Raw genomic sequence first — 72089 nt, forward strand, 5'->3', positions numbered from 1 at the left:
GCAAAGGTACCTAGCTCGGCAGAGTCAGACCTCAAGATCATACCTCAACACACGATCCCTCAGGACCAGAACATACATCAATACAAACCAACACACAGGACGTAGGGTATTACACGATCTAGCGGCCCGAACCTGTCTAAATCGTGTTCCTTGCGTCACCATTGATTCCTTGATTCTCGACGACCCTTACCGCATAAAATACCACCTAGGGTACCCCCTAGGCAGGTTGCTAGTCTAAAACACCGACAGCTGGTGCGCCAGGTAGGGGGACTCGTCGAGTTTCTCAGCGCGAACTCAATGGCAAAGATCATCATTAGGCCCGCCTTCTTTATCAAAGCCGGCGCAACCTTCATTTTTGGATCCTGGCTCTGCATCGCAGACGGCGCCGGATCGTTCCAGCGCCAGATCGTCAACTTCGACGGCGACCTCAGGTTCCACCGCGATTCGAACTCGAACTCCAACGGTGACTCCGGGTCCGACTACAACTCGGAGTCCGACGGCGACTCTGAGTTTGACTACAACTCGAAAGTCCGACTACATCGCAAGCTCGCCAACGACTACGGGCGGCTCAACGATGATTTCATCGACTATGTCGTAAGCACGCCGACTACTCCAGCCAAGCATGGTCTACGCTCAAAACGCATCCTTATCTCGAGGTATTGGATTAGTCTGACCCTCTAAGCCGGGGGTCGAGCGATTCGAAGCCTTGCGGCAAGGGGTCGGGCGCATCCGACCCCGGGACCAAAGGTCGGGCGAGGCGGAGTTCCACCCTCAAGGGGTCGGGCACATCCGACCCCGAGACCAAGGGTCGGGCAAGGTGGAGTTCGACCCTCAAAGGGTCGGGCGCATCCGACCCTGATACCAAGGGTCGGGCGAGGCGGAGTTCCATCCTCAAAGGGTCGGGCATGTCCGACCCCGGGACCTTGGGTCGAGCGAGACGGAATGAACTACTCCTCGCCCACGTCAAGACAACCACGATCAGCTTGCCGACCACTCCATCAGCTACGGGAAGCTCGTCGACGACTTCAACTCGTCTCGACTAAAAATTAGTCGGGGCAAACTTTGCATCACCGACAACTAGTCAGAATCGCCTCCGACTAGTCGACTTCATCAACGACCATCACGGCTTCGTCAACAATCATCCACAAATCAAGCTAAGTCACTTTTCTAAATTATTTTCCGGCTTATTCTCCGTTTGCACGCAACACGCGCTCTACTTGCCGGAAACTCCTACACGCAACGCGCGCTCTATTCGCCGGAGGGCAGCAAACTCTTTCGCGCTACCGCGCTCCCTTTTTTTTCGCAACAGCGAATTTTCCTTATCTTCTCTTGAGGTCACTACTCTTCTCGAGTAGTACACGCCTTAACTCGTGAAAGCCTCAGGTGCATCTGTCACGCCTAAGCCCATACGCGTATACAAGGCCGATCTCACACACGCAACGGCAACGGCTACCCAGAGACTGAGAGCCTAAGCGTAACAGGCTAACTACTCCGGAAGAATACGATTGAAACAAGAGCTTGACTCGCAATCATGCAGTCTCTTTCTTGTCGCAGCAGCGACTCCTCTCACTTTTGTCTTCTCTTAAGGTCACTACTCTTCTCGAGTAGTACACGCCTTAACTCGTGAAAGCCTCAGGCACATCTGTCACGCCTAAGCCCATACGCGTATACGAGGCCGATCTCACACACGCAGCGGCAACGGCTACCCAGAGACTGAGAGCCTAAGCGTAACAGGCTAACTACTCGGGAAGAGTATGATCAGAATAAGAGCATGACACAACTTTCATACTGATCACTAGATAAATTTCAGCAGTTTCAAAATCCTACAAATATGCTCATAATGTACGCATTTTTTCTTTCAGGTCAAGCTTTGGTGACGATGCTCGTCGCGACGCCCACTAAGCATGCCTCTAACGGCACAGGCTAGTTCCCGAACTCGGGGGATAAGCACCAATCAGTACTCGGAATATCTCTAGTGGCTCAGCTAGCTCCAAAGCTCGGGGGCTAAACGCTGCAAAGCTACTCGATGTGGCTCCAACGACTTACCTGGCGCATAAGCACGGGGGCTGGACGCCGCAAGACTACTCGAATGATGACCTGAGTGAAGACTCAAGACCCTCGGGTTGATTATTCAATCAATCCAAGGCTCAGGGGCTGATAAGCTACACCCAACAATCGATTTTTTTCAAGTCAAAAGAGAAAGATTCAAGATTTTGACCCTCAGCCTGATTTTACGATTCAACCTAAGGCTCGGGGGCTACTCCATATGGAGTGCGACTTTCGCCGCCCTCCATACACGAAGACTACAAAATCATGTTGATCAAGACTTTGAGCACACCATAGCCTCATGGCAGCTTTGAGAAGCATTGAAAGATTCAGCCTGACAAGGTACTCGAAGAGCACCAAGACTACTCGGCGAATATCTCAAGACTACTCGAAGACTGCTGCATTCGACTATGAAGCGCTCGGGGGCTTGACGGGGATACATCCCCAGTACCCGCAAGGAAGGAAGAAGTCAGACTCCTACTAGGATTCCCCTGTAATCCGACTAGGACTAGTCCCGAGTACTCCTACTAGGACTCCTCCTTGTAATCCGACTAGTACTCTGCCCCCTGGAGTATATAAAGGATGGCAAAGGTACCTAGCTCGGCAGAGTCAGACCTCAAGATCATACCTCAACACACGATCCCTCAGGACCAGAACATACATCAATACAAACCAACACACAGGACGTAGGGTATTACGCGATCTAGCGGCCCGAACCTGTCTAAATCGTGTTCCTTGCGTCACCATTGATTCCTTGATTCTCGATGACCCTTACCGCATAAAAGACCACCTAGGGTACCCCCTAGGCGGGTTGCCGGTCTAAAACACCGACAGCCTTGTATGGCCGAAGGTGTCGAACACCCTTGAGTTGGTCACAAGCAGGAGAAAGACGGACCTACGGACCTGATCTAGTGATTGAAGCCGAAGAACAAGTGAAGATAATTCAGACACATCTCAAGGCCGCTCAGTCACGATAGAAAAATTACTCTGGTAGAAGGAGAAGACCCTTGTAGTTTTATATTGGTGATCATGCATACCTTCGAGTCTCCCCGACTAAACGTGTGCAACGGTTTGGGGTCAAAGGGAAATTGGCTCCCGCTACATTGGCCCCTATGAAATTCTGGAGATATGCGGGCCCGTCACATATCGGATAAAACTTCCCGAGAAGCTTTCAGCCATTCATGACATCTTCCATGTCTCTCAACTTAAGAAGTGTGTTCGAGTCCCGATAGAAATTTTGGGAGCAAGAGCATCTCGAAATCGAGCCTAATTATCCTATGCGGAGTATCCTATCAAGGTCCTCGATCGTAAGGAAAGATACACCCGAAGACAAGTTGTGAGGATGTATAAAATTCATTGGAGTAACCACACAGAAGATGAAGCGACTTGGGAAATGGAGGAATACCTTAATAATTACTTCCATAGTTTTCTTTTCGATCAGGGAGGTAAGGCACGCAAACCACACTAGTTCGTTCTTGTACTCAAATCTCAGAACAAGATTCCTTGGTAGGATGTAACAACCTAGCCTAATTAAACTATGCTTAATATTAAATAAAGCCATTAGAGCACAAAGAAGAACAATTGGCAGTTGTGAAGACAAGTAAAAAGACACTTTTGCCCTCACAAGCTAAACCACTGTTTAAGCCTTAACTCAAATTTTTTTTAAGAACTTAAAAATCTGTCCAACTAAGAGTTGTAGAACTCAACTTTTCTAACAACTTTTATTTTTGGTGTTTTGTCTGAATCCGAGTAGAAGACCTTGAAAACCTCGAAATTTGAATGTGTCAATTTAGGAAAAACAGATGAAGTCCCAACTTTGGAGCTCTTTATCTTAAAACTTTACAATATAAACTCAACCTAAACCCTATACCAAAGTTTTAGAGATTCGAGACCTTAACAGCTTTTACTAAGGGAGCAAGGTTGAAATCTGCACAGAAAGCTTTCAAAACCCATGTCAAAGTCGACCATTTTTGTCAACTCAGCCCAAGGCCTGCAACCCTTGGCTAAGTCTGGAATCAGTTCGACCAGGCATCTTGATGTGAGCTTATCTCTCAAAAGTTGGATCGAACATCACAAAACCCTTTATAAGAGTTTGAGAACTAAGTTTATACAACAACTTTGTCAATTGGGCTCTGGTCTAATTCGCATCAGAAGCTTTTTAAAATTTGGGCTCAAGTCAGCCAGAAACTCAAAAATCAGCCAAACCGTCGTTTTTGCATAAGTCTGAAATTCGGCGTTCCTCCAAACTTTGAAGGTTTGTATCTTCAAATCTCCTATGAATTTGAACTCAGTTCAAATATGAAAGTTGAATTTGCATCTGAGGACTACAACTTTTGTAAAGGGAGTTAATGTTGCACAATCCAAGAATCGGGAGATCTAGGCGCTTGAAGACCGGCGTGGCGAAACGATGCCGCGGATCCGTTCACCGCTTGCCACATGGACGCTGCTCACTGGCGCAGCGCCTCCACCCGGTCTCCGGCCACGACAGGGAGACGCCTCGCGCGCCCCAAGGCCAATGAGCGCACGGTCGGTCTATCGTCCTACGCCACCCCGCTCCGCCCGAGGGCACGCCCCGCCCTGAGCACGCGCACCCCCGCGAACACCTGCTCGGCGCCGCCGCCTCCGCCAACCGCTGCCCAACCACGACCGCCCCACCCCACCTCGCCAGTAACGCAGCCCGGCAAAGCCGATATAGCTGCGCATGCTCGCTCCGCCCAACACCTGCTTGCATCACCTGCCGCGCTCTCGCGTGCCGCACCACTCTCCCTCCTCGGTCCGCCAATGGCGCCGCCACCATTAATGGCCGCCGCAGCGCCCCGACACCCTCTTGTCCCGTCCGCTAGCACCGTGATTCCGCCTCGCTCACCGCTCCGCTTCGGCCCTATAAAGGGAGGCCCGGCGCCGCTTGTGCCCCCTTCCCCACTCACCCTCGAACCTCACCGCGCTCCCCTACTCTCACTCTCAGCTCCACCGCACACCCTCTCCGTGAAGCTCCTCCTTCCGCACTACCCCGCACCTCGTCAACACCACCACTAGCTTCGCCGCCACCTCGCGAAGCTCAAACGCTCACCCGTCGCCGCCTCCAGGCCCTAACGCCGCCGGAACACCCGCCGCCCAACGCCATCCCTGCTGCTCGTCGCCCATCGCTGTTCCACCCCTGCCAGACATTTCCACGCTCCCAACCGCCGCCAATCAACTTTCGATGAGACCCCGCACTGTCGGTGTTTTAGACCGGCAACCCGCCTAGGGGTACCCTACGTGGTCTTTTATGCGGTAAGGGTCTTCGAGAATCAAGGAATTAATGGTGACGCAAGGAACACGATTTAGACAGGTTCAGGCCGCTAGATCGCGTAATACCCTACGTCATGTGTTGGTTTGTATTGATGTATGTTCTGGTCCTGAGGGATCTGTTTTGAGGGGGGTCCCTGCCCAGCCTTATATACCCGGGAGGGCAAGGTTACAAGTCTGAGTCCTAATCAGGTACTATTACAGAGTTCTACTCGGTATCGTCCGAGTAGTTTTCCATAAACATACAAGACTAGTCCGAGTAGGATACACCTATCCTTGTTCTGATCACGTCCGAGTACGTCCCATAGTGGGCCGCTCAAGGCCTACTTGTGGGTCCGGGGAGTAGTCCCGACAAGCCCCCGAGTACTTTGTAGTCGTGCGCCATAGTCTTAGGTGCTGCAGGCACTACCCGAGTAGTTTTGCGGACTGAAGTGCCCGAGTACTGTTGCGTGGCTGGAAGGTACTCTTTCTGCAGCTTCGAGTTGTCTTCGTTTCGAGTAGTTTTTATATGGTAGTGCGATGTCAATCGCACTCCATATGGAGTAGCCCCCGAGCCTTAGGTTGAGTCGAAGACTCAGGCTTAGGGTCAAACCAGCTTTTGCCTATTTTACCCTCAGAGATCTTGAAAAAGAAAAAACTGACCAACAGGTACGGTACCCGCAGCCCCCGAGCACTTAGGCGATTCTTGTCGTTGAAGTGGTCATCAATCCGTTGACTGTAGTAGCCGTTGGGTGTTCATGGCGATTAATACGCGATTTGATCTGACCATTGTGCAACTGACGCATCGAATCCGGAGCTGGCGGAGATAAATCTGAAAAACCCCCTTTTCAGTTGTTGTGACGCCGCACAGGCACTTAGATCTGTTTCTTTCCTCCTCCTTTGTGCCTTCGCTCGCTGTGTCGCCGCCGCCGGTGCTGCCACCTCCACCGCTGCCGCTTAGATCCGAGTGGAAACCTCTTAACTTGAGGTTGAGTCTTAGCGGATGCGCTCCAAGAAGATAGGTAAGAAACCTGAGAAGATCCAAGGCAAGGCTCTGGCGACGAGCAAGGTTAGATCCAAGTAGGGGAAGGAGTTGGTGCTGCTGGCACCGAAGGTGGGGCTGACGAACCAGACAGCTCCGCTGCCGCCTGGGGCAACTTGGCAACACTCAGTGATGAAAGAAGAGGGATTCCAAGCGCTAGTTGACGCCAAGCTCCTTCAACCGAAGGAAATCGTGCAGCGGCGCCCTGCATTTCCCAATGCGTGGCAGTTTGAAGAACATCCGGCGGAAACGGTGATGCTTGCTCACTTCATGGAATGGGGACTGGCCGTGCCTACCTCCGACTTCTTCATAGGTATTCTCGAGTACTATAATCTTCAGCTCGTCCACTTGAATCCCAATGGAGTACTGCACATGGCTATCTTTGTTCATCTGTGCGAAGTTTTCCTAGGAGTACCTCCAAGTCTCGAGCTATTCAGGAAATTGTTCCGTTGCAAGCCTCAGTCGAGTGCCCAGCGGATGGAGGTCTTTGGAGGCGTCGGGTTCCAACTCAGGAACTCGAGTGCATATATTGAGTACAATCTGACCGACTCCCATGGGGATTGGAAGAAAAGGTGGTTCTACGTCGGGAACCATGATCCTCGCACGCCTGTGGTGACTGGTCACGCGCCCAAGCATGCGGAAAATTGGATAAGTGAGCCTGAGGATACCCCGGAACTTGATCTTCAGATGCAGCAAATCACTGAGTTGAAAGCACTCGATTTGACTGGGATCAACGTAGCAACCAGCTTTCTGAAAAGAAGGGTCCAGTCACTTAAAAAACGCGCTCACCCGGGCAGTGAGTACAAAGGTCTGAAAGATCCTTCACGTATGTCCGAGGAGGACATATCTGACGATGATGTGGAGGCGCTGCTGGCGAAATTCTTCAGGAATTATTAGGGAGTACCAGTAATCCCTGCGGCTCTTCGCCAGTATGAATCCTGGTACGAGCCAGAGGTGGTAAGTATTTCCTTCCTGACTTGTTTCCCTTTGACTTGTGATTCTTGTTGCTGACACCGATTTGCTATTTTAGAAGTCCCGAGTACTTGATGGCTATGTGGCACAGTCGGAAGAAGAGTCAGAGGCCGCCGTCGAGGAGTTAGAGGATGAACCTTCTCCCCCTGTCAAGAGGCGCAGAGTAGTCCGCAAGATGGCTGCGCCTAAGTCTGTTGCAACCACTGAAAAGTCTCGGGGTACCACGGTATGTAGTCGATGACTTGTATGTCACTGATGAACTCGAGATATTTTATTGATGTGGTGAATCATGTCTTGGTTCATGAAGGCTGTAGACGAGACTATTTTTGAAGAGATAGCCGCGTCCGACCCTGAAGTCGGTGAGGCGGCCGTTGACACATTGCCGGAGAAAGTGCTGTCAACAGCTGTGGTAGCCCCCGAGTTAACCATGCCAACTCCATCAGCTGCCATGCCGCCCACTGCTGATCAGGCGGTTCTGGGGCTGCCTGCTGGAGTAGCAAAGGAGGTGTCACCAGTACTTGCTACTGGCGCCTTGCTGTCAAACGTGATCACCAGCGGTAAGCGATGTCCTTGTCAAATGTAGTCATTTGAGTAGTACTGTAGTCTTGACTTCGGTTTTGTAGGTCTTGGTGAGAAAACGGCACCGGCGGCCATTCCCGCAGCTCCGAGTACTCGGCCACCTATTGCCGAGAAGAAACGTGTGCGACTGCCGCCATGTTCAACTCGGTGAGCTCCCTTGTCCATTTGAATGATGTTGCATTGTCTGGAAATCATGTAGTAACACTTTGGCGGTGCAGGGATGCAGAGGAAACTATCCCTATAGAAATAGGGGTAGTACCGGACCCTTTGCCCACAACATCTGTTCCTTTTGAGGACATGATTGTTGAAGAAGTTCCCGAGGTTGACCCGGGTCATCTTGGAGCTACGATGTCGATGCTTCAAGATGTGATTCGCTCAGTAGAGGAACCTGCTGCTGCATCAGGCTCGGGAAGTGCCGGCCTGTCCTCATCCTCTGGCGAAGTGCTGGCTGTAGTTGAGAAATCCAAGCAAGCGACTGCTCCAGGTAAATGCCTGTATTTTGTTATTGTAGTTGTAGTCGGTAGCTGATATGGTGAATGTTGTAGGTGCTGCTTTGGGTACAGTTCCTATTGTGGAGAGTACCCAAAGGCCGGTACTCAGCCCGCCTTCTGATTTGGAGCTTCAGAGGGCCATGGATGTGTTCTGGGGCGTCCAGGTAGATATTGCTGATGTTACTGCAGGAGCCGAGTAGTCGTGAAGCGTGAAACTTACCACAACGTACTCTAACCTTTTCAGGAAAGAAACCACCAGCTGGAGCAGGAGTGCGCCCGCCTGAGAGAAGCGCTTCAGGTTCATGAAGTCAGGGCGAAATCCTTTGCCGTGGAACGCGCAGATGACGCCGTTCTGCAGGAGAAACTCGAGAGCCGCTATAAATCCTTGAACAAGAAGTATCAAGGTAAGTATTGCGACTACTTTGGGTGTGTCCAACTGTAGTTGGTTGTGGCCTGAGTTCTTTTTGCTTTGTAGAGCTCAAGAAACAGGAGGCGTCTGCAAGGAACCAGGTCATTGATTGGAGGAACGCTCATGACCGAGTGGCAAATGAAGCCGAACATCTTCGAGCCACGCTCGCTGAAGCAAAAGCTGCATGCGAGCACCAGCGGGACCGAAAGATGCAGAATGGCGTGATGCTTGCCATGGCCATGGTGGCGTGCAGGGATCATGCCCAGACCTTGGGACGACTTCGTGGCGAACTCCAAGAACTGTCTGGAGCGGCCAAAGATTTGGTGAACGCCATAGGCCCCGTGGAAGGCGCAGGGCCGCAATCGCTAGTGGAGCGACTAAGAGCTGCCCCGAGTAAAGTAGCAGGACTTTGCAAAACTATTTGCAAACAGGTGCTTGCAGTTGTGAAGTCCTACTACCCGAGGGAAAACTTGGCGGCGGCTGGTGATGGCGTGGCTCGCAACTGCACAGAGGAGGCCTATGCGCAGTACCTTGAGGAGGCGGAGCCCATTGCAGCCAAGATGTCGGAGTTCGTCTCTTTAGAAGAACTTTGAGCTTTTTGTGTGTATTCTTATTCTTGTACCAAGTATGTTGATACTTCTGAATATCAAGATTTTGGAGTTTAGGGTTCGTTTGTCTTGCGAAAAAAAAGCTGTTGAATCCCGAATTGGTGCAACTCTGCTGTGCCCAACCCTTTGAGGGAGTAGCTCCACCTCGCCTGACCCCGAGTCCTGGGGTCGGATGCGCCCGACCCTTCACGGGTGGAACTCCGCCTCATCCGACCCCGAGTCCTGGGGTCGGAGGCGTCCGACCCCTCGCGGGTGGAACTCCGCCTCGCCCGACCTTAGGTCCTAGGATCGGATTAGTCAGAGCCCCCCGTCGTGTAGGCTAAACTTGGCTTGTAGTAGTCCCAAGTATCAAGTAGTCGTAATGCTGTTTGAGTACTCGTCTTTTGAGGGACACGGATGTATTGTACTCGGCTGTCCTTTGTTGCCGTACGGGTGTACTGAGCTCTTTCATCCGTTGCGGAGGTACGGGTGTACTGTGCTCCTTTGTCTGTTGCAGCATGAGTGCAGCCACATGGGTGGAGTCAGGAGTCGTCAGACTCATTGATCACGGGTACACAGTAACTCTTGGGCCGGTGGTAAGTGGAGCTTTCGGCTATAAATAGAGCCATCTGGTGGGCGAGCCAACTCAAGCTCTTGAGTAGCAATGGATTGCCTGCGGTTGCTTCTGTTTGAGTGTAGAGAGCCAGCAAAGAGCGCACCGGTGCTAGAAGATTCCTCATAGATTAAGGCCACCTTGCCTCCACAGGCTCTTGCGCTCGTAGGGATAGCCGCGATGCTAGAAGAATCCTCGTAGGAGGGTTCGTCGCCTGCCTCATCTCATAGCTACTGATCCAGCGGAGTACGCGCTGGAACTCGCAGCGAGTGATGGGTGATGAGTGCCGCGGTCTTCATCCCGCTCTGAAACATGGTGGAGGTGCGGCCGTAGAGCAGATAGGATTCGCAAGGCTAGCAAAAGAGCAGCCTTGGTTCCCTCTAGGCGCGTCTTCCCGGTTTTGACGTTGCCGCTGTCCTGGTGATGGCGATAATGGAGTACCTGGACGTGCCTTGGGTAGGACACCAGGGGGTGGTTGCGTTTTGCGCAGCTTCCTTGCGTGTAGGCCCCTCCTGCGGTCGGCAGACCTGAGTGGCCTTGTGACATAGTAAAAGCCTGAGACTTAAATGCAGCCTGCCAGTAGGCAGTTGCTTGTAGTCTTTGTTGAGCTGAGTCCTTGTACTCGTATGTAATTTGATGTACTCTTGTTTCAATAAAGAAGAGTTGTTGTATTGATAGCGCGTTGAAGCAAACACCCCTTGAAGCCGATAGCCGAGTAGTCGTCCCGAGTAGTTGCCTGGAAGTGAGTACTCGAGTGCTGCTACAGGTAATAGCGACAAAGGTGTTCTCTATTCCAAGAGTTTGGAACCTGTTCTCCTGAGAGCTCTTGGAGTCTGTAAGATCCAAGTCCTGTAACCTTTGATACGATGTAAGGGCCTTCCCATGGTGAATTGAGTTTGTGCAATCCTGATGTGTCTTGAATACGCTTAAGGACCATATCGCCCAAGTTAAAAGATCTTTCCTTGACGTTGCGATCGTGATAACGCCTTAAACCGTCAAGGTATCTGGCAGATTGCACCAGTGCTGCGCATCTTGCTTCTTCCAAACTGTTGATATCCGTTCGCCGTGTTTCTATGGCAAGCTCTTCGTCATATTGTTCGATGGATGGTGATTGCCACATGATGTCGGCGGGTAGTATGGCTTCTGAGCCATATACCAGGAAGTAAGGTGATAGCCCCGTAGTCTTGCATGCTTGGGTACGTAGGCCCCACAAGGCATTGGGTAACTCTTTGAGCCATCGACCACCTTTGGTGTTGCCGACGTCATGTAGTCGTTTCTTCAAAGCATTGAGTATCATGCCATTGGCACGCTCGACTTGACCGTTGGCTCGCAGATGAGCAACTGAGACATAGCGAACGTTGATGCCGCTGTTCTCGCAATATTCCCAGAAGTCATGATTGTTGAAGTTTGACCCGAGATCGGTGATGATCCTGTTGGGAAAACCATAACGATGTACGATTTCAGCCAAGAAGTCGAGAACTCGGTCTGCCTTTGGGCAAGTGACTGGTTTGACCTCGATCCACTTGGTGAATTTGTCAATTGCCACGAGTACTCTGTTGAATCCTCCTGGCGCAGTTGGTAACGGGCCAATCATGTCGAGCCCCAAGCAGGCAAATTGCCATGTTGGAGGTATTGTGACCAGCTTGTAAGCTGGTACATGTTGCTGTTTTGTGAAGAATTGACAACCTTTGCACTTCTGGACTAGTTGCTTGGCATCGGCCACAGCCATGGGCCAGTAGAAACCTGCTCTGAAGGCCTTGCCGACTAGTGTCCTCGAAGAGGCGTGGTTGCCGCAGATTCCTCTGTGTATATCCTCTAGGATTTCGTGGCCATCTTCTCTGGTAACGCACTTCATGAGTACTCCAGATGATGCGCCTTTCCTATAGAGCTTGTCTCCGACTAGAACGTAATTCTTTACCCGCCGGGAGATTTGCTCAGCTTTATTCTTGTCAGATGGTAGCTGGTGATCTTTGATGTAGTTGATGAAGGGTGTCCTCCAGTCGACTTCTATCATCATGATCTCTCGAGAACCGTCAGTAGTTCAGGCTACTGGCGGTGTAACTTGTTCAGGTATGGATGGCTTGCGTAGCTCGTGTACGAATATTCCTGCTGGAACTTCTGCAAGAGTTGAGCCAAATTTAGATAAGACGTCGGCAGCAACGTTGTTGTCGCGGACGATGTGATGGAACTCCAAGCCGGAGAATTTGTTTTCCAGTTTACGGACTTCTTTGCAGTAAGCGTCCATATTGTCCTTGTTGCAGTCCCACTCATCATTGACCTGGTTTATGACGACTAGGGAGTCGCCGTACACCAGTAGTCGTTTGATGCCGAGAGAGATCGCAAGGCGAAGGCCGTGTAGCAGTGCTTCGTACTCGGCTTCGTTATTGGATGCTTCCCAGAATATCTGCAGCACGTACTTGAGTTGGTCTCCTTTGGGGGAGATGAGTAAGACGCCTGCGCCGGCTCCTTCAAGTTTGAGGGATCCGTCGAAGTACATGACCCAATGCTCTGTTTAGTCGACTGGAGTAGGAACTTGATTTTTAGTCCACTCGGCTATGAAGTCGACCAAAGCTTGAGACTTGATGGCTGTCCTTGGCTTGAAGCTCAAAGTAAGAGCCCCGAGTTCGACTGCCCATTTGAAGATTCTACCCATGGCATCTCTGTTATGGAGAATTTCGCCAAGCGGGAAGTCGGAGATGACTGTGATGTTGTGCTCTTGGAAGTAATGGCGCAGCTTCCGGGAGGTGAGCAGAATAGCATATAGGAGTTTTTGTATCGGTGAATACCGAGTTTTGGAGTCTGAGAGTACTTCGCTGATGAAGTAGACAGATCGTTGAACCTTGTGGGCGTGGCTCGGTTCAGACCGTTCGACTACCATTGCCGTGCTGACGACATGAGTGGTAGCGGAGATGTATAGGAGCAAGTCCTCGTTCGGCGAGGGAGCGGTGAGTACAGTAGGCTTTGACAGAAAGTCTTTGAGTTGTGTCAATGCCTTATCTGCCTCTTCCGTCCACTTGAACTTGTCCTGGCGTTTGAGAAGCTTGAAGAAGGGTAGTCCTCGTTCTCCAAGTCTCGAGATGAATCGGTTGAGAGCGGCCATGCAGCCTGTGAGTTTCTGCACATCCTTAATGCTGGCTGGAGCCTGCATGTTTGTGATGGCAGATATCTTCTCCGGGTTAGCCTCAATGCCGCGATGGCTAATGATGAACCCAAGGAGTTTGCTGAAAGGTACTCCGAAGACGCACTTAGTAGGATTGAGTTTCCATTGGAAAGCGCGTAGACTGGAGAAAGTTTCCTCCAGGTCGGCAATGAGTTCCTCCCGGTGTCTTGTTTTGATGACGACGTCGTCGACGTAAGCTTCGACATTGCGATGAAGCTGCTTCTCGAAGCACATCTGTATAGCCCTTTGGTAAGTTGCTCCTGCGTTCTTGAGTCCGAAGGACATTGTTGTGTAGCAGAAAGCTCCAAAGGGCGTGATGAATGCTGTTTTGGCTTGATCGTCCTCTTTGAGGCTTATCTGATGATAGCCGGAGTAGTAATCGAGGAAGCATAGCAGGGCGCACCCAGCGGTGGAGTCGACCACTTGATCGATCCTGGGCAACCCGAAAGGATCTTTCGGGCAGTGTTTGTTGAGGTCGGTGTAGTCAACACACATTCTCCATTCTTTGTTTTTCTTGCGAACAAGCACAGGATTGGCGAGCCAGTCAGGATGGAAGACTTCCTTGATGAATCCTGCCGCGAGTAGCTTGGCTAACTCTTTTTTGATGGCGTCATGTCTGTCCTGAGCGAAACGGCGTAGTCGTTGCCGTTTTGGAGTAGCTTTGGGATCAACATTAAGGGAATGCTCGATCAGTTCCTTGGGCACACCTGGCATGTCGGCCGGCTTCCAAGCAAAGATATCATGGTTAGCCCGAAGGAAACTGACGAGCGCGAGTTCCTATTTAGGATCCAGCCCTGTTCCGATCAGGGCTGTCTTGGAAGGATCTCCGGTCTGAAGGTCGATCGATTTGAAGTCTTGCTCGCTGGTGGGTTTCACCTTTGTGGAGCCCGGCTTGTTTTTCGGGATCTCGAGTTCAGTTGGATGGAGTTTCTTTGAAGCTGTGAAGACTTGTTGCATGGGACTAGGAGTTTGAGTAGTCGCAACGATCTCCACGGCTTCGGTGTCGCACTCGTAGGATCTCCGGAGATCTCCTCGTAGAGTAAGCTCACCTTTGGGACCTGGCATCTTGAGTACCAGGTAGACATAATGTGGTATGGCCATAAACTTTGCTAGTGCCGGCCGCCCGAGTATGGCGTGATAAGAAGTCTCGAAGTCGGTGACCTCAAATCTGATGTACTCGGTGCGGTAATGTTCTTTAGTTCCGAAGGTGACTGGGAGGACAACCTGTCCCAGCGGTATGGCCGCGTTCCCGGGTACAATGCCGTAGAAAGGTGAATCCGTTGGAGCAAGCATGTCCGTGACGTCGAGGCACATTTTCCTTAATGTTTTGGCGAAGATAACATTGAGACCGCTCCCGCCATCGATGAGTACTTTGGTTAACTTTGAACCTGCCACAACTGGATCCAAGACTAGTGGAAAACGGCCGGGTTCTGAAAATTTTGTCCATTGATCCTTTCTGCTGAAAGAAATTGGGACTTCCGACCACTTTAGCGGTGCGGGGTCCGTTGGCTCGATGGCCATGATCTCCCTGAGTACGAGTTTGTTGGCTCCCTTGGATGCTGTGCCAGGGATGCCACCAAAAATGACGTTGACGGTTTTCGAGGCTGGTTGGAAATCGCCGTCTTAATCTTCGTCGTTGCGGGCTTTGTTTTTACCCTTGTCTCTGTTTTTGGTGTACTCTTCAGGAGTTGGTGGTGCTGGTAAATCTTGCATAACTTGACGCATGCTGTAACAGTCCAATGCGGAGTGCTTGCTGGTCGGGTGCCATGGGCACTGCTTTTTTGAGTAGCTTCGTGAAGGTTGGTCCGTCATCGTTTCTGCGCTGTCCCTTTTTCCTGGAGCTGGTCATGGCAGCAACAGTGTTGTTGGGCTTCCTTTTGCGATTATGATTACCCGTATAGGAATTCCGAGCATCGTTATGGCGATTTTTATCTGTGTCATTGTTGTGGGTGTTGTCGCGTCCGCGGTTATGGTGGGAACCGAACCGTTCGCATTCTTTGTCTTCTTCATCGGCCCACTGTTGCACCATGAGCTTGAGTTCTTTGACATCGGCTGGCCGTCGGCGACCGAAGTCTTGGTATGTTCGTTGGTCGTAAAGTCCGTTTTGAAAACACTCGATGACGTCTGCTTCGGAGATGTCTACTATGGTAGCCTTCTTTTCAAAGAACCGTCGTAGATAGTCACGCAGAGTTTCTCCCTCTCTCTGCTTAATTTGTTGTAAGTCAATCTTGTTGCCTGGTCTAGCCATAGAACCAGCGAAATTGTTGGTAAAAGCCTTTGTCAAATCTGCCTAGGAGTCAATGGACTTGGGTTTGAGTGACTCGAGCTAGGTCAATGGTGCGGGTTCCATGCATATGGGAAAATGAATGACTTTGGTGTCGTTGTCGCCTCCGGCTGCTTGGACGGCTAGGGAGTAACAGCGGAGCCATTGAACTGGATCTTGCTTGCCATCGTACTTGGTAATGCCGGTCGGTTTGAACTTTTCGGGTAATTTTGTTTTCATTACCCGGTTTGTGAAAGCGGGAAAGTGGTTGTAGCTGTCGACTTCCCGTTCACGCCGACTGTTAAGGATTTCTCGTAGATCGCTGATGTTGGACATCTCGCGGTTTTTCCGAGTAGGGCGAACACTTTTAACCGAGTTGGTGCAGCTGGCTTCACCTACATCCTTCTGTTGTGTAGGAGTTTTATGCTTGCTTGGGCCTCGGCTGTGTTGCCGAGGCTGGTTGACTGCTTCATCATTTCGTGGGGCGGTATTTTTATCTGCAGCCCTCCTGCTTCCATCTATAATGCGAGGAACGGACGGGATTGGAGATTCTTTGTCAAGCAGCTTGTAAGCTTGTTCTGCGAGTTGTGCAATTAGTCCATTGCCACGCTGCACGAGTTGAGTTGTGGCTGCGTTATCATTGTCTTGAGGCATCAATGTCGTCAAAATGTTGATGGAAGCGATAGCCGCAAGTGGAGTGTTGTGCTCCTGAGCCTGAACTACGTTGAAAGCCCGTTCAAGATTTGTAATAGGGATATTTGTAGCCATTGACTGTCGACGCTCAGCTCGAGTAGTATTGCGCGCCCTTCGTTGCTTGCGCTGTTCAGGAGTTTCATTATCGGCTGTAGACTCATCATCAGAGATGTTGTTGACTTGTGCTAGTCGCCCGGGGGTTCTATTCTGGCTAGTTCCCGGGTTGTTAACTGGAGTAATAACAAGTATCTCCCTGTCCGGGTAGTAGCTTCCGGAACTTGATGTAGCAATCTCTGTGTAGCTTCCTTCGTGGTTGGATGTAAGTGGAACGCCTTCTTGATATGGCAAGTTGTCTATATGGGCGATGAGGCGCAAGTCGTAGTCACGGTCAAGAAAAGATGGTCGCAATCCCGGCCAATGGACGAATCTGCCTTGTGGCGTCGAAGTTATTACCAACCCTAGAGCTGGACTGCATAATGGTATTTCTGGAGAGTAGGATGAGTCGGAGTCAACGTCCTCATCATGCCCGAGTTCAACTTGGGTTCGAGCCAGAAAATCTTGATAGCTTTTTGTCATGTTGCGAAGTCCGTGCGGGAACCGCTTTGAAGTCGAAACTAATTTGGAAGCTGACTGGGGCTGCCGAATCCGAGGCGAGTCTGACCCTGAGTCCAGGGGTCGACTGAGCCCGACCCTGTGAGGGAGTAGCTCCGCCTCGCCCGACCCTGAGTGGAACTCCGCCTCGCCCGACCCCAACTCCTGGGGTCGGGAGAGCCTAACCCTGTGGGAGGGTAGCTCCGCCTCGCCCGACCCCGAGGCCTGGGGTCAGGAGTGCCTGACCCCGGAGCGAGACGCTGGGGTAGTCCGAGGCGAAGTCAAATCCGACGCGTAGCCGAACTCGAACTTGTTGACTTTGAAATCTTGATTTTTTCTGGTTAGGTTTTCTGGTTTCCTCTACTGAGTGTCGACGATCTGGCGCCAGAACGATCCCGAGCCTTCAGCAACGCAAAGCCAGGATCTTAAAACGAAGGTGGCGCCGGCTTCGATGAAGAAGACGGGCCCAATGATGACTTTCGCCATTGAGTTCGCGCTGAGAAACTCGACGAGTCCCCCTACCTGGCGCGCCAGCTGTCGGTGTTTTAGACCGGCAACCCGCCTAGGGGGTACCCTAGGTGGTCTTTTATGCGGTAAGGGTCGTCGAGAATCAAGGAATCAATGGTGACGCAAGGAACACGATTTAGACAGGTTCGGGCCGCTAGATCGCGTAATACCCTACGTCCTGTGTGTTGGTTTGTATTGATGTATGTTCTGGTCCTGAGGGATCTGTCTTGAGGGGGGTCCCTGCCCGGCCTTATATACCTGGGAGGGCAGGGTTACAAGTCTGAGTCCTAGTCGGATACTATTAAAGAGTTCTATTCGGTATCGTCCCGAGTAGTTTTCCATAAACATACAAGACTAGTCCGAGTAGGATACGCCCATCCTTGTTCTGATCACGTCCGAGTACGTCCCTTAGTGGGCCGTCCAAGGCCTACTCGAGGGTCTGGGGAGTAGTCCCGACACGGATCACAACAGTGAGAAAAACTATGATTATCACATGGCAATCATGAGAGTTATAGCCAGCAAGCATCATGTCCTTCAATGAGACTAGTGACCGGATGTTGGATGAGAATCCGGTCGGTACTTTCAACCCGCACAAGCACTTGCACATAGCCAATCTCTCATCTGGAGTTAAGTTGTAGCTACCAGGGGAAAGGTATTGCTTACCATTAGGAAGTTCTTGCGGGTGGAGCTCTGACCTGATTTGAAGGTCAACCAAATCCTTACGTGATTTTAGTCTGTCCTTTGCCTTGCTTGATAAGCCTAAGAATCTGATGGTGCTATCGAACACATTCTTCTGAAGATGCATTCCATCAATGGCATGGCGCATCGTCAGCTATCGCCAGTATGGAAAATACTTAAAGAAGATAGACATCTTTTTAAATGGCACGTCTGCGACATCTGTAGTTTCAGTCTGCTTTCTTCCCCTTTTCGAATTATCAACACCACCTAATGACTTCTTACCGAGTTTGAACTTGACCTTCTCGCACATTTCAAATATTATTTTACCCGTAGCCGGTTTTGGAGCAAAATCATTCTCATTGGCGACATCAAAAAAGTCTTTCATCCTGCGGTATTTAAGCGTCTTCAATAAGAAACGCCTGTGCCGCATGAACACTATAGATACACATATGATGTACCATCCCAGCAAACTACGCATGCCATTTTACCTTTTACCTGATCTGTTAGGGCTAATAGGACGGGATAGTCATTGATGGTAACAAAGATAATGGCCCTTAGTGTCAAGTGCTCCTATTTGTACTCATCAAACATACAAACCCCATCTTTCCAAAGCTTCTGCAAATCTTCCATCAATGGCTCAAGGAAAACATCTATGTCGATGCCAGGTTGCATCGGGCCTTATATGAGAATGCTTTGCAAAAGGAACTTTCTCTTGTGACATAGCCTTGGGGGAAGGTTATATATGGTCATCAGCACTAGCCGTGTATTATGCGTGCTGCTTCTTTCACCAAACAGATTCATGCCGTCTGTACTCAACGTGAACCGTACATTCTTTTTTCATCTGAAAACTCTGGATGATTTGCATCGAAGTTCCTCCACTAGCGAGCATCGGAAGGATGTCGAAGCTTTCCGTCAGCCTTTACTAGGCGATCAGCATGCCAAGTCATCATTTCAGCGGTCTTTGGGTTTGAGAACAAACTCTTCAGATGGTCCACCACAGGCAAGTACCACATCACCAAGGCAGGGACTCTACGCTGAGTCGTCGTGTTAGTACCTATACAAGACTCGTCCTCCACTTGAGCACCAGCACTTTTCTTTGCACCATTCTTCCTCTTATTCCCGATGGAGGAACTGGCACGGTCCTCATAGAAATCGGCATTACTTTTGTAATGGCTAGCATCGTAATTTGAACACTTTTCCAATGTTGCGTACTCATCGCGGTACAACATGCAGTGGTTCCTGCACGCGTGTATTCTTTGCACACGCATCTTCAATGGATTGATAATCTTCTTTGCTTCATATGTGTTTTTTGGCACAAAGTTAGGCTTCAGGAGCAACTTGCCTAGCAGAGTAAGGAGATCATTGAAACTATTATCTGACCAACCGAATTTAGCCTTCAGGGTCAGAAGATGAAGGATGAAACTCAACACTGTCCACTCCTTCCAACATCCCACATACATATGGTCCTTTGCTGCCTTCTTAAGTGTCTCAAAATTCTCTAACCCTTCAGCACTCCCTAGCAACACTTTTGGTTCAATGTGGCACAACATGTCCTCCATATCAACATCACATTTCTCGTCCACCTATGGTTCCACACGCGCATCTGTTTGATCACCATTTTGATCTCCACGATCATAATCATCATCTATTATAACATGATCATTTTTTTTTGCATCATCACCACCCACTTCATCAAAGCCAGTATCGATGTCTGTGTTGTTGAAATTACCTCCTGCCTCACCATGGTGGGATCAAATTGTGTATCCATCCACAAAACCTCATTTTATCAAATGCCTCTTAATGACATCAGTATCCTCCCATAAAATATTGTTGCTACAGCCAAAACATGGACAACGTATTTTCTTTATCTTGCAAATGCGAGCGTGCTTCTTCGTAGCCTCCACAAACTTTGATACCTCTAACATGAATGTATGCGAATGTCTTCGTATGCCATACATCCCTGCTCTATGATCCAACTTTAACAACCTATGACAACAATTCTACATTATATTAACTAATTTAATGAGCTATGGGTCGCAATTCTATAAACTCTATTAAATTATGGATGTAGTAACTAATAAGTAGGAAGAAATATAATAAAAAATAATTCCATATTACCCTAAATAAAACTCAATTAAACCATGTAATAATTAATAAGTAGAAGGAAAAACATCAAACTCAATATATATTAAATTCAATCAAACTCATTAATTAAAATTATGGATGTAATAATTAATAAGTAGGAAAAATATCAAACTCAATTCAATATTACATTAAAATGACAAACGTAGCATTGTAATGGTTATAATATGATCATAGAATTTTATTTAAAAAATAATCCATCTCTAGTTATTTTCTCTCTCTTCCCTCCTCCCTCTTCTAGGTCTAGATCTAGATGACAATCAAATGATGGATAGAAGTTGAAAAAAAAGATTGGAATGGCACAAACTTACCTTTTATAGCCACCTCCTCCAAAGAAAACAAGAGCAAAACCTTCCCCTTAGATTTGGTATTTTTGGAGCTTTTCCCGACCTCCTCTCCGGCAAGCTCCAAATGGAAGGTTGGAAGAAGCTGTTCACGACTTTATCTGGGCGGCATTTGTGCTAGCGGGCCACCTAACGCACCCGCTAGCACACGGCTTTATCTGGGTGGCATTTGTGCTAGTGGGCCACCTAACGCACCCGCTAGCACAGATGCATCCCATCTGTCGCTCGCCAGCACATCTGTGCTGGCGGGCAATAGCCTGGCGGTCCTGGTCACCTTTGTGTTGGTGGGTGCCAATTTCGTCCACAGCACGCTAATTTCGACGTGTCAGCGCAAATCGTTTCTGACGTAGTGACCAATAGATTTACAAACATTAATTATGCTTGAGCCAGACATGACCAAACATGTACGGTACACAGCGAACCAACCGTCCTAATATATTGCCTTGCAAATCATGACACACAATGAACTTTGTACGACACATACTGATTATTTGGAGAAGTGCAATGGCTCTTAGGCTCACAGCACGGTTAGCGCAGGTAGGTGTACCGGCAACATTTCAAGGCACGGAATCCTCATGGGCCGACTTCGTGGCAATTCGTGGATCCTGTCGGTACTTGTACCTCATGGCCCAATATAGGTAATTAAACCAGCCAAGAAATGCAACAGCTGTGACAACCCAATAGAACAGGTCAAGGTGGCTGCTGTTCAGGTTTGGCCCCTCCAGCCACCCGTGGGCACTGCTGCTTTGGGTGACCTTGTTCACCAGCTTCACCAGCAGTGTGCCCAGCAGTGAGGACAGACCAATTTGGCACCAGAAGAGTGCTACACCAATGGACTTCATACCATTGGGAGCCTCACTATTGAAGAACTCTAGCAACCCAACAAAGGATGTTGTGTCTGCGACGCCAATCAGGAAGAACTGTGGCGCCAGCCAAAAAAGGGACATCTGGCCACCGGAAGCCACAGTCTCTTTCCTCTGTCTCTCAACGACCGCTGCGATGGCTGGGGCCACAGCTGTGGCTAAAAAGCCCACGCCGACACGCTGCAGGTGACTGATGCCTCCCATATAGCCTGTGCGTCTCCGCAGAAATGGCACGAGGAACCAATCGTAGACCGCGAGCATCAGCATCTGGAATATGGAGGGTATGATGAAGAGCATTGCTGGGTAGATGTGCACCCGCCCCAGCCGCGTGTTGGTTGTCATGCCCTGCTGCACAGTGAAAGCAACTAGCAAAGGGCTTGATACATGGGACACAGTTGAGCTGAAAACGAGAGGAAGCATGCGGAGCACTATCTTAGTCTCCTCTACTTTCGCTGAGCTGCAGACTGACCAGGGCCCATCTCTCCCGGTGTTTATACAGGCTCTGTCCAGACATCTGGTAATAAGATGCATGCATAGATTTGTTCATGAGTTACGATAACCATATATAGCATACAAAAAATAAACTCTACAGCGAGCATAGTTCATTTCAATTATTTGAAGGGAATTTAGATACTAGTTTCTTTTTCATGTTTGAAGAGATAGCTGATGCATAACTAATACTCTTATTGTATAAGGGAGGCACCATCCATGGTTCAAATCCTGGTGCCAAAAAAAAGAATTTGCTTGATGGCAACCTAAAAATTATTGTTAGGACGCCACCAAGATGTAGTGGCACCTAAGATTGGTTTGGCCCTCTTAACAGGTGATAGTTGCAGCTATTGCCACCCACTGGGTTGTGGTCAGCCCCAGTTTACGGTGCGGCCCCATATGTGAAGTCGGATTTCGCGAGTTCCCTTGACCGACTTGGCTGAGTTTTATCCTCAGTTGTAATACCACAAGTGCCTTCTTCCCCTCACCAGCTGAGCTATTTTTAGATAGCTAATGTACATAGTTTTTCTATGGAAACTTCGAACTAAGAAAGAAAAACTTACTTTAGACTATTAGTAGGACGGGGCACTCCTTGAGAATCCACCCCATAGCTATTTTCCTGTGCTTCCTCCATGTTTTCAGGAAGCTCAAGCTTTCTGTTTTTGAATGCCACAACAAAAACCTGGAAGAAACCAGATAGTATCAAAGACGAATCTGATATTTGCAAGGCAGCGATGGCTTTCATACGAGATAGCGTCATGGGATTGGGAACATAGCACGCCTAACCTGGAGAACTCGGGTTAGGGCGCTGCCTTGAGGTACACGATTGCGGTAGAAAGGGAGCCCAGCAGCAGAAACCAGGAACCCTAGCAGGATTAGGAGGGCACTCAGGCCGAATCCAACATCCCATCCTTTGGTGTTCTCAAGCCACACAATGAGAATCAGGCCAGCAATGGATCCGATGGACAGGCAGAAGGTGAACCAGTTGAAGAAGCTTGATTGCTGGCGGGCCTCGGACAGGTCATCGCCATCGAACTGATCTGCACCAAGGGCAGGTATACAGGCGCGCATGACGCCCTCCCCAAGTGCAATGATATACAGGCCTATGTACAGCAGAGCTGACCTCCAGCCATCAACCTCCTTGCAGCTGCTTGGGTCTGCTTCAGCATTGCACTGTGGCGGGTGGAGTGAAGGAAGGTAGGCTTGCAGAGCGAGCAACCCATAGCCCTTCAGAATTGCATGAATGGTTAATCAATACACAGCAGGTACATCAATCTGGAATCGATTTTGGAGATAAAGAATTTGTAATCGTTACATGTCATGTGCTTAACATAGCTAGTGGACCGTATCAGTGATAGATGTCCATTCCTATGGGAGAATTAAGTACACTTCCCTATTCGAATTATTTAGCTGAATAGCACGACTTGCAAGGTATCTATAGTTGAATTATAAGATTATTATTGTCCTCATGTAACAAAATTTCACCTGAAACAGGTATCTATAGTTTTTAGGAACCGCGAGCATATATAGTCAAAGATGACGCAAATTACCAAAATCACTGGTGGCACAGAGAGTAGCATAGTTCTTGAGCAAGTGATGTAGGAGTCCGAGATGAAACCTCCCAAGAGAGCAAATCCACACATGGCACCAATAAAGTTGGTTATTGTGGTTGAAGAATCAGACACTCCAATATGCATTCCTCCGCGCAAATAGGTAACCATATTCTGCAGATTTGGCACGTGCACCAAGAAATTTACCACCACCAGAACTGCAAGAGGAAACAAAAAAAAAAAAAAAGACATGCGCCACGCATGTTCATGCATTAATAGACGTACTGAACATAATCTGCCAAAAGTGAAAGCAAGAAAGCCACACCATGGACACACATTTCACAATGCAAGTAGATAGTGTGTGAGGCGGTAGAGCAAACAAGGACTAACAAGATGTCTTGATAAATTAGGGACATACAGTAAAGAAACCATGCAGCTCGAACACCACCATGAACCTTCTTGTCGATCGGCTTTCCCCTCCAGTCCACCAAGCCCGTAGCCGCCATGGTACTATGTTGTGCACACTTCTTGTTCTGGCTATTCTGCTACTGCGGGCTCACAGTCTTTCAAGCACAGCTCAGGATTTATAGAACTAACATAAAGGGGTCCCACAAGATTAGTGCTAGTAGCTTGCATTAATAAAATGTCATCATGAGGAGGCTGTACGTGTTATTCTATCCCCAATCTGACGAGGCCAAAATATTAATCTGAGTGATTTCATCAGACCCAATGCAAACCATATAAAGGCTGAACTCAACCCATGGATGGGCAGCGAGGCGCAAGGGAAAGAATAAGCCATTTTGTCATCCTTGGGTTGTCTGCCGGTTTTCAAGTGGGTTTCATCTTTATGAGCTACCCCGCTTTGTCAAGATTCATAATGCCCCATTGCCCCGGGCCATGCCCATGCTTCATACCGAGGGACAGCATAATCAAACAGAGGAGTTCCCATGGTTAGCAACAGACTACGCGATCAGTTTTGTAATTGTTTGTCCGTCAAAGGTCGGCAGAATTATTGCCGACGCGCTAAAGACCCTTCGATACGAAAATCGACATCAATACCATTCGTAAGTGCAAACTGTAATATGATACTCCTCAGTTTCAAAACGATACTTTGGCACTTCATCAGTTCATTTTCTTGGCACATACATGTAGAGCTAGTAATAATATATACTTGCCATAAAAGTACTCTTGAAATACTACTAAAACCTCTGTGCACTGTATCTTTAATTTCCACCGTACCATAATTCCCACGTCATTGTTAGATTTGGATTTTTTTTTGTCACATTTGACCTAATATAAGAAACTATTGATGCTTGGTCAAACTTATCGCTAGCTTATAAAAGTACACAATTTCGTATCATAAATCTTCCCGTGTGACACAAGAATGTGACTCCTCCATATGTATAGGCAAATTATGCAGCTCATAATTGGTTACGGTCTTTGTTATGTGATAAACTGCCCACCCAGTTTGGAGTGTCCAATCCGACATGGGTGCTCACATTTAAAGCTAATTATTCTCTCGGTAATAGTAGTACTCAATAGTGAGGCACCTGCAATAACTCCGTCAATCTTGTGGCACGACTTCATCAGGCCGATACACATCAACATTATATAATATAGTGTCACTTGGAAGGCAAGCACATAGGAAAAGATTAGTGACACAATTTTGACATTTGGTTCACTGACACTGACTGATTTGTAACCGAAGCCAGCACGAAACATGAGTAGATCGTCATGTATACTCTCAAAGAAAAGATTGTCAGGTATATGCAATATGTATTGCCGCCGTGACATCGGACGAATACATCCAAAGGCGGTCAACTGTTTAAAGCATATTCGTTCGATGCATCCGAGTCCCCTGACATAAGCTTGTCGAGCAGCCTAGCCCTATCGACTGCAATACTAAATCCAGCATAGTTATTGAAATTAATATCCCGATCTGCTGGCCGGCTGTTGAAGAAATCTTCCACCAATTGCAAGGTATCACGATGACACACAACAGCCACCACTTCAGTTAACACCACACGACCGCACTAATCAAAGCATGTTCTCTGTGGTCAGGTTACGCAGCCTTGCTGATGACACATTCGTGATCCGGCACACACATAATTTGTCCGGCGTGTTATCTCTGTGCAAGAAATACGTGAAGGCAAATTAGGGCCTTTTAGCTTAATTTGTGCCCAGATCTCCATGATCATGTTCTTCGATGTCGACCTTCCTCGTGCTCCACATAACAGTGAAGTGGGGTGAACTGTTTCGTTCTGGCCCTTTGGTCTAACGAAAAGTTAAGTTTTGGAGCTGACTCTATTTAGAGACAAACTGTTGCCTTTTATAGCAATAATAACAAGCCTAATATTCTTCACTAGCTATTCGCTCTTCCTCTTGAAGGAGTTTTGTGGGCATGTCAAACCACAAAATTTGTCAAGCAAAATCTTGTCCGGAGCCCTCCCTGCCAATCTTGTGGCTGCGGCACCGGCGACCTTGATACACCTGAACATTGCTTGGAAAAACTTCTCCGGGGACATCTCGGCATACAAATTTGATCGGTGTTGGAACCTCATGGTGGTCGACTTGTCTTGCAACGGGCTAAGTGGCAAAGGGTTGCCACCAAGGCACCAAATCTCGCCAATTGCCGCTGCCTGCTGGAGACACCAACTTTCTTGGGAGACTTTCCATCTCTGAGAAGTTTGAAATTGGCAGGGAACAAGTTCTTTGGCGAGATACCAGATAGGCTTGGCTTGTTGTGCGGCAAATTGGTTGAACTAGACTTGTCAAGCAGCCAGCTGATCGATCGGAAGCTTACCAGCGACATTTGCAAGCTGCAGATCGCTTGAGCTTCTCGACCTTGGTGATGACAAGCTCTCTGGGGATTTTGTGGTCACCGTCATCAGCAACATGTCGTCCCTCCGTATCCTGAGGCTGCCATTCAACAACATCAAGGGGGCAAATCCATTACCTGCATTGGCGACTGGCTGCCCATTGCTTGAGGTTGAGGAAATCGGCCTTGGGTCCAATGAAATTGACGGGGAGATGATGCCCGACTTGTGCTCGTCATTGCCATGGCTACGGAAGCTCATCCTCCCGAACAATGACCTCAATGGAGTAGTACTCCCATCGCTTGGTCAATGCGCCAATCTAGAGTCGGTCAGTCTCAGCTTCAATCTACTGGTTGGTCCTATTCCTACTGAAATGCTGCTGCTTCTAAAACTGGTTGATTTGGTCAAACAACCTCACCGGTGAGATACCAGACATGTCTTCTTTTGTTCCTGCTCTTTCCAAATATTCCACCAAGCATAGATGACCAATCCATTGAATGATCTTCGGGGAATTTTGTTTTGGATAGAAGTCCAGGGACTGCATTGGAGACACTAGCAACAACTTCACTGGAAGCATTCCTCCATCCATCGCCAGGTGTGTTAACCTGAACTGGCTATCTCTGGCAAGTAGTCACCTCACTGGGAGTATGCCTCCTAGCTTCGGCAACCTTCAGAAGCTTGCCATACTGCAGCTTTACAAGAATTCACTCTCTGGCTCTATCCCGTAAGAGCTTGGCCGCTGTAACAGCCTCATCTGGCTTGGCTTCAACAGCAACTACTTCACCGGTGCAATACCACCACAATTAGCAGTGCCGACGGACTCGTCGCTGGTGAACTATCTCCGGTAAGAGGTATGCATTCCTCCGAAATGAGGGTGGCAACTTTGGCTCTTGGACATCTAGCCAGGGCAAGTGCCTCTTGTCCCTACAACTGGACTCAGCATAGGCCTCACATTTGGTTTCATTATCGGTATTGGTTCATGGATGTTGCTTCCTTTCTAATCTGATGAGAAGAGCTGCCGGTGTCACTCAGTATTTTTCAGGTCTAGCTTTTGGTTTCAGGGTAGGTATTGATGCAGGGATGTCAGTCAAATTACAAGCAGTTACTGCATATCAGTGGTTACTGGTTAGTATTGCCCAAATAGGTTTGTACGGACTTAATGAAGCTAGGCATAACCAAACAGATTCGAATTATTCAACTGATATGATGCAGTAACAACACCATGAACGCATTCCTGACAATTAGCTTTTTTCCATTTGATTGTTTTGACTCCCTAATTTAGTTATTATCAACAACCAATCAAACCCAGACAACATTATTGCAACGAGCAAGAACAGTGGATTGTCTTTATTTTTCCCAATATAACCCACTAAATTATACTGCCCCTACCTAGCGCTCCAGGAACAAAACACATTGGAACACATACTTATTTTCTGGCCTGCTATTTCAAACTCTACCAAAATCAGGAGAATATGAATACCAAGACTCCTTACATGTATAAGCCACCAGTCAACATTCATGACTTACGAGGGAGCACCAAGGTAAGATGCCAGCCTTAGTATGTCGCTGAAGACGCCTCCTGCAGTAACTTCCGCGCCTGCTCCTGGGCCTCTCACAATCAGTGGTTGCTCTTTGTATCTCGATGTGGTGAAGGCTATGATGTTGTCAGAGCCAGATAGCTGCGCAAATGGGTGGTCCCTCTTGTAGCGCCGCAACTCTACCTGCCCCTTCTTGTTGACCACATCTACCACTCCAACATACCTCAAAACCTTAATGCAGAAATGGTTCAGTAACTTCATGGAAACAAATATGGCAATTGTACTGGTATGTAAGTGCTAGATTAAATGATGAAGACCAGTCTCATTTTTGCTGAAATGTTAGCATTCAGATATCATATTCATATGTCAAAGTTAATCCTTTATTTTGGCTGTTTAGATTGTGAATTCTACAGTAAAAAAATCCTACACAAACCTTCTGTACCATATCAACCACTAATAAGAAGCCACCCTGATCGGTCTGTAGTGAGTGATATGCAAGTGGGAAACAAGATGATACACACTTTCCTAGATCCTACGGATGATCTTTTCATGAAAAGAAATGGGAGAGAATACTCACTTCCCCTGCAGCTTCAGCATCATTCCGCTCACTTGCCCAGTCTTGATCAAAGGATGGTAGTTTTTGCATGTATTCATCAGCTGATGTACATGACTGCATTGAAAAATCTAGTTAGAAAATGGAGTAATACAAAGCATAGCTCTAACTTGTCAGGATGGGCCAAAACTTACTCTCAGTGACTCTGGCACAAGACTCCTTACAGGAATATCAGAAAGCTCAAGCCTCAAACCAGATTCCCTTGCAAGGATTATGACCTGCTCCAACAGTATGAGTAATCAACTAATCATCATAACTAATAAGCAATTTTTTCCTCGAACACGCAGAAGAGCTGCGTATCATTGTATTAATAGGAGAAGAAAGAGTCATACAGAGACTCACACACACACAAACCCCACAGACACACGCAATTTAACAAAGGAAAAAAACTATTCATTAACAATTGATCTTTTTATTATATTTTGTTGGCCAACAAATTTGAAAGGAGTAAAGAGGTACACTTGAAGCACATAGTAGGTTGTATACATAAAAAAAAAAAAGATAAGCCCTTACGTGTTTGGAATTGGATAACCTAAAAAAACCAACATGGTATTGTCTAGAGAAGTAATATATTAGCTTCAAGACAAATGATAATGCAATTGTACACCCTAAAAGATGAACATAAAAGCTCAAGTAGGAGATTTAGTTGAAAAGAATGATATAATTAGAGTTACATGTTGGCTCAAATATAGAAATTAGAGTATAGAAAAACACATGCAGATTAAAAACATAACTATGGGGGAGAAGTGTGCATCCTGAATGAAGGTTTTTGAAATAATGTATATTAGAACAAAGTCTAAATCAGAAAAAGTTAGTTGACTCTTTTCTTCCATACCAAGATTTCTAAACCATAATGTTATTCTAATTTTCCGTCCGTTTCTTTTTATAAGGTTGTTAACTGTTTAAGGATTTAGAGAAGCCTTTAGAAGTGTACTTTGACCATCAAAGTATTATCTTACAATATATCATCAATTGTTACAAAATCAATGTCATATATAGATTTGTAAAAATACAAATCTATTGGTATAACTAGCATACACCAAGTATGCACATAATTTGACTAATTGTTAATCAAAGTTTATAAAGTTTGACCTTTTCAAATCCTAATATACACTATAGAAAGAAATGGAGGTAGTAGAAATATGACTCAAAACCATAAGGAGCCAGAGTAAGCAGATCTATGTGCATCAGTCAGTAACAAGTACAAATTTATGATTTAAAAATTTAAAAGAAAATAAGAAATACCTTTCTGGCAACATCAGTACCAGATAGATCATCTCTTGGATCAGGCTCGGTGTATCCAGCTTCTTTTGCCTCCGTAACAACATCACTAAAGGTTCTTGCTCCTTCAAAGTTATTAAAAATATAACTCAACGTTCCACTGCAATCAAACAGTCAAACATATTAATGACAATAACATACTGACTGAACAGAACTGTGAGGTATGCACAGTAGTAAAGGTTCAATAGGGACTGAACAACAGTAAACAAAATATGTTATCAGGGAAAATCCCTGTGAACCCTTTAAAAGGAAACTACCCTAGCAAATTCCTCCTCTGTGCTCATACAGTCATACTAAACTAAGGATCTAGCGTATCATACAAAATATTGGTAAAGTATATGTCACCATTCCATATGAAGCCCATACTTACCTGAAAATCCCTTCAATACGCAATATCTTGTCACCTGTCTCTAGAAGACCCCGCAGAGTGCTAATGATAGGGAGGCCAGCACCAACAGTTGCTTCATAGAAGTAATGAGTATATGATGCACGTTGAAGAGTTCTAAGCTTCAGATACTGAATGTTCATAAAAATGTGATAGTTAGCCAATAAAGAAATAAACAGCATACAATGCAGCAAAAGTAGTTTCAACTGTCATGGAGGCCAAAGTGCTTTCATTGTACACGAATTAATATCAAATTTAGGTAAAGTGGTGCATAGTGGCTAAGCATCATGGAGACTAAGTTGGGTAACTTAAGTGGTGTTTGTCTTTTCCATACATTTCTTCTAATGCATTTAGAAACTCCTCTCAATTTGAGCAGTCCAGTGAACCTGTAGCAATAGTTCTCTCTACACAATGAAAGTATTTCCACCAATTTGATTTAAGTTTTAATTTCAGCTGTTCTGTTCTGCAACTATGAAACCAGTACCAAACATGAAGGTAAACTTTGCACAAGATGATAGCTTAGCACCTACATTTTACAATGAACATTGGAACTTGCCTTCACTTATCTTTTCATCTAGCTCTGCCTAACTGGTTCCATCTATTAAATCTTCTTAGAGGCCGTAATCATTTAATGACCAAACTAAACTACTGACCAAAATAAATAAACAGAGGGGAACATTTATAGAAAAAAGTCAACAAAATCATTACCCTCTCAAGTGGCCCTGAATTTGCTTTCTTGTTTGGAGTGATGACATGGATTCCTCTCTTGAGCCAATCATAATAGTGAGATGCAACACTAGTGTCTGCTGTGCAATCTACCAAAACTCTGTTAGGGAAGAAGTGATTCTCAGACAAATGATGAACAAACTTGTCAAGATCGGCCGGTTCTGCTTCAGTTTGCAGCTTCTCTTTCCACTGGGTCAAATCGATTCCTCTACAGAAAGAACATACATAAGAAACATAAAGAGAAATATCAAAAACCAGCATCACTAAATAATAGCAGTCAAAGGGATCGTTTGACAAGCGAAGGAAACCAAACATAGCAGATGAGTATTCTGTTGTCATCAATAGGAATTTGGCAAGAGTAAAACTTAACAGAAGTGCTCATATAATGCCCCTCTCAGTAAATCGTTATAGATGAATTCTCATAAGAAAAGAATAATCGCCAAAAATTCAGTTCAGATAAAAATAGAGCTGCCCACGTAAAATGTTAAGAAAAATACAGTTTCAATTTACTTACATATCACTTAAAAGCATTGTCCTTGAACCAGTTATACCCATGACACGCAGGTCAATGTTCATATTTTCCTTCAGGACAGCAGCCTGCAGGATAGTTTAGATTAAGTGTAAAGTACAATATTTAACACCCATCAAAGAGGAAAGCACAAGTGATATAGTGCTTGTCCACAAAACGTAAAGTTTATGATCTAACAAAACATTTTTAATGATCCACTGCAAATATAATATACTAATGAAAAAATGGAAATCAAGTGTAAGAAACATTCTATAGCCTTGTAAGTAACTTAAATAGGTGGATACAATGCACAAGTTGTAAGTGGTGTCACCTCTGACAGCAATATCATGTAACTAAAGTTAAAGCCCATGATGAGGGGAAAAATCAGGCACTCATCCTATGATACGCAGAGTGCCTTCATGCCATACGATTCCCCAACCCAAGATCTAGCAGTTGCAGTGATCCATCAGCGACATCACTGACCACTGATTTCCCTCCGCAGAGGGAATGGTGCACACAGAACAGTGGAGATAAGCATTACAAGTGGCCAAGAGGAAGCCATGGATGGCAATGGCTTTTAATATATCACTAGTTTTCACTAGTAGGTACATGAGGACTAGCTGCTCCAGATTCTAAACAGTAAAAAATATATCAAAACCAGATAATTATTGACATAGGTCTAAATTTGACATGGTGTCAAGATAATTGTACTGCAATTCCTAGTTTTCACATTTAATAGAAATGCTCTTTCTTCATGCAATATGGAAACGCAAGGCTTTATTCAATTTTATATACCTGGTCCTTCAGCTGGTTAAGCAGTGTGCGACCAATCAACCCAGGTCCTACAATTCCAACAGCCAGTGTGGTTTTGGAGAGGAAGAACCTTGAGTGGGCAGCTCTCAAAGCCCGTACACAGTCTTCTTGCTTCAATACAACTGTAATGTTGTACTCACTGCAACCTTGAGCTATTGCCCTTACATTAATATTAGCCTGGATCCATCATTTTAGGGTATATTAGCCCCCTAGTACCATGAAAAAATACCTCAGGTACCAAATTTAGAAGAATACCTTAGCAAGTGCATCAAAAAGGGTTGCACTGACTCCAGGTGTACTTGCCATCCTCAGGCCAACAGCAGCAAGGATGCTACAATTATGAATGACTTCAACCTGAGAAATAGAAACTAAGCAAATCAAGATTGAGTTCACATACTGAAACACTACTGATTGAGTTCACATACTGAAACACTACTGAACCCTAAATAAGGTACAGCTATTAACCAGAAAGAGAAAGGTGTGCAACACAACTTCTGTCTAGTAGACTCTGACCAGCCTGACCTCTTTTAGAACTGTTTAAGTTCAGTATGACCACATTAGAACTGCCTGAACTTTTATTCCAGTGTATACCTGCTTTCTCAAAAATGTTACTTCTGGCCTCATTCTAATTCTTTAGAATATGGAAGTTTCCACGAAGATTCATAATAAATATTTTACACAGTTCATACTGTCAAGCTACGATATATAACAAAATAGAAACCCGCAAACTTCTGCAAGTATGTATTTGTATGCTTCCCTGACATAAATGTTTCTTTTAATATGCTTTTTTCACATGATTTGTGAACCTTGACCAACATTTTAAGGATTCGAAGGTTTAGGCTAGTGCAGCATAATGCATTCCAATCTAAAAGATATCTGAACTTTCTCAGGATAAATATTATTTTAAAGATCCAGAACAAAATAACAGCCAAGAAGGATAACATTAGTGGTTTATTACATTATCTTAGATAAGCAAATAGTGAAACAACCCAAAAAAATCATGATTCATCTATATACCTTAGATAGCCTCCCTGCTGCCAATGCTTCACGGAACCTAACATGCAAGGCTGCCGACACAGATGCAACTTCCTTTTCTGGAACAGCAAAGCATACGGAGTGTTCACTGCTAGCCTGCAGATATGTTGCAGTCAGCAAGAAGCTTCATTGTTGGCACATAAAGATGACAACATGATATATACCTGCGATATCATGACAACATTCGCTCCAACATCCTTCACAGCACCAAATATGGCACTTGCTGTGCCTGGGACACCAGCCATTCCTGTCCTGAAAAAAAGATTAAGGTAGCATGAAGGAAATACAAGTAACTTGTCCAAATAATTACAAAGCATGTATGTGCATTGTGTTCCTTATGTTAAACCTGTCCCAAGTGTTAACCTTCAAAGATCTTCGCTTAACAGTATGATAAATTGAAATTCATGTTCATTTGGTATCAGAAGATTAATTTATCTTGTAAATAGCAAAAGACACAAAAGTTTCTTCTGAAAGTTCCTACAGAGAATCACACACAGAACACTAAAATAGTTATGCTCTACTCCCTCTGGTTCCAACTGTAGGTCATTTTAGCATTCTTGACTCTTCTCAAAATGTAAATCATCCTAGAACTTCTAGGCACTTTTCATATTTTCTTCCTTCCTTGCCAACTCTCACAAATCACCATTTTGTTTCTTAATCCTTGTGCACAAGGCTAAAATGGCATACATTTGGAATCGGAGGGAGAACATCTATCAGACTTACCCTTCAACATTAACCAGAGCTAGTTTATCTATAGTTGCAAAAGCTTTGACACAAGCATCCAAATCACCATTTTCATTCGCAGGCTGCTGACAGATCATAGTTCCAGGGGCAGAAGTATTGAATATGTTCCTTATAACAATAGGAATATTGTATTTCATCACAGGTATAATGGTACGCGGATGCAAGACATTTGCCCCGAAATACGACTGCATAAGAAAAGAAAAATTATTCAGGTTAGTTAAGAGATATACTGAAGTCAGCACAGATCCAAACATAATAGTGATTTGGGAACCAACTCCTCCCACGACTTTGAGGCCTGAGCAGTGAGCACCAAAAAACCCAAGCACCATGGAGCCTTTAAGCTGATGAAGCATTTAATTGAGAAAAGCCTAGCTTGAAACAGTAACTTCTCCTTCAATAATTAATAATACAGATATTCAGTGGAAGGTGCCCAAAAGCCAAAAGTAAAGAAATTACCATCTCCCAGGCCTCCTGATATGACAATGTGCTTAAGATCACAGCTTCACTAACTGCATTAATGAGAGACTATCATCAGATACATACTCAAAATGGCCCTGACGTAACAATAATAAGGATAGACAAACTTATATCAAGTCTGAAGGTTTGTTATTTGATTAAATACGAGATACAACACGAACATCTTTATGACTTGGTAGCCCCATTGAGCATATGAATACAAGTTTTACAATGTTCCTTATAGTTAGTTTTTCTTGTCAGGTGAAAAACTCCCAATTGATTCCTAAAGTTTTTTCCCTTCAAATTTCTACTATAATACTACAGCAGCTTTACCAATTCTTTCACTGGCATATAAAGCACTTCCACTTCAATGGGTTGTAATCTCGGACTACTAGAATGATTTTACAGAGCAGATTTCAGAAACTACTTTTTTTGGCATATATATAAAAAGTAAACAATTAAGGCCTAAAGGACATGTGTCAGAAAATATACATTTCAGGCCACATATTAAAAGACTAGAATTTCCATCACCTCCAATCCTACAAAACAATGGTGGCCCATGTCGGCGTGACAAAATATGATGGGTTCCAATATGTTGTGCTGGCTGTTGGGCCAGGTTTGGAGATGAAAAAAAAATTCTAAAACCTGTAGTTGTGTCTGGTAACATGTGGCCTTAAATGTATAGTTCATCACTATCCCCTTAAATGTGCAGTTTATATCACACATAACAAAGAACCTGTAATTTTTAAAACTTATTCTTTTACAAATAATCATGTTGACAAATCATTTCTGTGTAGCCTAATAACCTCCTGACTATGCACACTTCTAGTTACCAGAACATCTGGGAAATTCTAGCTGGCAGCATAGACCATGGAATGTATTGAACATGTCATCATTGCATATCATCTATGTTAACATTTGGCATGACAAGAAAACTAAAGATTACTAAATAGTTTAAATTAAAGAAGTGACTCCAGATAGGGTTACCTTTTCTGGGATCTGCACTAAATACCCCATCAACATCGGTCCAGATGGTCACTTGACGAGCCTTAACAAGGGAACCAATTATGGCTGCAGAGAAATCACTTCCATCTCTTTTCAAAGTTGTCGGGATGTTGTCAGGTGTACTCGCAATGAAACCAGTAGCAATTATTGTCTCAGCTGGACCTCGAGCAAACCATTTTTCAAGTCGTTTTTCAGATTCCAAATAGTCAGGATCTACCTGGTTGGATCCTGATGGATTTACAACTAGAATTTCTCTTGTATCCATCCAACTGCAAGGCGTTCCAGACTGCAAATGGTAAGATATTTCAGAATAAGTCACTAATATAGAGGTAAATACTTCTACTACCTCGGTCCTTAAATATATGACGTTTAGGACAAGCTATTTTGAACTAACTAGCTTCTCCTAAACGACAGATATTTAAGAACATAGGGAGTATATATAACTTTTATAAATATATATATACACATCTAATACATTATAGAGGTAAAATTATATTTCACATATGATATTACACAATTCAACAACACTGTCACTCATATTTTTGGAGCAAGAAAGCAATAGCCGTGAAGAAATTGTTCGATAAATCCCTCCTTTAGAATCCAGTGTTGTCAGATGAGTTTAGCATAAGCATATTTGCATGAATTTAGTACTAAAAACAAAAAAAATATCAGTAACCATAGAAAAGTACAGTTTCTCTAATGATGCATTTATCTGGTTTTGTTTAAGGCAGTAGCAGTCATAGAAAATTCAAAGGCGCCTCACTTATGAACATATGTTTGATTAATTGGCCATAGCTCAGCATTTTAAGTGGACTAAGAAATCACTTTTTTAAAAACAATACCCTAGATAAGAGCCCCTATGAGGCTGTGACATTGATACTTTATATTTCAAAATTTTCAAGAGGAATAATGCCCAGAAAAGGATATGAATCGTTAGTATCCCAAGAGGAAAGCTGCATATATTACTATTTCAGGTATGAATGTGAATTAGTTTGCCCTCCCGCAAACAAATGATGCAACAAGAAGCAAGAAATTTTAGTTTTTAAAACTGGTAGTTTTAGGAGGATAGGTGTAATATTCTTCAGAAAAATAGTAATTAAGTGCCACGTAGTTTCTCCAAGCCCTTTTTACCAAATTTCAATTCGTACCTTCTTTATCGCATATGACAACATTTGTGCAGACCATAACTCTCCATGGCCAACAACAAAATCAGAGAATGACTCTGTTGCATGCCCGGCTGCAAAACAGAAGAAAAGAAAGGTAAATATCTCAGCTATGAAGGTATCTCTACTGTCAAATATCATCCTTAATAGAAACCAGGAGTAGTAATAGGTAACCAATTTGCATTAAGCTTAACAGTATTCACACAAAGCCTCTACAAGTGAAAAAAGATCGCAAGGACTAACTTTACTTGCAAAGCACGGTATATCAAATTTTTTTTAAAAAAAAAAGAACTCAAAGGATATTGGTTTAATAGCTTGAACCTATATATATGGCACGAAGCATTGCTTTAAGGTTACTGATGTCTGCATGCAACTGAGACAGGAATCTTGCAAGGTCTTCTCCTGCAAGCAAGTCCTTTGCTGTTCCCATATGCTTTTCAAAAACTTCATCAAGCACAGTGATGTAAGAATCATCCCTTGATTGAGCCTTGTTCACAAGATTGTACATCATGTCGGTGACTTTAGACATTGCAGATACAACAACGAGTTTCCTCTCAGAAGGATCACGAAGGACTATGTCAGCAACATTCTGGATTCTCTGTGAAGTCCCCATGCACGTCCCACCAAATTTATGCACCGACCACATATCACCTTTCGGAAGGTCAGCAGTAGCTTCGGCTTGCTCAACAGAAACAGCTAGGAAGAAGCATAGCAAAGATGCATGTCAAGTCAGGACTAGACAAAGACACCAAAAAGTTATATAAAAATGCAAATTAATAGCTACCAGATAGTAATATCAGTAACCAAACAGTTTATGAAGTTAAACCTGGATGCAATACAAACAAACAAACAATGCCAAGCAAGTGGGGGTAGGCTAGAGCTGAAACCCAACAGGAGCCACTAATCAGAATTGTTGATCATGTACGCTAAAAAAATCTTGGAGACTATCTCATCACAGCCTAATCAAAAGAACACTTTCAACTTCCAAACAAGTTGAAGTTAAAACAAGATGAAATAGAATTTATTATAACATAAGCTGGTCTGTTTCAAAGAAATTTGACTGCACTGCAATAAGTGAAAAACGTGAATGTTATAAGCTATCTGACTCCGGACAGGACTTTCTGTATGTTGTGTTTCTGTCTCCGAAAGGTTGCTATGCACAGTTTGGTTAGTCTTGTGTTGCAAGCTTGTAACCCCAGCTTACACCCTTTTTTTGCAACTACATCTAACATGTTCAGTTTCAACCCAAGGCGGGAAGCAATCCTTTTAACAACAAAAAATTATTGCTCAACAAATGGTAGTGCCAACTGCTAACATCTACTAGGGTGTTCAGTAGAGATTGCTGCTGCAGCTGCAGCAGCCTGAGGCTGAGCTGTGGGCCTGTTGTCCCGTGCAGCTGCAGCTGCTTATGCAGCCAGCACAAACGAACAGCCCGGCATTTCCTGAAGGATGGTGAAGTCAAAACAGTGGCCATGCAAGACTCTACCAGCAGTTGGTGTGAGCAAATTCTTTCCGACATCTCTGTGCGGCGTTCCTGGAAGGCGGCTGATCCTGAATAGAATAGCAGGAGAAGAATGCACATTGTTAAAACTTAAAAGTTTGACAAATTATAAATGCTAACTGTTGACTAACATAACATGAAGCTGAAAATTGCAGGAGACTACACTGGTATTTTGAAAAATTGACTACAGACACCATTGGATAAAACTGCAAGAATGGTGCTTTTGTGTGTAAGTGTCGATATACCAAAAACATCAATTCCATTCACAACATACCAAGTACCAACCTTAGAGAGTTCCCAAAGGAGCGGTCTTGAGTTCTCTCACATCGCCAACAGCGCTGAGAAATCGAGTCCCTGCATAACCTCCAATCAGCACTTCCGATTTTTCACAATACAGGTGCACAAACAATATTTGGGAAAATGACAACATCTCAAGCGGAAAGAAAAGAAAAAAGGTGACAGATTGGGGGGAAAGGCGCTTTATAAACAATACACGCGCCATCCTAACTCCAACATGAACACGACTCTGCAAGAGGAGAAAAACAAAATTCCGCAAGACACGCGAGAGAAAAACAGAGGAGGGATTAAAGTGGGGACCCCGGCGGCGTGGAGATGCATTGCGAGGATAGCGGTGAGACGCCACAGAGTGGAAAACAAGCAAGCGGCGGAGATGAGGGGGGGAGGGGGGAGGAGAGGAGTGACCTGTCCGCGGCGGAGGGGTGAAGACGGCGGTGGCGGGCGGTGAAGGCGGCGCCCGGGTGGGGGCCTGCGACGGCGAGGGTCCTCATGACAGCGAAGCGAGCGAGCGGAGGCGTAGTGGAAGGGATTGGAATGGACTTTGGCAGGCTCATAAACCCTGCTTAACCCTACTTACCCGCTTTCTGCTCCGGTCCTCATACTTTTCCGTTTTCAGTAGTAAGTTGCACTTTGACTTCTGCAGAGTCCAGACTACTACAGTTGTCGTCACGCAAACTTTCTAAAATTATCGTTATATTTTCGATTCTAAATATTATCCAAGACATACACATCATGGAAACTGTGCAGAGAGATATTTTCATACTGCATTGTAAATTAAATAAAAACAAAGCATTAGTACTTCTCTTTTTTTACATATATGTAAAATATAAAAGTAAATAGTTTCTAGACAAATTTTGCATGAATATTTTAAGGTGATGTGCAGGTGCGAAGTTTATATGGATGCAAGAATCAAAAAATTGCATGTACCACTCTAGTCGATCGTATGCGTCTCATAAGAAAAATGCAAGATTAAGGATACAAGTGGCTTAAACCTTGTAGGTGCGTTCCGCATATAGGTCTCTTTTTAGGTGGGTTTTTTAAAAGCTTATATGCAGTTTTGCAAATGAACCCTTATACATTATGATACAGAAGTGTTTCTATAACGAAGATATTTATGCTAAATATTGATATCCATGGGTCCTTCTCCTCACTTTTTCCAATAGTCTTTACCTAACAAAAATATAAAATGACAATTGACAAGAAAATGTCATAATAACAAAATCTTATTATTGCAATATTATATTCAAAATTGTTTTACATTAGTTTTAGAAGTTTCTAGATGGAATATATATATATGGTTTCAGTTACTTGGTATAACATATCCAAGTTTGCTATGTGGTAGGATTAAAGGGATCATGACACCTTCACAAGGGGAGGGGATGAATAGGGTGTTCTAAAAACTTTAAAATTAAGGTTCAAGTATATATAAAAATCTATTTCAATTTATATTTAAATGTGCACTAGATTTTTCTATGCGTTGCTATCTCTACCGCAAAAGAGTTTATACCTTAGGTTTCAATCCTATAAACTACACATGGCAATTCTAGGAAAGGTAAACATGGAAAGATAAGTGTAAAACGTGATGCAGAAGGTAAATGAGGTAGAGAAGGCAAACTACCTTCATAGGGACACGGCGATTTTTATCGAGGTATCGAAAAGCAAAACTTTCTACTGGTCCTCGTTGTTGAGCCCCCTCTCAAAAGGAATGCCCGCACAAGGGCATAAGCTCCCCGGTTAAGTAAATCCGTAGCTGACGGGCCTTCCCCACACGCAAGTGGGTCTCCGCCTAGCCTCTCCCGGATGCTCCTTGCCGCTCTTCACTTCTGTAAAACACCAAGGACCTCTCCTCCCTTTCACATGCACTGTTGCCCACTCCATAAACACGGTTGGAGGGTCTCGCACAACTTATAAGACCCGAATTTACAACTCTGGGTACACGCAAGCACCGCTAATAAGGAGGTGTGCAAACCTCGCCTAACTCTAGGCTAATCCCTAGGCGAGATTTGCACACCTTTTTTGTATCGATGCTTGCACGCATCAAGAATTGTAAATCCGGGACTTATAAGTCTTGTGAGATCCTCCAACCTCGTCTGTGGAGTGGCCGCTAGTGTTTGTGAAAGGGAGGAGAGGCCCTTGGCATTTAGCCAAAACTCTACCAAGTGAAAAGGGGCAAGGAGCATCTGGGAGAGGCTAGGCAGAGACCCACTTGTGTGTCGGGAAGACCCGTCAGCTATCCTACGGAGTTACCTGACTAGGGAGTTCATACCCTTGCGCGGGCATTCCCTTCTTTGGGAGGTGCTCCAACAATGAGGACCAGTGGAAAGCTTTTCTTTCCGATACCTTGGTAAAAATCACCATGTCGCCATGCCGGGAGTTTGTCTTCTCTACCTCATTTAGTTTTCGCATTTCTTATTGCATTTACTTTCCGAGTTTACCTATCCTAGAATTACCATGTGTAGCTTATAGGATTGGAACCTAGGGTGCAAAACTCTTTTGCAATAGAGATAGCAACATATAGAAAAACCTAGTGCACATCTAGATAGAAATTGAAATAGTTTTTTTATATGTGCTTGAAGCTTTAGGGTGCGTTTGGTTCAAGGGACGAAGTGGGACGGAATGAGACGATCCCACTTCATCCCGCGTTTGGTTTGGAGATAGGTAGGACGGGAACATCCCAACAACGGAATATTCCTTCAATATCCGGGATGACCCCGTCCCTCCAAAATGAGCGGACGGGGTCATCCCTCATTGCACCTGTCTCGCTCCGTTCTCCTCCGTCTTCGATCAAGACTAGCAAGCATTGAAGCGGGCGAGCTGCGAATAGGGACCGGCGAGTCAGCTCCGCCGCGGCCAGCGCGCGCGAGCTGGAGCTCCACAGCCGGTGGCGGGGGTGAGCTCGAGCGGTACAGGAAGAAGAGATAAGACTAGGCTGACGGAAGAAGAGATAAGGCTGTGTGGGGGAAGAAGTAAAAAGGAGCGGGTCCCACAACTGACAAGTGGGTTCCATACAAAATTGTACCTAACGGTGTGAAATAATGGTGTGAAATGAGCATCCATACCATCCTTTGCGATCCCTCGTACCAAACAAAAAACTAGGACGAATTTATCCCTCTCAACCAAACACACTCTTAGATTTTACAACACCCAGTTCACCCCTTTTAAGATATCGTAATCCCTTCAGGGACCATCCCAACTCACGTTGTCTCCAAACTAAATACACTTTATTCCTATACGCTTGTACAAACTTGTTACTACCCCGTAAAAATAATTTTTGTACTAGTGTTGCTTTGTCTAGAAGGACCTTTATAAGGGCAATATCCTCTAAAATGTCAATGGGAATTGAACATTTCTCACAAACTTCAATAAAATTTTCTGGGGGACCCAAATCCAACGAACGAATTGATTGGTTTGTATGCTCCGGGAGGGAAACGCAAAGGAACCTTCAACTTTCAGCATCGATACAGCCTACACGCACCCAAGTAGGCAAGTAGCCAATCAATGTCGTAAACTCGTAACCTGCTCGCTTGTGGCCTGGTGCGGACACCACGCCATCTGTTTCACCGAGTCGATCGGAGGCGACGCGAGATCGATGGCGCTGTGGGACGCGCTCGCCCCAGCCGGGGCGGTCGCGCAGCTTGTCGGCACGGACGCCGCGGGCCTCGTCTCGGCGACCCTGCAGGCCGTGCGCACGGCGCGCCGGAACCGCAAGGAGTGCCACACGCTGGCGCGGCGCGTGATGACGGTGGGGGACCTGCTGCAGCTTGTGGTGCAGCATGGTTCCTCGTCGGAGACGATGCGGCGACCGGAGGTGAGGAAGGCGCTGGAGGGGCTGGACGGCGCGCTCCGGCGGGCGTACGAGCTCGTGGAGTCGTGCCAGGAGCGCGGCGCCGTGTACGGGTTCGTCATGGCCGGGAGGTAGGCGGAGCAGTTCCGGGACGTGCAGGCCGAGATCGACGCCTACCTCCTTTGTCGGGTCAGCCACATCGACATCACCATCCGTCTCGATCGGATTTTCCGCATGCTTGTCCCTCCGGACTCCTCCCAGCAGGTGAGGTGATTTACCTACTCATGTTATCACTTAGTTTGGCATCTGGTACCAAAATTTATATTACTATCAACTTTTTATACAAAAGATCTATATCTTTTTAAAAGTGATAAGTGATTCTCTATATGAGTTTCAAACTAAAGTGATTCTGTAATTAAAAATGATTCTCCAGGATAGACTCTATGGATAAAGTTATTACGCATGTAAAAAGTGAATGAAAATAAGCTAGAGCCTTCAGCTCCTAACATATTAGTTCATTTTAAAAAAAAAATCGATCACTTAGCATAATCACTTTTCAAAGTGCCATTTGGTAGAGAAACGCCTCTGGGATTTTCTTTTGAGCTACTCTTGAATGTCTCCCAAAAGGCCCGAACTTATTTTTCTTTCTGCTTGGTCAGTAGGTGTGTGTTGCCATTTGCCAAACCAACTTGTAAGTAAGATGATTCAAGTTTATTCCCGCCTGCCTATGTATTGCCTGCAGAGTCCAAGAGACATCAGTGACAGTCAATCATATTCTGTACCATCATCTCACTTAACATCCCATAACTCTCAAACAAGCGAAAGACATTCGCTAGGCATAAACGCATTATGGTTTTCATTGATATGACACCTACTTGCCCACAATTTGTAACTGAGCTATGGGAGGTGGGGGGGGGGGGGGGGGTACTATACCACAAGGTGTAGAGTGGGCTGTGACTCTGTGAAGCAACTTTGGTAACCTATTTATGTTCAGTTTTCTTTGTTTAACTTTTATAAGGCTGGTGAGTTCTTATTTATTAGTAAGAAACTTATGGTCTTCCTCTTAATTTTCATTTCGAATCATTAAATGGAACTCTTATTTCAGGAGTTGGAGGTGGTACCAACCGGTTCTCCCACGAGCCATTTGGAACCTCAAGCTAGGTCAGATGTTTGCAGTGATTTATTTATTTGACATATCATCAACCTAAACCCACTCTACCCTGCATCTGTTCATTTTAGACGAGACTCTGATGACAGAAAGTTGTTTTTATTTTAAGACATCAATTTCTCTAATTAATAATAGTACCAACTACCATACATCATTAATAGTTGATGTTTACTTTGTCCATTTTGTTGAACATGGAATTGATGGTTTGCAGCTCCGCTTTTTCTACAACACCGCCTGGCAGTCATACCTACTACTTACCTAGCCCATAATTGAGGAATTTTTCAAGCCAACTACATATCTAGAAATGTTAAAAAAATAGTAAAATTGGTACGTTTTTGTTCCAGGAAAAAGTTTTTTTTGTTCCTCTGCTAATGGTAATGAGGAATCCGAATGTCAACTTCTAAAAGCATTAGAAAGCAACCAGTATTGAACGAAAGAACCAAAGAGAAACTTGACCATGGGAACATCCCCTAACTTCATCTTAAAGGAAGGGAATACCAAACCTTGGCTAGCGAGGAGCTTGCTGAAACTAGCGAGTGCCCTAGTGGCTAGGTAACACGCTCCACAAGATCGTGGTAGCTATTGGGGGTGGTGTATCGGTTGCTAAGATGCAGCGTCCTTGGAAGGCTGTAGTCGGGCCGTGAACGTCATCTCCATCCACCAATCGAGTTATCCCACGCCCTCTCATCGAAAGATCGGGAATCAACCCTAGCGGGTTCTTATCAGTCAAATATTCCCAATTTGCTCCCGACAGCTACTTGACATGTCCCTGTGTCAGTCCAAACTGTTTCACACCTTTGGCATGTCATTCATTTGCCTATGTCCCATATTCCTCTCGATGGCATTGTAGGTACTACGCAATACCACTACCAAGTGAGATTAGACCAGTAGCACATGAACCAGTTACTTTTGGATATGTGGATCCCACCTTGTTGGCACATTTGACTTGCCATGCAATTGCCTATGTATCATGTTCCCCTACATGACCTTACATGTACTCTTGAAGACCACAAGTCACAAAGCACATGCCTTTCATCTAACACGCATGTAATGACACAAACTACATGGATCATCAATAAAGTTTACAAGTTAGTTTAAAAATTGACACAAACTAAACTGACACAAACTATATCATTTTTTTTGAATTATGAAACTTTCCTTTTTCATATTATCATAAAATATAAACTTTATAGATTGTGTTACGTACAATAATATAGTTGATTTGGATATGGGCTTTTATCAGTGCATTTCGCCCTGTGAAACGGCCCAGCCCAACAACACCTCTTGTCCAACACTGAGAAAACCTGCTACCCCTTCCGTCAGACTCCATCCGCATCGCGCCGCCCCCGTTCGAGTCCACAGCACCACCCACCCCACCGCATCGCATCGCGCCGCATCGCATCCCGCCGGGGAAGGGCTCGCGCCGCCCCCATTCGAGTACGCAGCGCCGCCCTCCTTGATCTCGCACTCCTTGATCTCGCCTGTGGCGAAAATGGTGGAAGTTGAGGCGCCCACCCAGGAGGTCAAGCTCTTCGATCGTTGGTCCTTCGAGGACGTCCAGGTGGCCCCTCTTCTCCTCCCCTCCTCTCCCACCTTCATCTCATCAATGTATCTATGTTGCATGCTGAGGTGGCATAGGTCTTGGTAATTGGGCTTCCAAGTGATCTGATTTGCTAGATGTGGCGGATTAGAGGGTGGTTTGCCTAGGTTCTGCTTGCACGTCATGACTGTAAAATATTGATTGCCGTTTTTGGTTTTGTGGTTGTCTTGAAATAGGTCTGGTATTCTCACTGAATAAGTTAGGGCTTCATCTTTAATTATATCATCACATAATATCAGGTACCGATATGAATTAATGTCAAATGTTAGATTGGATACGCTTTATATTGCCTTTCTTTACGTTAGGTTTATCCGACTCGCCTCGCTTCCTTTTTGTGCTATCATAGGCACCTAGTTTAGTATCGTGATCATAGAACTTACTTACTTTTTCATCAATGGCCTTGGTGGCTCTTTGGCTGTGCTTGAAATCAGTCGCCCTTTTGCCATATTTTGTTGTGCCAAACCAAATTTGTTGATCAGCCCTAGAGGCTACAAGGTTGTGAGTAGGCAAGTCAAATTCACATGCAGGGTTCAAATTTCATTAGTACATACCTGGATGTAGAACTTAATATCAATCAGTGAACGTTGAATTGTGTGAAAGGCGCTAGTAATTTCTTTTACTTGGTGACAAATTGATTCCTATGCAGTTTTTAGGTAGTTGTAGTCTCTGTATTCCTGGGTATCCATGGCATGTAGTTTGGTCATTATATCACCATAGGCCTTTGACACCTATAAAATTGCGATTAATTCAATGATAGCGGTTCATAATATGATGATGGCAACAAAAAGATGAGCGAAAGTTATACCGGCTTCCTTACTATCTTGGATGGATAGATGAATGGGTCATGAGTAAAGCTAATGATAGGGTCTTCAAAATCTGATTCATCATCAGTGTTATCCTCCAAGGGGTCATTAAAGTTGAGCTCTACCCAGTGTTACCCTGGGATGAATGGATCTGATTAAAAATTTTGGACAAATATAATTTTTTCCATGTCATGTCGTATTGATAAATTGATCACAAACTCTATTGTTGCAGGCAAGATTCAACTTACTGGATTGAATGGTGCAGGTGTAATTGGATCAATTCCCGTAGGTGGTGCATGCTCCTTCTGTTGCGCAGGTGGTGTATGGTCCTTCTGTTGCACTGAAGAATTAGCTCCGTCCCCATCGACGTCGAGGAGAGGGAGGAGGCGTAAGAAGAGGCAGACGAGTTAGGATCAGGATTGATTAGATGGGGGCTATTTATTTATATATGGATTTGTACTCAGCTCTTCAAACTCTGTTAGGATCCTCTTCAAACTATATGGATATCCTCTTCAAACTCTTCACGCAGGCTCTACCAAATTAAATATGGCACCCGTTGGGCAGGTTGGAGTCTCGGACTGGGTTAGCAGTTGGAGTCTCGGACTGGGTTGGAGTCTTGGACTGGATGGATTCCTTCATGTTCACGTATATATGGCACACGTCTTATTTTCAGCATGATGTCATCGAAGCAAATGCCAAAGCTGTATTTCACGTGACTAAAACTTGTTTATACATTGACAGTCGGATACATTTTGTTGCCACTGTCATCTGTAATTTTACAACACTAGAACACTGCATTTCGTAATGGAGCACATATTCAAAGATTATAGCAGTGCCTGATCTTTGGCGTCTGGGTCGCCATCATAGGTGTGAATACTATTTGCTTGCCCATACCTCTCGGACTGGGATGGCAGGTTAGAGTCTTGGAGGTGACGGATAGAGTTTTGGAGGCTCTTGATGACTCTATTTACATACGACTGGATGAAACATAACACTCACAGAGAAGAAGAAACGGAAAAATAAACTACACCACATCTCAACAACACACGGGCAGTTAAGCTAGTATTTTGCTCAGTTCTATGAGAAGACTTGCAATACCACCAATCAGTTCTATAAAAAGATAACACTACATCATGCTGACATCACCAATCATTACACAATTCTACCTTGCAGTAGTATTTCAGGCAACAACATGCTTCATTCCACGCAAACTTCAGATAGTAACTTGTAAACATCAAGATGCCTACGAGTACAAGATGAACTGATGAATAAAGGGTCCAGCGATGGCATAGCAGAATTGTTCACCACATAGAAAGCTAACAGCAGTCAGCAATGTCTTAGTAGAGCCTGCCACAGCAATCAGAGGCACCATAGTAGCAATGCTTCACCTTCTCCTTGCCATTCTGGTCAAGGACTTGTCCGACCACCTCATCCTGTCCTACCAGTCTTGAATATTTCTAGTGGAATTTTGACACCATGCTGACAAAGCAGTGGCAGAATATCGTGCCGGCCGTCCAAAAATGCAGGGTCCACCTGTCATGGCACAAAAGGACACCAAAAGTATTTTTTAACTGTACAGAATACAGATTACAGAAGTAACTTACAATGAGGTTATGCAAAATTGGAATGCAAGGAACCGGCAGAACATATAGAATTGTGTGCTGCTTGCGAAAAAAAGAGAGAAAAGGATCTATTGATGCCAAAATAAAAGAGATGAAACAATATGCATGTTAGAAGTATATTCTTTCTTTTAACAGATGAAACTGAGCTGTAGGACGTGCAAATTTTAACAATCTAACCTGCAAATTTTCAAACAGTTCCCCATAATTCATGGCTTGCCTTCCACCTCTTGTTGGATCGCGGAGCACCTTTCTAAACAATCTTCACCAGATCAAGTACTTTGGTGCCACAAGGCTGGTTGGTTACTGAGAAATGAGTCGGCAATGGCCCAAATGACGTCTCCTCTTCCATCCCATGCTCCTGCGTGTCTTCTTTCAAAATATCATCAAGTAACTTCATTACCCTCTTTGTCTCACCTTGGCTCCTATAAACTTTAAATAAAGTACGATTGCCCTTTGAGCGAAGGGAAGGTAACGATCCATTTGTTCTATCCAAACATGCGTGTTGGTACGCATCTCTGTTGGGAAAGCACTCTTAGCATTCATAGTCCACCTCAAGTAAACACAACAAGGAGGGATGCTCTCTATACGAGCATACTTCATAATGCAGAAAGTATGCGCACACAGAATTCCTTCCCGCTCCAGCTTCATCAACCAATGATGATCCAAAGGTACAAGTCACATGAAAACAACACTTGCAGCCTTGCAATGAAACCTCATACCCCAAACACCCATTCTGCAATGTCACCTCTTTCACCGATCAATTACTTGATTTTTTAATCTGCAAGCTCACTTTCTGGAAAATATTTGGTGTGAAGATTTGCGTAGCACTTTTCTCAAGAACATCAATAGAAATCTTAATGAATTGGATAGAACACAGTGCCTTGGCATTAAGCTCAATTTCATTCTGACGAATGCGTGATAGGCAGAACTTGTAATGCTCCATTAAATCAACTAGGGACATCTTTTGGTCTAAATGGCTGTGAAGCCTTGAGTTTAGACTCTCACTCCTCTGATTGCTTTGCATGCCCAAGAAATGTCTCCCTCTTGTGAACGTCGCAGCCCACTTCCTTCTAAGTTCGTACATCCTGTTTACCCATAGGTTATCTTCTTTGATATTATGGGTACCAAAGACTATCAAATTCACCCTCCTCCATTGCATGGTATATGAACTTTCTGAAATCCTTGATCTTTGAACCACGGAATCATTTCAGCATGTTCTGCTCTATGTGTCAACTGCACAATCTGTGATCTGCATCAGGCATGACAATCTCAATAGCTCTCACCATCGCTGCGTCCCCATCAGTGATCAAGGATTTTGGATGCTTCTGGTGCATCGCCTCCAGTAAAGCCTCAAGCAGCCACACATATGACAAGATACTTTCATCGATAATATATTGCACCCAAAGACAACTGTACTTTGATGATGGTTAACTCCTATAAAAGGGACAAAAGGAAGATTGTACCGGTTCACGCGGTAAGTGCTGTCGAATACAATGACATCTCCAAAAAAAACCATAGTCTATCTGCGACTATGGATCCAACCAAAATAGGTTCTTCAACCTGCCTAGTGCATCCACACCATATGTGAAAAAGAACTCCGGATCTTTCCCTTGCATCTAACACATATGATTCAACACAAATTCTAGGTTGCTTTCTTCAACCTTCCCTTCTTCTACCTTGAAAAGAAATTGTACAAGTCCTGCGAAAGAAATCCAATCTGTCCCGGACCACCGTGGCTCGTCTCCATTATGTCCATGATCTGAAATGGACGCAGCCCACCTAGCCCCAGCTCGATTGCCTCCGCTTTCTAAGGATCATTAAGCCCTCGATGAGACCGCAAAATAAAAGCATGCTCTGGTTTTGCAAGGGCATGTGTATGGACATCCCACTACTAGATTTTAGGGCTATTGCCACGGCCATCATCCCATCAACTCAAATTTCGTTGCAACAGGTAGGGGTTATTGCAACGGTTTTGAGTTTTCGTTGCAACCGGTAGGCGTTATTGCCACCATTTGAAAATACGTTGCAATAGGTATGCGATATTGCCACGTGTATTTTTCGTTGCAATAATTAATTTTTTTCATTGCAATATCGACGGGTTATTGCCACGAAATACACAATGTTGCAAGACTTTGACATTTTTGCAACGAATTTATCACGTTACCACATAGCCCAAGGCAACAACGGAAAATCTGTTGCAATAGGTCGGTGTTGTCGCAACAAGTTGAAAATGGTTGCGAGTTGCTGAACAAATTGCCACGATTTTTTTACGTTGTTATAAAGTTTTTTTTGCGTTGCAATATGTAAGGGTTATTGCCATGAAATACGTAATATTGCAAGTAGGAAGCAATATTGCAACAAATTTGTTACGTTGCCACATAGCCCATGGCAACAACAAGAAATTTGTTGCAATAGATAGGTGTTGTCACCACGAGTTGAAAAATGGTTGTGAGTTTTATTTCAGAAAAATTAAAAGATGCGCAATGAGAGAATCAAACCAGGGTCTCCAGAGTTTGGACTCGAGCACCTCACCACCACGCTACGCAATAGTTGGGTGATGGATAGGAGCCGAAGTAAAAGAAATAAATTCTATGTTAGTTACAGAAATAAATAGTCCATCAGCAACAACCAGACTGGATGGCACGCATAGCGGAGGTGATTCAAGAGCAATTCGGTTTAAAACCGAAGATGCAAACCTACACGTACAAGACACCATACCCATCTACTTATGACTTACTGCCGTTTCCCCATCGGTACAAAGTTCCCGATTTCACCAAGTTTTCGGGGCTGGATGACACCTCAACTGTAGAGCACGTGAACAGATTCATCATCCAATGCGGAGAGGCAGCGGCGCAAGATGCTCTACGGGTGCGCCTTTTCTCGTTGTCCCTATCCAGGTCGGCCTTCCAATGGTTCGCTACACTGCCACCCAACTCAATAATTACGTGGGCTGATCTGGAGAGGCAGTTTCAAAAATACTTCTACGCGGGGGTACATGAGATGAAGCTTTCTGATTTAACCAGCCTCAGACAGAGAAGTGACGAACCGGTATCCTTGTATGTGCAGAGGTTCAGGGAGATCAGGAACAAATGCTATTCCCTAGCCCTGACTGATGCACAACTGGTCGACATAGCCTTCCAGGGTCTCCTACCTCATATCAAGGAGAAATATGCTTCGCAGAAGTTTGAGAGCTTGAGCCAAATCGTGCACCGATTGTCGGGTCAGGAAACACGCCCCTTTGATCCGCGAAGGAACTTCCAGAAGAAGGTGGCGTACTTAGAGGAGGCTGAATCCGACGAAGAAACAGAGATCGGCCTGGCGGAATGGGTTAAAGGAAAAAAGCCGATATCGTGTCCGTTTGGGAAAAAGGAGCCGGAAGCATTCGGTTTCGACACATCAAAGGCCGATAAAATTTTCGATCTTCTCCTCCAAGAAGGATAGATCAAGCTCTCACCATACCATACAATCCCATCGGCCGACCAACTGAAGAAGATGAAATATTGCAAGTGGCATAACGCCACCTCCCACGATACAAATGAATGCAAAATCTTCCGACAGCAGATACAATCGGCCATCGAACAAGGCAGGCTCAAATTTGAAGTCCCAACAAAGCCGGTCAAGCCGATGAAGATTGACCAGCACCCCTTCCCCACCAACATGGTTGACACGGGGAAGAATTCGCTCCAGACCAAGGTGCTGACATCTGAATCGGCTAAGAAAAGCGGCGTCGTGGACCCCAGAAATCAAGCGGCACCCGAAGACGTCAAGGGGAAACGGCGGGTGGAGGTTAAAGACGACGGATCGGGAGAACCACGCAGGCCCGTCACTTCCCAATTTTTGCTCAACAAATATCAACGGCAACAAGAACGCTCAAGATCCCGGGAAGAGGCGATGCGGTGACATGAAGATCACTGGCGATGCCCATTCTTCATCCACTGCTGGGAAAGCAACCTTAGGTTGCCATCGGCTGATAATTGCCCTGAGTGCAACGGCCCGTATCGCAATAGTCGGCCATTCAGGAGGTCTCGCTCCAGAGATGGAAGGCCAGAGCCGATCAGTAGGAACTGGCGCGAACAAGAAGACCGACGCCTTCCAGTGCGTGATTGGCTGGGAGGCAGAAGTGACCGATATGACCGGTCAGAAGATAGGCGTGAGCGAAATGATAGGCTGGGGGGCAGATTCGATCGGCGCAGCCAACCAGAAAACAAGGTCAGCGTTCACGATCGGCTAGAAGAGATGGCCGATGCTCGGGTATCAGACGAGAACCCCTTAGGACGCGAACCAGAATGGGAACGCGCCAGGCCACGGACTAAACCTATGAACCCCAGGTGGTGCCCTGATGGATTGACTAAGTCTCAAAAATGAAGAATTCAACGTCTCCGCCAATGGGAACAACAGGAAGAAGAACAACAACATACGATGGAAGAGAAAAACGGCAGACCTCAGGTCTGGCGCCCCAGAAGAAATGACAGGGGAGACGATGAATCGGCAGCCGACATCAGCATGGTTTTCATACTGCCGATGGAATTCATGACTCCTGCCGACCGACAGAACATGTCGGCAATAGAAGAGCAGATGGCGCAATTGGCTTTAGAGCCAATGACAGCCACGTTCGAGAAACCCAAAGATGACAAACGACAACACCTAAAGGCATTGTTCCTCAAGGGGCATGTCAACGGCCGACCCATCACCAGATTACTAGTAGACGGAGGAGCTGCTGTTAACATCATGCCATACACCATGTTTCGGAAGCTAGGGAAGAGTGATGACGACCTGACTAGGACAGACATGATGCTCAAGGACTTCGAAGGCAACGTGTCGCCCGCCCGCGGCGCACTCTGCGTTGACCTCACCATCGGCAGTAAGACCCTTCCTACTACTTTCTTTATTATTAGTGGCAAAGGGTCCTATAACATGCTACTTGGCCGAGACTGGATACATGCAAATTGCTGCATCCCGTCTACAATGCACCAATGCCTCGTACAGTGGGTCGGCGACAACATCGAAGTGGTCACCGCCGATTCTGCATACAGCGTCGCGACAGCCGATACGCAACAATGGAGCTGCGAGAATGTCAAGTGCATATTCGGGAGGATATGGGACACTGATTTCCTGAAGGTGTCCGATTTTGGTCTACAGCCGATCCGAGCAGTCGGCTCCGAAGATTCAGATTAAATGGATCAGTTCGTCCGAGAAGATGGGAAGCTAGGGCACGGGTTCACGTCGGCCGACTCATTAGAAATGATAGATTTGGGTGATGGCACCAAGCCAAGGCTGACGTACATTAGTGCAAATTTGGATCCAGAATACAAATGTAAATTGACAAATTTATTACGAGAGTTTAAAGAATGCTTTGCTTGGGAATACCATGAGATGCCCGGATTAGATCGATCTATTGTCGAGCACCGATTACCCATAAAGCCGAGATATCGGCCATATCAGCAACCTGCACGGCGGTGTAATCCTAAAATCCTACCCGATATAAAGGCCGAAATAACGAGGCTAATCGAAGCAAAATTTATTCGGCAATGCCGTTATGCCGAATGGATCTCCAACATTGTACCCGTATACAAGAAGAACGGAAAGCTCCGCGTGTGCGTCGATTTCAGGAATCTCAATCAGGCCACGCCGATGGACGGATACCCAATGCCGACGGCCGATGTGCTAATAGATGCCACCGTGGGGCACAAAGTTATTAATTTCATGGATGGAAATGCTGGATATAAACAGATACTAATGGTCGAAGAAGACATACCCAAAACGGCGTTCAGATGCCCGGGTCACCTTGGTTTATTTGAGTGGGTGGTAATGACTTTCGGTTTGAAGAACGCCGGCGCTACGTATCAGCGAGCCATGAATTACATATTTCACAAACTTATTGGCATCCTGGTGGAAATTTACATCGATGATGTCGTAATCAAATCAAAGGGACAACAGGAACATCTAACTGATTTGCGGCAGGTACTGGAATGCACGAGGAATCATGGGCTGAAGATGAACCCGAACAAGTGTGCTTTCGGTGTATCCGCGCGGACAGTTATTGGGATTCATGGTTCACGAACGTGGGATAGAAATCAACCGGAAGACCATAGCAGCCATCAATAAAGTTGTGGCACCGCAGAATAAGACTGAGTTGCAGTCCCTAATCGGCAAGGTTATTTCATCAGACGATTCATATCTAATCTATCCGGGCGTATCCAAGCCTTCACACCATTGTTAAAGTTAAAACCCGACCAAGAGTTTGTATGGGGAGAAGAGCAATGCAAGGCACTAGAAGATATCAAGCAGTACTTGGTCTCGCCACCAGTGTTGGTCCCACCTCAAACTGGTAAGCCGTTCAAACTGTATTTATCAGCCGATGAACGAGCTATCGGGTCGGCTCTGGTCCAGGAGTTTGAGGGAAAGGAACGGGTAATATATTATGCTAGCAGAAGACTTCTGGACGCCGAAACAAGGTATCCCCCAGTAGAGCGGCTATGCCTATGCCTTCACTTCTCATGCACCAAACTCAGGCACTATTTGTTATCAGCAGAGTGTGTAGTCGTATGCAAAGACGACGTGGTAAAATACATGCTGTCGTTGCCGATCTTGAAAGGACGAATCGGAAAATGGATCTTAGCTTTATCGGAATTCGATCTACGATATGAATCGGCAAAGGCCGTCAAAGGTCAGGTTATGGCCGATTTCGTTGCCCAGCACTGCGGACCAGAGACCACCGTCGTGGAACCAGTGCCGTGGACCTTATATTTTGATGGTACGTCATGTGGGGTTGGATCAGGAATCGGCATCGTTCTCATATCGCCTTGGGGGGCAAGCTATGTGTTGATGCCAGATTTTGACACGAGTAAAATCGGCGTTAGAAGAGGAAGAAATTAGAAGATGCGGCGAGACACAGGGGCGACGACTTGAAATCGGCCGATTGGCGCTACAGTAGAGGATCGGCCGATTGGTGCTACAGTCGAGGATCGGCCAATCGACCTTTGGAGCTCCGCCTCGCCCGACCCCTGAGGCCTGGGATCGGATACGCCCGACCCTCCGAGGGAGGATCTCCGCTTCACCTGACCTTAGGTCCCAGGGTCGGAGTAGTCAGAGCCCCCGACATGTGGGTCCTAATCGGCTGTCCCTTGCCGATGAGGTGAATAGAAATCGGCCGATTAGGAGGCCGGAATAATTGGGCCGGTGTGGGCCTAAAGAGGATTATGAAGATAAGGAGGGAATCAGCCCATGAAGAGCACGATAATCGACCTAGTACGAGTCGTACTTGTGAATATTCGTTTTCTATTTAAATTTAGGGATAGAGTTTTAATCGGATAAGAAGTCGTTTGTAATAGGCTATAAATAGCCACTCTTGTAGATCTGTAATCATCAACTCAATACAACAAACTACTATTTCCTCGTACTTACTTTCAAGCCGGCGACTTCGCCAATACTTTTTCTTCTTTTTCACGAGTTCGTACGGGTTGGCAGGGCTGCATCAACTTGACCTCCGGCCGATTTTGTAAGTTCCGCTTATCGAGTAAATTCTAAGCTTTGACTTCGGGCACATCGCTGTCGTTTCGTTTAGATTTATTCACCAGTTATCGATATTTACTAGAATTCTAGGTTTTACCTGTCGTTCTGGTTTTATCACTAGTTACCCAGCTAGGAATCGGCAATTTCGGCTCTTCTTGCACTTCGTCATTTAATCTATTGTATTTTATACATAGCCGATTAGATCTGTTCCTAGTGCTGCTACTGTAGCGTTGTTTAGATTACTTCAGTGGTTTTCTTTATCGACGTTGCTTGGTAATCGGTCGCATTATAGCCGATTTCCTCATTACAGCAAATCGGCCGACTCGCTGATAAGCTTTCTCGAGATCGGAACCTTAGCCGATCGCAACCTGTGGGATTTGACACGTTTCTCTCCTTGCCAATCAACAGGTCAGATTGGCTGGCACGCCGCGCGAACCGCACCAGGGCGATCACCCGAACAGGAGCTAAGCAGATTCTCCTGGGTCGTGTGTTCGACGCTGGGGATTCGATCGGTCGATTTCTAGCGCCAACACACTGTTGGCACGCTCGGTGGGACCAATACAACCGCCACTATGTCGAAAGCGGCTGATGTCTCGGAAGATAACGTCATTGAAGTGACAGAAGCAGACCTCAGGGACGACCAGAGGGAAGAATTGGAGAAGCAGACGGCATACTACCGGAAGGCATGTCTGCAATCCTTCAGTCGCACCAGGAGCGGAGAAACTGTCAAAAAAACTCCGTTTCCAACTCCCCGCCAGATCACAATCACCGAGGACTCGGACAAGATGTCCGAGATGGTTCAACAATCTGTCTATCAAGCTTTCATCGATCAATCCCCGGTGATTTCTAATACGGTATACAATGCCGTCATCAGCTCGTTAGCTAGCGGCGTATCTCAAGGGTACCAGGGGCCGGTATATGCTCCACCAATTACGGCTCTGAACAAGAGTTATTCAAATGCACCTTATTCGGCTTCTCAGTCGACCCAAATTCCAGTTGGAGGTTCTGGCGCTTCCTCATCATCGATCCCTATGGGGTCTAATGGCGCGCAATATCTCCAGCCGCGTCCCATTCAGTTGTCCTCCGCGCAGTTTCCGCCTTTGAATCCAGCGCCTTGGGGGTTACACCAGTGACGGCCGCCCAGGATCAACCGGCCAGCCATGGAAGTCCTCAACTCCAGACATCTTTCCAGGCGGCCGTTAGGCCGATCATGCCACAGTAGCAGCCTGTCACGCCAGAGATGAGCAGGGCGGCGGAAACAACGGAAGTACTTCGGGGCGTTGCGCCGCTCGTGCTGTATGACGAAGCGGGCGGCTCATTCAGACAGTCGACCCCGACTGCGCAGCCGGTTATGACACATCAGACACCGCACGCTTTTACTCATCATCAAGTCATCCCGCCGCCAGTATACCAGCACGTACTAGTTCCCCAGCCGATAGTACACCAGTAACAGCCAGACTGGATGGCGCGCATAGCAGAGGTGATTCAAGAGCAATTCGGTTTAAAACCGAAGGTGCAGACCTACACATACAATACACCATACCCTCCTACGTACGACTCGCTGCCGTTTCCCCATCGGTTCCCGATTTCACTAAGTTTTCGGGACTGGACGACACCTCAACTGTGGAACACGTGAACAGATTCATCATCCAATGCGGGGAAGCAGCGGCGCAGGATGCTCTACGGGTGCGCCTTTTCTCGTCATCCCTGTTTGGGTCAGCCTTTCAGTGGTTCACTACATTACCGCCCAACTCGATAATTACGTGGGCTGATCTGGAAAGGCAGTTTCACAAATATTTCTACGCCGGGATACATGAAATGAAGCTGTCCGATTTAACCAGTCTCAGGCAGAGAAGCGACGAGCCGATATCCTCATATGTACAGAGGTTCAGAGAGATCAGGAATAAGTGCTACTCCCTGGGCCTAACTGATGCACAATTGGCCGATATAGCCTTCCAGGGTCTCCTACCCTATATCAAAGAAAAATACGCCTCACAGGAGTTTGAGAGCTTAAGCCAAATCGTCCACCGGTTGTCTGGTCAAGAAGTACGCCCTTTCGATCCACGGAGGAACTTCCAGAAGAAGGTGGCATACTTAGAAGAGGTTGAAACTGAAGAAGACACAGAGATCGGCCTTGCGAAATGGGTTAAAGGGAAGAAGCCGATATCGTGTCCGTTCGGAAAGAAGGAGCCGGAAACGTTCGGATTCGATACATCAAAGGCCGATAAAATCTTCGACCTCCTCCTCCAGGAAGGACAGATCAAGCTCTCGCCGTACCATACGATTCCGTCTGCCGAACAGCTGAAGAAGATGAAATATTGCAAGTGGCATAACGCTACCTCCCATGAAACAAATGAATGCAAAATCTTCCAGCAGCAGATACAGTCGGCCATCGAGCAAGGCAAACTCAAATTTGAAGTTCCAACGAAACCGGCCAAGCCGATGAAGATTGACAGCACCCCTTCCCCACCAACATGGTTGATACGGGGAGAAATTCGCTCCAAACCAAGGTACTAACGTCCGAATTGGCTAAGCAAAACGGCGCCGTGGACCCCAGAAATCAAGCAACACCTGAAGACGTCAAGGGAAAACGGCGGATGGAGGATGATGATGATGGAATGGGAGAACCACGTAAGCCCATCACTTCCCAGTTTTTGCTCAATAAATACCAACGGCAACATGAACGCTCAAGATCCCGGGAAGAGGCGATGCGGCGACATGAAGATCACTGGCGATGTCCGTTCTTCATCCACTGTTTGGAAAGCAACCTTAGGTTGCCATCGGCCGATAATTGCCCTGAGTGCAACGGCCCGTATCGTAACAATCGGCCGTTCAGAAGGTCTCGCTCCAGAGATGGAAAGCTAGAGCCAATCAGCAGGAACTGGCGTGACCAAGAAGACCGGCGCCCTCCAGTACGTGATCGGCTGGGGGGCAGAAGTGACCGATATGACCGGTCGGAAGGCAGGCGAGAGCAGAACGATAGGCCGGGGGGCAGATTTGATCAACATGACCGGCCAGAAAACAAGGTTAGTGTCCACGATTGACTTGAAGAGATGGCCGATGCTCGGGTATCAGACGAGAGTCCTTTAGGACGCGAACCAGAATGGGAGCGCGCCAGGCCACAGACCAAACCAGTGAACCCCAGGTGGTGCCCTAATGGATTGACCAAGTCTCAAAAAAGAAGAATCCAACGTCTCCGCCAGTGGGAACAGCAGGAAGAAGAACAACGGCATACGACAGATGAGAAAAACGGCAGGTCTCAGGTCTGGCGTCCCAAAAGAGGCGACAGGGGAGACGACGAATCGACAGCCGACATCGGCATGGTTTTCATACTGCCGATCGAGTTCATGACTCCTGCTGACCGACAGAACATGTCGGCAATAGAAGAGCAGATGGCACAATTGGCTTTGGAACCAATGACAGCCACGTTTGAGAAGCCCGAAGATGACAAAGGACAACACCTGAAGGCGTTGTTTCTTAAAGGGCATGTCAACGGTCGACCCATCACCAGATTACTGGTAGACGGAGGAGCTGCAATTAACATCATGCCATACACCATGTTCCGGAAGCTAGGGAAGAGCGATGATGACCTGACCAGGACAGATATGATGCTCAAGGACTTCGAAGGCAATGTATCCCCCGCTCGCGGCGCACTCTGCGTCGACCTCACCATCGGCAGTAAGACCCTTCCTACTACTTTCTTTATCATTAATGGCAAAGGGTCCTACAACATGCTACTCGGCCGAGACTGGATACATGCAAATTGCTGCATCCCGTCTACAATGCACCAATGCCTCGTGCAATGGGTTGGCAAGAATATCGAGGTGGTCACCGCCGATTCCGCATACAGCGTCGCGGCAGCCGACACGCAACAGTGGAGCTGCGAGAACATCAAGTGCATATCCGGAAGAATATGGGACACTGATTTCTTGAAGGTGTCCGATTTTGGCCTGCAGCCGATCCGAGCAGTCGGCTCCGAAGACTCAGACTAAATGGATCAGTTCGCCCGAGAAGATGGGAAGCTGGGACACGGGTTCACGTCGGCCGATTCATTAGAAATGATAGACTTAGGCGATGGCACCAAACCAAGGCCGACATATATTAGTGCAAATTTGGATCCGGAATATAAATGTAAATTGACAAATTTATTAAGGAAATTTAAGGATTGCTTTGCTTGGGAATACCATGAGATGCCCGGATTAGACCGATCTATTGTCGAGCATCGGTTACCCATAAAGCCGGGGTATCGGCCGTATCAACAGCCTGCACGGCGGTGTAATCCTAAAATCCTACCAGACATAAAGGCCGAAATAACGCGGCTAATTGAAGCGAAATTTATTCGGCAATGTTGTTATGCCGAATGAATCTCCAACATTGTTCCAGTATACAAGAAGAACGGAAAGCTACGCGTATGCGTCGATTTTAGGAACCTCAATCAGGCCACACCAATGGACGGATACCCCATGCCGATGGCCGATGTGCTGATAGATGCCGCCGCAGGACACAAGGTTATTAGTTTCATGGATGGAAACGCTGGGTACAATCAGATACTAATGGCCGAAGAGGACATATCCAAAACGGCCTTCAGATGCCCAGGTCACCTTGGTTTATTCGAGTGGTTGGTAATGACTTTCGGTTTGAAGAACGCCGGCGCTACAAATCAGAGGGCCATGAATTACATATTTCACAAACTTATCGGCATACTGGTAGAAATTTACATCGACGACGTCGTAGTCATATCAAAAGGACACCAGGAGCACCTGGCTGATTTGCGACAGGTACTGGAATGCACGAAGAAACATGGGCTGAAGATGAACCCGAATAAGTGTGCCTTCGGTGTATCCGTTGGACAATTCTTAGGATTCATGGTTGATGAGCGGGGGATAGAAATCAACCGGAAGACCATAGTAGCCATCAATAAGGTCGTGGCCCCCCAGAATAAAACTGAGTTGCAATCTCTAATCGGCAAGGTGAATTTCATCAGGAGATTCATATCTAATCTGTCTGGGCATATCCAAGCCTTCACACCATTATTAAAGATGAAGCCCGACCAAGAGTTCATATGGGGAGAAGAGCAACGCAAGGCATTAGAAGAATATCAAGCAGTACTTGGTCTCACCACCAGTATTGGTCCCACCTCAAAATAATAAGCCGTTTAAACTATATTTATCAGCCGATGAACGAGCCATTGGGTCGGCTCTGGTCCAGGAGTTCGAGGGAAGGGAACGAGTAATCTATTATGTCAGCAGAAGACTTCTGGACGCCGAAACAAGATATCCTCCAGTAGAGCGGTTGTGCCTATGCCTTTACTTCTCATGCACCAAACTCAGGCACTATTTGCTATCGGCAGAGTGTGTGGTCGTATGCAAAGATGACGTGGTAAAATACATGCTGTCACTGCCGATTTTGAAAGGACGAATCGGAAAGTGGATCTTAGCTTTGTCGGAATTTGATCTTCGATATGAATCGGCAAAGGCCGTCAAGGGTCAAGTCATGGCCGATTTTGTTGCCCAGCACTGTGGACCAGAGGCTACCCTCGTGGAACTAGTACCCTGGACCTTATACTTTGATGGATCGTCATGTGAGGCCAGATCAGAGAACGGCATCGTCCTCATATCGCCTCGGGGGGCAAGCTATGATTTCTCTCTGCCACTAGAAGCATCCGCCACTAACAACCAAGCAGAATATCGAGCTGTGTTGAAAGGGTTATAGTTATTAAGGGAAGTCAAGGCTGATGCTGTCGAAGTTTTTGGGGATTCCATGCTTATCGTGGACCAATTAACAGGGAGGTCCGAATGCAAGGACGATGTGTTAAGGATTTATTATGAGGATTGCCTACAGCTTCTGAAAGAATTCAAATCTGCGGTTATTAAGCACATCCCAAGGAATCACAACGAAAATGCCAACAAGCTCGCCCAACATGCATCTGGGTATCGGCCGATTCAAGGCGCTATGGCTTTAGAGCTCGCGGCCGATGACTGGCGAAGAGAGATCGCTGATTACCTGAAAGATCCATCTAAGAAAGTGGATCGGCGGGTGCGATTTCATGCTACCAAATATGTGTTACTAGAAGACGACTTGTTCTACCGAACAATTGATGGCGTCCTACTCAAGTGTTTAGGAACGGAGGACGCGAAGACTCTAATGGGAGAAATCCACGAAGGAGTGTGTGGAGCCCACCAATCGGCACATAAGATGAAATGGATGATTAGGAATAATGGGTACTACTAGCCGACGATCCTCGAAGATTGCTTCAAATATTATAAAGGATGCCAAGATTGTCAGAAATACGGGAATGTCCAACGTGCGCCCGCATCGGCCATGAATCCCATTATCAAACCATGGCCGTTCAGAGGTTGGGGAATAGACCTCATCGGCCAAATCTATCCTCCGTCAAGCAAAGAGCACAAGTTCATTCTGGTAGCCACAGATTATTTCACCAAATGGGTGGAGGCGATTCCGCTAAAGGCCGTAACATCGGCCGCTATGGTTGACTTCGTAAGGGACCATATCGTCTACCGTTTCGGCATTCCCCAGACCATCACGACCGATCAAGGAACGATGTTTACATCAGGAGAATTCGAAGAGTTCACGGCCGATATGGGAATCAAATTGTTAAACTCCTCTCCATACTATGCCCAAGCTAATGGCCAGGCCGAATCTTCCAACAAAGGGATAATTAAGTTAATCAAGAGGAAGATAGAAGAACAGCCGAAAAATGGCATTTATGTCTGACCGAAGCCCTATGGGCATACAGGATGGCTTGCCATGGGGCCACCAAGATGTCCCCTTATCAGCTGGTGTACGGTCACGAGGCGGTACTACCATGGGAATTGAGGACAGGGTCGAGACGCACTTCACTCCAGGATCAGTTGGCGGCCGATGATTACTCCTCACTCATGAAAAGGGAACTTGATGACTTGGCCGGCCAACGATTAGAGCTTTAATAAGTATTGAAGAAAACAAGAAGAAAGTGGCCAGATGGTATGATAAGAAGGTCAAAGTCAAGCGGTTCTCTCCGGGAGACCTGGTATGGAAGTTAGTGCTGCCGATCGGGTCAAAAGATCCTAAATTCGGTAAGTGGTCCCCTACGTGGGGAGGGCCGTATAAAATCGGCCGATGTGCTCCAGGAAACACTTATATTCTGGAAACAATCGAAGGAGAAGAGTTTACTAGGGCTTTGAACGGAAGGTACTTGAAAAGGTACTACCCTAGTATATGGGTCAGAGCATAAGGATCAACCATGATGAACAAACACACAACCGATACAAAAGAACGCCTAAAGAGAAAACATAATCGTCCAAATCGGCCGATATATTATTCGGTACGGACGATGGGTTACACGGCCGACGCGGTACAAGTCGCCCTTAGAACAAAAAATAATTAACCACGCCTCTTCTTAAGTTCTCTCTCAACCCGACCTAGTTCTATCAAAAGACAGATGTGCCGTTCTTCTATATCTTTCATCGCGGTTTCCGCTTCAACTTGACGGGGAAGAGGATGACTCCGGTCCATTGCCGGACGTGATGTTCCTGCCGCTGCATCTTCAAGAGCGATTTGATGAGGAAACGTGTGACTTCTGTTGGCTTGAGGTCGCCTGTGGTCGTTGCCATCAAGGAAGTCCCTGATCCGTTGGACATCGGCAGGAACGTGCTCCTTGAGTTCTTCACGATGAGCCCTGATTAGATCCTTGTCTTCTTGTGACAATGATTCGTCGGAGTACACGAGCCCGATGATTCGTTCGAGTTCAGGACTAAGGCACCGTGGCTGGGAAAAGCAACAATATATATAGCCGCCAAAGATGTGATTCTTTTCAGAAGAATTAAACTGAGAAAGAGGATGATGGCAATCTCTTACCTGATTAACAAAGGAAAAGGAAGAGGATGAAGAAGACATGACTGCAAAGCGCGCCGACGGAAACAAGTCAGGGAAGATAAGGTCGAGTTAAATGGGTGCTCTCAAAATGGAACCGAGGCCGGTATTTATAAGCAAAGAAGGCGTGGATGTTTGGTAAGACACATCCCATCAGAAGTAAAAAGGGTAGTAAATAAGGGGGCACCACGAAGGACGGTCAAGGGAGGCATTAATGTTCGTACAAGACTACCAGTGCTTTTACAGGTCGCCCAGAAGGGTGTTGATAGCCACGATCGCTCGATGCCGGATCTGATCGGCCGAATCCAGGACCCGTTGATCATCCTCCACCGATCCCGGGACTTCTGACATGTGGCGGTAGAGTTTGAGAGCTTCGTGAGCCAGGTGCTGCCTCTCCCGCTTCAGATCGGCGATTACGGAAGGAAGGTCCTGAAGCCTCTTCTCTTCGGCGGTTATTTCTTTGGTTACCTGCTCCATCTCCTTGGCAAGTTCTGCTCTTCGGCGTTTGAGGCGATCTATCATGCCGACGATTCCAGGGCGAGAATCTTCCAGAAAGTGGATCCGTTGATGCACCTCTTGAGCTTGACACTTGTACAGATCTTCTTCTTCACGAGTCTTGGTCAGCTTGGCGCGATCGGCCATGTGACGCAGGGCCCTAAAGACCGGAATCCTCATTGACTCGATATACGCAGCCGGCGCCAAGGCCTCTTCCGCCTCTTCTGGTACTCGCCCGCTAACGTCACCAAAAAGCTGCCGAATCGGCGAGGCATCTTCTACCAATCGGCCGATGTCCTCTTGAAGAAGGGATCGTATGCCTGCAAGCTTGGCACGGACGCCATCAGGAACGGAGCTCAAAGTTACCTGACAGGAGGCGACTTCCTCATCATCGGAGAGGGTGACCGCAAACGAGAAAAGGCTATTGTTGGGGGTGTCCTGTTCCTGAAAATTAGTAAATCAAAAAGAAAATAAGTCAGCCGATGGTGATAGCAAATTGGCCAATTAAGGGTGGGAAATCTCTTACCTCCTTAAAACGGATTTCTTCAAACTGCGTTTGAGAGACCGTTACCCTTGACTCAGGGGCTGGTACCATTGGTTCGTCAGAGGAAGAAGACTCCACAATAATTGGCGCTCTGCTCGGGCCAGCTTCTTGAAGGATGACCAATGGTTGGTTAGGCGGGGCGCTTAGCATGCCGGCGACCTATGTCAAAATTTAATAAGAGCATCATCCAAATACTAGGAGAACGGGTTGAAGGGTAGTATACCTCGGCAGATGGAGGCGTTGGCATTTCATCGACCGCTTGGGCTATTGCCGATTGCTGGGGGTCCACGAAGGTGATTTGTGCAGTCTAATATATGAGGAGTCAGTATAGAGATGGCAATCGGGAAGATCGGACAACAAGTTTACCTGCATGGCCTCCACCAATAATGACGCAGCGGCTGCTCCGGCTTCTGTGACGACTTGAATATCTACTTCTCCAGCAGTTGGAAGGGGCGGCGCAGCCGAAGTCTCTGCCGATGTAATCATAGGAGGATCAGCCGGTTCTATACGAGCACGTACTCGGCGACTGGTCTTCTTGACAACCTTCTTCTGCGCCTGCTTCGCTCGACCGGCAATAACGTCCACAGAAGGAGCATGATAGCCGATAAGGGGGAAGGTGGTGTATGGATAACGGTCCTCTATCGGCCGGCCACTCCGGCTGCGTTTTGGGGGAACGCGGTTTTCAGACTGAGCCAACAGCAAGAGTTAGTATATATGTTTAACAACATTAAGAGGAAACAAAAATCAGCCAAGGAAAAGAAGAATACCTCGGCATTCGGATCGATGTTGGCTGGATCCAGGAGGTTGCAGTATGTCGATGCAAAAATACAGAACAGGTACTATTTCCATTCGGCCCACTATAGCTTGAAAGGCTGAACGGCGAAAGGGGCTACTACCCATTCGTTCAGGTCTATGGTACTGGAGTCTGGGATCCGATCTCGCAGCCGATTATAGTCAAGACCCTTGGTGAGTTCATCTCTAAACTTTGCTCGGCCGGTGAAGTATACCTGAATCGGCAATTGACCCATGCTGAATTGCCGTGCTGCAACGGAGGGGTTGTAGAACTCATAAGTAGGAGCATCCTTCCCCGAGAAGAAGTTGGCCGGTAAGATTCCCGGTTTAATTAATTCATCTGTGAGGTCTTCATCGAATCGGCCAGTAGTCGAGTCAAAGCAGGAAGGGAGCTCAAAGATTGGGTCATCCCTCTGATAAGGGAACCAGCTGGTTGCGTCTTCACTGAAGCCATTATAAAAACACCTGAAGTATTCGGCCACCTTGGTAGCAGAATATGAGCAACCAGAAAAGGTCGATGTTGCTTCGCCGAAAGATGTACATCGGCGTCGGACAGTGGGATTCTCTGCCGATTCAATGTTGGGGAATGTCATGTGCTCCACTCGGTGCTGAGAAATCTTTCTCATGTACAGGTTAAGCCATAAGTTGATAAACCACCAGGGCCCACCGGGGTTTCCAATCGGCTCCCCTTGGGATAATTTAACGCTGATTTGGTGAAGCATGTGATAGGCTGCCCCCAGTAGGTGCTTTCCAAGGGGAACAGAGGCCCCTGACAATAATGCCTCAGCCAGAGCTTGAGTGTTGGTGGACGGACCAGCTGCCCTCCCACAGAAGAGATGTTTCTCGAGCCACATCATCAGGAAAGCCGTGTGCTCTCTGTTCTCGACTGATCTGGCCCTTTTGTTGCATCTGATGAATCCCTTCAATCCGCCGATTCCCCTTGTGTCCAGCCGATGGGATGTCGTGGCCAAAAGGCGAAAAGGTGTGTCCGGGGAGGAAATGTCAAGGCCAGTCAGCAAGACCACATCGGCCAAGGTGGGTGTCATGGGTCTGTGTCCAAAGAGGAATGCATTGAGGGCATCGGACCAGAAGTAGGAGGCTACCATCACTAGTGGCTCGTTCCTTTCCATTTGGGACAAAGATAGATCGATGCACTGGCCGATTTTGCGCTCATCCCATTGGACCCTCTTAGAGGCGGCTATCCGCTGGTACCATTCCCTCCAGCCGGGGGTTTCATTCGGCTATGACCTGAAAGTACCCGACCAATGATCTAGGTCCATAGTTGATTGCTTAAAAGGGATCCTATGGGTTTCCAAATTGATTAAGTCGGTTGGATCTGGGTTTCCCATGGGACCAAGGCAGATAAGGCCAGGGGTTACTGTGAGCCGAATGGTAATGCAATGCCTAACCATCTAAAAAAGGAAAAAGGGGGTACAGAAGTAAGAATAGATCTAAAGTAAATGCATTACTGTTAAGGAAAATTTCGGTAATGACCTCCGGGATGAAGCTCATCGTAATCGGCGGGATCGCCGGTGGAGCTGCAGATGATGAAGCCGCCAGTGGGATTTCGGTTGAAACCCAAGCTTCCACTGATAGAGTTTCTTCTCCCGTCGATGGAGCCGCCGCCGATGCCGCAGGAACCTCCACCGGTGGGGCCATTTCCGGAGCTTCGGGCGTTGGTGAAGTGCCTGAAGGTGCCGCCATTGGAGGAGTAGGAAGGAATGTGGATGGAAGGAGACGTCGGAAAACTGGAGGACTAAGGAAGGCGTCGGAGGGAGAAGAAGGCACGTGCGCTAAAGAAGAAAGACGTGAGCTCGTAAGGGAAGTACGGGATGTGCTGATATTTAAAGGAGGTCTGAGAAGGGGTAAAAGTGGAATTTTTACCGCGCCGGCGTTTTGATTTTTTTGGGAGGAGTGGTTGTCGTGGGCGCCCGTTTCGAAAAGATTGTAATCATAAGGCTGGAGACCGCAAAACGGAAGGATATTTTCAATGCGCTTGTTTTGGAAGGGAAGTTGAAAAGAATTTCGAAGTAAAGACTATGTTTTACTCCGAAACTGGGGGGTATGTGTTGACGCCAGAATTTGACACGAGTAAAATCGGCGTTAGAAGAGGAAGAAATTAGAAGATGCGGCGAGACACAGGGGCGACGACTGGAAATCGGCCGATTGGTGCTATAGTCGAGGATCGGCCGATTGGTGCTACAGTCGAGGATCGGCCAATCGACCTTTGGAGCTCCGCCTCGCCCGACCCCTGAGGCCTGGGATCGGATACGCCCGACCCTCCGAGGGAGGATCTCTGCTTCACGCGACCTTAGGTCCCAGGATCGGAGTAGTCAGAGCCCTCGACATGTGGGTCCTAATTGGGTGTCCCTTGCCGATGAGGTGAATAGAAATCGGCCGATTAGGAGGCCGGAATAATTGGGCCGGTGTGGGCCTAAAGAGGATTATGAAGATAAGGAGGGAATCAGCCCATGAAGAGCGCGATAATCAACCTTACGAGTCGTACTTGTGAATATTCGTTTTCTGTTTAAATTTAGGGATAGAGTTTTAATCGGATAAGAAGTCGTTTGTAACAGGCTATAAATAGCCACCCTTGTAGATCTGTAATCATCAACTCAATACAACAAACTACTATTTCCTCGTACTTACTTTCAAGCCGGCGACTTCGCCAATACTTTTTCTTCTTTTTCACGAGTTCGTACGGGTTGGCAGGGCTGCATCAACTTGACCTCCGGCCGATTTTGTAAGTTCTGCTTATCGAGTAAATTCTAAGCTTTGACTTCGGGCGCATCGCTGTCGTTTTGTTTAAATTTATTCACCAGTTATCGATATTTACTAGAATTCTAGGTTTTACCTGTCATTCTGGTTTTATCACCAGTTACCCAGCTAGGAATCGGCAATTTCGGCTCTTCTTGCACTTCATCATTTAATCTATTGTATTTTATCCATAGCCGATTAGATCTGTTCCTAGTGCTGCTACTGTAGTGTTGTTTAGATTACTTCAGTGGTTTTCTTTACCGACGTTGCTTGGTAATCGGTCGCATTATAGCCAATTTCCTCATTACAGGAAATCGGCCGACTCGCTGATAAGCTTTCTCGAGATCGGAACCTTAGCCGATCGCAACCTCTGGGATTTGACATGTTTCTCTCCTTGCCAATCAACAGGTCAGATTGGCTGGCACGCCACGCGAACCGTACCAGGGCGATCACCCGAACAGGAGCTAAGCAGATTCTCCTGGGTCGTGTGTCCGACGCTGGGGATTCGATCAGTCGATTTCTAGCGCCAACACTATGATTTCTCTCTGCCGATAGAAGCATCCGCCACTAACAACCAAGCAGAGTACCGAGCTGTGTTAAAGGGATTACAATTGTTGAGGGAGATTAAGGCCGATGCCATCGACATTTTTGGGGATTCCATGCTTATCGTGGACCAATTGACAGGAAGGTCCGAATGCAAGTATGACGTATTAAGGATTTATTACGAGGATTGCCTTCAACTTCTGAAAGAATTCAAGTCCGCGGTTATTGAGCACATCCCTAGGAATCATAACGAGGACGCCAACAGGCTTGCCCAACACGCGTCCGGATATCGGCCGATTCAGGGCGCTATGGCTCTAGAGCTCGCGGCCGACGACTGGCGAAAAGAGATCGCCGATTACCTGAAAGATCCGTCTAAGAAAGTGGATCGACGGATACGATTTCAAGCCACAAAATATGTGTTACTAGAAGACGACTTGTTCTACCGGACGATTGATGGCGTTCTACTCAAATGCCTAGGAACAGAGGAAGCGAAGGTGCTGATGGGAGAAATCCACGAAGGAGTGTGTGGATCCCACCAATCGACACATAAGATGAAATGGATGATTAGGAATAATGGGTACTACTGGCTGACAATCCTCGAAGACTGCTTCAAATATTATAAAGGATGCCAGGATTGTCAGAAATACGGGAATGTACAACGTGCGCCTGCATCAGCCATGAATCCTATTATCAAACCGTGGCCGTTCAGAGGCTGGGGAATAGACCTCATCGGACAAGTCTATCCTCCGTCAAGCAAAGGACATAAATTCATTCTAGTAGCCACAGATTATTTCACCAAATGGGTGGAGGCGATTCCGTTAAAAGGCCGTAACATCGGCCGCCATGGTTGATTTCGTAAGGGACCATATTGTCTACCGTTTCGGCATCCCTCAGACTATCACAACCGATCAAGGAACGATGTTTACATTGGGAGAATTCGAAGAGTTCACGGCCGATATGGGAATCAAACTGCTAAACTCTTCTCCGTACTATGCCCAAGCTAATGGTCAGGCGGAATCTTCCAATAAAGGGTTAATAAGTTAATCATGAGGAAGATAGAAGAACAGCCCAAAAAGTGGCATTTATGTCTGACCGAAGCTCTATGGGCATACAGGATGGCCTACCACGGAGCCACCAAGATGTCTCCTTATCAGTTGGTGTACGGTCACGAGGCAGTACTGCCGTGGGAATTGAGGACAGGATCGAGACGCACGTTACTCCAGGATTAGCTGACGGTCGATGATTACTCCTCACTCATGAAAAGGGAGCTTGATGACTTGGCAGGCCAACGATTGAGAGCTTTGATCAGTATCAAGGAAAACAAGAAGAAAGTGGCCAGATGGTATGACAAGAAGGTCAAAGTCAAGCAGTTCTCTCCGGGGGACTTGGTATGGAAGTTAGTGCTGCCGATTGGGTCAAAGGATCCTAAATTCGGTAAGTGGTCTCCCACGTGGGAAGGGCCGTATAAAATCGGCCGATGTGCCCCGGGAAATGCTTACATTTTGGAAACGATCGATGGAGAAGAGTTTACCAGGGCTTTGAACGGGAGATACTTGAAAAGGTATTACCCTAGTATATGGGTCGGAGCATAAGGATCGACCGCAGAATATGATAAACAAACACACAGCCGATACAAAAGCAAATCGCCTAAAGAGAAAATATAATCGTCCAAATCGGCCGATTTATCATTCGGTACGGACGATGGGTTACACGGCCGATGCAGTACAAGTCGCCCTTAGAACAAAAAATAATCAACCACGCTTTTTCTAAAGTTCTCTCTCAACCCGGCCTAGTTCTATCAAAAGATGGATGCTTCGTTCTTCTATGTCTTTCATCGCGGCCTCCGCTTCAACTTGACGAGGAAGAGGATGACTCCGGTCCATTGCCGAGTGCGATGTCCCTGCCGCGGCATCTCCAAGGACAACCGGACGAGGAAGCGGGTGGCTCCTGTCAACTTGAGGGCGCCTGGAGTCGTTACCGTCAATGAAGTCCCAGATCCGTTGGACGTCGGCGGGGATGTGATCCTTAAGTTCTTCACGGTGAGCCCTAATTAGGTCCTTGTCTTCTTGCGACAATGGTTCGTCAGAATACACAAGCCCGATGGCTCGTTCGAGTTCAGGACTAAGGCGCCGTGGCTGGAAAATGAGACAACAGACAACCGCCTAAGATGAGGTGTTTTAGAAGAATCAAACCATGGTGGAGGCAGATCTCTTACCTGGTCGACAAAGGAAAAAGAAGAAGACGAAGAAGACATGACCGCAGAATGCGCCGACAGAAACAAGTCAGGGGAAGAGAGAACCAAGTCAAACAGGTGCTTTCAAGAGCGAAACCAAGGCTTGTATTTATAAGTGGAGAAGGCGTGGATGTTTGGTAAGACGTGTCCCATCGAAAGTAAAAAAAGGCAATAAATGAGAGAGCGCCGCGAAGGACGGTCAAAAGAGGCATTAATGTTCGTACAAAACGACCAGTACTTTTACAGATCGCCCAGAAGGGCGTTGATGGCCGCAATCGCTCGACGTCGGATCTGATCAGCCGAATCCAGGACCCGTTGGTCATCCTCTGCCGACCCCGGGACTTCTGACATGTGGCGGTGGAGTCTAAGGGCTTCGTGGGCCAGATGCTGCCTCTCCTGCTTTAAATTGGCGATGATGGAGGGGAGCTCTTGAAGCCTCTTCTCTTTAATGGCTATTTCCTGGGTTACTTGCTCCATCTCCTTGGCGAAATCTGCTCTCCGGCGTTTGAGGCGGTCTATCGTGCCGACGAGGCTAGGGCGGGAGTCCTCGAGAAAGTGAATTCGTTGATGTACCTCCTGAGCCTGACGCTTGTATGAATCTTCTTCTTCACGAGTCTTGGTCAGTTTGGCGCAATCGGCCATGTGACGCAGAGCCCTGAAGACCAGGATCCGTATTGACTCAATGTAAGCGGCCGGCGCCAAGGCTTCTTCTGCTTCCTCTGGGACTCGCCTGCTGACGTCACCAAAGAGCTGCCGAATCGGCGAAGCATCCTCCACCAATCGGCCGATGTCCTCTTGAAGAAGGGATCGTATGTTTTCGAGTTTGGTGCGGACATCATCAGGGACAGAGCTCAAAGTAACCTGACGGGAAGCTACTTCCTCGTCATCAGAAAGCGCGACCGCAAATGAGAAGAGGCTGTTATTAGGCGTGTCCTATTCCTGTAAAATGGTAAATGAAAAGAGAACAAGTCAGCCGATGGTGGTAACAAATCGGCCAATAAAGGTTAGGAGATCTCTTACTTCTTTAAAACGGATTTCTTCCATCTGCATTTGCGAGACCGACACCCTCGACTCTGGGACTAGCACCATTGGTTCGTCGGAACAAGAAGTCTCAACGACAATCAGCGCCATTGGAGAGAAGAAGGGATCTTTGTGGTGATTTTTTTTCCATCCAAGCTTTGTTTGTGCTTAGTATTGGCTTGTAACCAGACATGGTGAAGGAATCCAATGATCTATTTTGTGCCATCTTGTTCCATCTAGTTTGGATTTGCGATTCCCAGTTGTGTTCTTCACGTTCTTCGTTTCTTCCCTTTCACCCCTTTCACATTTTTGTTTGATTCGTGATTTGTGGAGCATTTTGAGTCAAATCGATTGTTTGGAGATAAACTAGGATGTGAGTTGAACCTTTCCACCAAAGGGATTTGATTGAAACCTTATGAGTTCATAGATCGGGGCGATTCAAATTTCGGGGCTGAAAAAATGGTGTGCTTCACTAGATTTGGAATTTCCTTTGATTAACTAATCTTTTAGGGATGATTTCTTATAATTAACTTCTCTACATCCTTGTGATGCTATGGTTCAAATTTCGTGATTTTTGGAGGTCGTTTGGTCGAGTTTTGGATTTTTCTTCTCTCCGCACGAAGTCTGAATATATGGGATTCCGGAATATTCCGGAAGTAATTCCGGAAATTTCCGGACCTCTGGAAGTTCTCGAAGGTTTCTCCGGAAATCTCCAAAAATTCGGATTTTTCCGAAGGTTTGTCCGGATTTTGCCGCACTGTGGTGTTATTTTTCAAAGCCCTTCTTCCGAGACTCATTTGGACTCTTTCTTGCTTCTGCTATTGCTATTTTGGGTTCCTAGTATCATTCCTAGGTCCATTAGCTCGTGCATAGCTAAGTGGACTTGATTTTGCTAGAAGAAAAAGTTGTGATATTTTAGCTGAAATTCTTGGAGAAAATTTGAATCGGCTCCCATTCACCCCCCCTCTGGTCGCCTTTCCGGTCCTTCAATTGGCATCCAGAAAACAGAGGATTTCGCATTCCAAGGTGGAGTCGACTATCTGATCTATGCGTGGCAAAGGAAAGTGGTCCTTAGGACACGCCTTGTTCAGGCCAGTATAGTCGACGCACATTCTCCATTTCCCATTTTTCTTTTTTACAAGAACTGGGTTGGTGAGCCAGTCGGAGTGGTACACCT

The 72089-nt window shown here is 46.3% G+C and overlaps 2 protein-coding genes and 1 pseudogene across 2 annotated transcripts; 1 reads left to right on the forward strand and 2 right to left on the reverse strand.

The window, feature by feature from the left end:
- Positions 1-20743: 20743 nt before the first annotated feature.
- On the reverse strand, positions 20744-23831 carry LOC101758987 (protein NRT1/ PTR FAMILY 4.6). Its single transcript, XM_004974564.3, has 5 exons — positions 23705-23831; positions 23287-23504; positions 22523-22963; positions 22300-22418; positions 20744-21761 (listed from the first exon to the last, which is right to left on the reverse strand). The coding sequence occupies exons 1-5, from the start codon at positions 23790-23792 to the stop codon at positions 20942-20944; spliced, it is 1686 nt and encodes a 561-aa protein (XP_004974621.1). The 5' UTR covers positions 23793-23831; the 3' UTR covers positions 20744-20941.
- Positions 23832-27325: 3494 nt separating this feature from the next.
- On the reverse strand, positions 27326-38723 carry LOC101753157 (bifunctional aspartokinase/homoserine dehydrogenase 1, chloroplastic). Its single transcript, XM_004973188.2, has 19 exons — positions 38573-38723; positions 38156-38224; positions 37856-37920; positions 36691-37065; positions 36355-36443; positions 35189-35492; positions 34202-34254; positions 33725-33930; positions 33166-33253; positions 32984-33097; positions 32222-32320; positions 31949-32143; positions 31160-31242; positions 30628-30853; positions 29905-30050; positions 29499-29634; positions 28388-28471; positions 28218-28310; positions 27326-27871 (listed from the first exon to the last, which is right to left on the reverse strand). Exons 1-19 carry the CDS (start codon positions 38719-38721, stop codon positions 27626-27628), a joined length of 2820 nt encoding a protein of 939 aa, XP_004973245.2. The 5' UTR covers positions 38722-38723; the 3' UTR covers positions 27326-27625.
- A 2643-nt stretch (positions 38724-41366) lies between these two features.
- LOC101753563 lies at positions 41367-46349 on the forward strand (annotated as a pseudogene).
- The last annotated feature ends 25740 nt before the right edge of the window (positions 46350-72089 follow it).

This window comes from Setaria italica, chromosome VI (genome assembly GCF_000263155.2).
Source record: "Setaria italica strain Yugu1 chromosome VI, Setaria_italica_v2.0, whole genome shotgun sequence".
Lineage (NCBI taxonomy): Eukaryota > Viridiplantae > Streptophyta > Magnoliopsida > Poales > Poaceae > Setaria > Setaria italica.

Excerpts from the sequence above, each read along its gene's own strand:
- LOC101758987 (XM_004974564.3), bottom strand. The coding sequence starts at position 23,792 with ATGGCGGCTACGGGCTTGGTGGACTGGAGGGGAAAGCCGATCGACAAG. Across the intron at positions 22,419-22,522 it reads CCCTAACCCGAGTTCTCCAG|GTTTTTGTTGTGGCATTCAA; the intron begins GTTAGGCGTGCT and ends GGTTTCTTCCAG. Across the intron at positions 21,762-22,299 it reads CGTCCTACTAATAGTCTAAA|ATGTCTGGACAGAGCCTGTA; the intron begins GTAAGTTTTTCT and ends TCTTATTACCAG.
- LOC101753157 (XM_004973188.2), bottom strand. The coding sequence starts at position 38,721 with ATGAGCCTGCCAAAGTCCATTCCAATCCCTTCCACTACGCCTCCGCTC. Across the intron at positions 37,921-38,155 it reads TCCTTTGGGAACTCTCTAAG|GATCAGCCGCCTTCCAGGAA; the intron begins GTTGGTACTTGG and ends TATTCTATTCAG. Across the intron at positions 27,872-28,217 it reads ATGCTGAAGCTGCAGGGGAA|GTTTTGAGGTATGTTGGAGT; the intron begins GTGAGTATTCTC and ends TTCTGCATTAAG.